Source organism: Vicia villosa, linkage group LG7 (genome assembly GCF_029867415.1).
Source record: "Vicia villosa cultivar HV-30 ecotype Madison, WI linkage group LG7, Vvil1.0, whole genome shotgun sequence".
NCBI classification, from domain to species: Eukaryota; Viridiplantae; Streptophyta; class Magnoliopsida; order Fabales; family Fabaceae; genus Vicia; species Vicia villosa.
This window is the reverse complement of record NC_081186.1, coordinates 122,418,371-122,490,459: the sequence shown is the minus strand read 5'-3', so window position 1 is coordinate 122,490,459 and position 72,089 is coordinate 122,418,371. Positions and strand designations below refer to the sequence as shown.

The 72,089-nt window shown below is 37.8% G+C and overlaps 1 protein-coding gene across 1 annotated transcript; it reads right to left on the bottom strand.

Annotated features, from left to right (window-relative positions):
- Positions 1-24,527: 24,527 nt before the first annotated feature.
- On the bottom strand, positions 24,528-25,124 carry LOC131620118 (uncharacterized). The gene has a single exon (XM_058891138.1). The coding sequence runs from the start codon at positions 25,122-25,124 to the stop codon at positions 24,528-24,530; it is 597 nt and encodes a 198-aa protein (XP_058747121.1).
- Between the last annotated feature and the right edge of the window lie 46,965 nt (positions 25,125-72,089).

The following is a 72,089-nucleotide window of genomic DNA, read 5'->3' as shown; positions in this document are numbered from 1 at the left end:
CAGGCCAAGTGACACATAGGATTAGCGTGGATGCTCATGTTGACTCCCGTGGCCCTTGCTACGATCGAGTTCAACATGGGGTACCACAACTGGGCGAGGTTCTTTCATGGAACACTGTGTCTGGCACCCTTGCTGCCTCAAACACTTTGTACCCCATGGGAACTGTAGACCCTAGTGACCATTAGGGACCACCTGTCCGTGTCTAGAATTCACACCCGTGAGTTTGGGGTGGGACAGGATACTAGCCTTCATCATACCCTGATTTCCGTTTTGCAATCTGAAGCCGGAATTTTGAACCTGCTACACTCAGTATTATCCAGTTATTCAGAGTTGCGAGGGACATTCAGTCTCTCACTACATCACACACATGACACATGACACATCATGCTATTGCATCCACCTCACTTCATTTGTGGAGAATCCTAAAGTCTATTTCCAAAAAAGATGTATATACTCTTTTTGCAAAAAAAAAAGAAAAAGAAAAGAAAAAGAAAAGAAATAGTGAAAAGACTTTAGGATTCTCCCAATGAAATGCATTCCGCCATATCATTTAACATGCATGTTCATTTATTTTCAGGAATTTTTGGCTTTGTCTCCGACCAACACATGGCCACACCAATGAAGACTGTTAGACGCAACCCCTCTTATTCTTTCCTGAATCCGAATCTGGATTCCCTTGGGTGTTTAGCAAAGAAGATTACGCCAGATGAGTCAACCAATTTCCGAGAAAAATATGGGTACATTCTGAGTCTCCTCAAGATGCCGTTCACCAAGTACGAGCAAGAGGGAGTTCATACTTTGCTTCAGTTCTATAATCCTTCCCTTCGCTGCTTCACGTTCACCGACTACCTCTTGGTCCCAACATTGGAAGAGTATTCCCTATTTCTTGGCGTTCCTATAAAGAAGGAAGTACCATACCATGGCGCCATGAAGGCCCCTGATTCCATTGAAATTGCTAAGGCTCTTTATTTGAGCAAATCGGTCGTGGAAGCAAATCTCACTAAGAAGGGAGGAGGTTTTGGTTTTTGCATGGAGTTTCTGGTCAAAAGGGGTTGTGAGGCTGCTGAAGCAAAGGAATGGGACACATTTAGGGCTATCTTGGCTCTAAGTATATATGGCATCGTGTTGTTCTCATACGTTCCTAACTTTGTTGACATGAATGCAATTCATATATTCATCTTGCAGAATCCGGTTCCTACACTTTTGGGGGATGTTTATCACTCCATTCATCACAAGAATGGTCAGAAGGGAGGTAAGGGAGGTCTGGTTAGATTCTGTGCTCCGTTGTTATACCGATGGTTCAGGTCACATCTGCCTGAGCGCGGCGCTTTCGTTGATAGTAGGCACACATCTAAGTGGGCTGAGAGGATTATGGGGCTGAGGGCTAAAGATATTGTCTGGTATAATAAAGCTTTAGAAGACATGGAAGTTGTTATGAGTTGCGGAAAGTTCAAGAACGTACCTCTTATGGGCCTTAGAGGTGGAATCAACTATAATCCCGTCCTGGCTAGGAGAACGTTTGGATACGCTTTTGTAAGTCCTCCCGAACAAACAGAGATTGCTGAGAATATTTTTTATCATTCAGCCACTGACAGTGGGCAGATGGCAGAAGCTGTACAAGCCTGGAAGAGTATTTGTTGGAGAGATAAGAAACATTTTGGTCAGCGAGACTGTGCTACTTATGAGGATTATACTAAGTGGGTCGAGTCTGTGGTTGATGTTCGAGGGATGCCTTTCCCTCCTAAGGACCCTTTGTACCCTCCTGCTGGTAAACAACCCAACATTGTTTCCATGCCCCGTTACAACCAAACTGTGGAAGAGAATCGGAAGTTGACTGAACAAATGGAAACAATGCAAGTTAAGATGAATACTGATAGGCAAGAGAAGCTTTCTGCTCTTCACAAGTTGAAAATGAGAGAAATAGAGCTTGAAGAATTGTATGCTAGAGGGAGCACTTCTCAGAAGAGGCTAAGAATGACTGTGAATTCTAAAACTACTGAAACCCAAGAGAAGAAGATAAAGGAACATTACGAGGCTCAGTTGGCAGAATTGACTAAAAAGCTCCAGATTCAGACTGAAAACGCCAATTCAGAGAAATCTCGTCGCAAGAAAGCAGACAAACTCTTGCTGGATCGTCAGAATACCATAGAGAAGTGTTATGAAGAGATTCGAAAGCTGAAGGGCCAGATAAGAGAAAAGGACCAGAGTAATGCCCAAGTTCAAGAGGAAGCTAGGTATTGGGAGGTGAAGAATCGTCACATGGAAACAATGCACTTCAGAAAAGACCTGCTGATTCAAGAGATCATTAAGAGACCCACCCGTGTTGAGACCAAGAAGCTCTTTGAAGAAATGAAGACTTGGAGTGATAAGAACATTGGGGAGAGCCCCCTCCGTCATGTGGATATGGAGGACCCTGCTTAAATGTTGATTTTGTTGTAGAATCACCACCAGACCTGTTGGATGGGATTCCTGATTTTATTTCTGTATTTGTTGGCTCATGGGAGCGGAATATTTTGTATTTCAAGAACTTGGTTGCAGAATTAATCAATTATGTTTGCTTATCTTGGTTGTGCTTATCTTGGTTATTTTCTTCCATTATCTGGTGTTGTTGGTTTGAGGCAAAGCCAAAAAGTCTTGAAAATAATAAAACATGCACACATGCACCCATGCACTCATATCATAATGCATTTTCAGGTCTTTATCAGGTTCTAATTGGGGTCCCTTCCAACACAGATTTCTTTCCCGACGACGAAGCTGACTTTCTTACATCCTTACCGCACCAAAAACAACGAGAAAAGAATCATGGATCAATTTGAGCAGAATCAAGCTGCCCTCCGTAGGGATATGGATGTTATGGGGGAAAGAATGACCCAACTTATGGAGACTCTCCATGTCGTTGTCCAAGGACAAGAAGAGCTCAGAAAGAGCGTTGCTGGATTGATCAAGGATACTCCTACCAACTCTGCTGATGGGGGAGTAAAGACTAAGGAGATTCCTGTTGAGGGGATACCAAAGGTAGTGGATGACCACCATGAGGTTATCGATCTTGAACATGATCTTACTGCTGAGTTGACCGAAACTGCTAAGATGTACCAAGCTCTCGAAGAACGCCTTAAGGCCGTTGAGGTTGCTAAAACTTCGAGTTTCGACACTGCTGCTTTGAGCTTGGTACCTGGAATTGTTATTCCACCGAAGTTCAAGGTGCCAGATTTTGATAAGTACAAGGGAGTTACTTGCCCAGAAACTCACATTCGTTCTTACTGTCGTAAGATGGCCGCTCACGCCGAGAACGAACCTCTGTTTATGCATTTCTTCCAGGACAGTCTCACAGGAGCTCCGTTGGAGTGGTATATGAAACTTGAGAGGGCCAATGTCAGTACTTGGGGAGGACTTGTTGATGCCTTCTTGAAACAATACCACTACAATACTGCTATGGCTCCTAGCCGTGCCCAACTGTAAAATATGTCACAAAAGTCTGAAGAATCTTTCAAAGAATATGCCCAGAGGTGGCGTGAACTTGCTGCTCGAGTTCAACCTCCTCTTCTTGACCGAGAATTGATTGATCTGTTTATGGGTACTCTGAAAGGGCCGTACCTTCAGCACATGGTTAGTAATACTTCTCCGTCCTTCTCAGATGTGGTCATCATTGGTGAACGGGATGAGAACTGTGTAAAAGCTGGTACCATTCAAGGTGTTACTAGTCCTAGCAACTCAAGTGGTAATGGTAAGAAGCCGTATTCTGGGTTTGTGAAGAAGAAAGAAGGTGAAACCAGTACTGCTTCAGTTGACCAAGGTCGAACTCCAGTATACTCTGCTGTTCCACCTCCTTACTACCCGATGCCATATGCTGTTCCCAATCCGTATGCCCCTCAGGCATACGCTGCTGCATTTCCACAACCATGGATGACACCCCAACAGCCTTTCGTACCACAACAACAAGTTGCTGCTCCTCAGAATCGTCAACAGAATCCCAGGCCTCAAGGTCAAAGAGCTCCACAAAGGCAGAGGTACCCTGATATGCGTATAGATCCGGTTCCGATGCCATATGCCCAGCTCCTTCCCCAATTGCTTGCTGGTCAGTTGGTGCAACTCCGTGAAATGGGCCCTCCGCCTAGTCCTCTTCCTCCAGGATATGATGCTAATGCTCGTTGTGAATTCCATTCAGGCGCTCCAGGCCATACGATTGAAAAGTGTAAAGCGTTAAAATACAAAGTTCAGGATCTGCTCGATGACAAGCTTATCTCGTTCACTCCTACTGGTCCTAATGTGCAGAATAATCCTATGCCTCCCCATGCAGGTACGACCAATGCTGTTGAAGTGTGTGAGGAACAAATCCTGGTAACTGATGTGAATGAAGTCAAAATGCCGCTTGCAATTGTCAGAGAACATCTTGTGCAACAAAGGGTTCTGTGTGAACTACATGACTTCTGTTTGCAATGTTCTTCTAATCCAGAGGAATGTGCCAGGTTGAGGGATGAGATCCAAAAGCTGATGGATGAAGGTGTCATTAGAGTGGAAAAAATTATTCCTGATGACGAAGTGGCTATTCTAGAGATCCCTTATTCTCCTGCTGATACGACGAAAGCCCAAAGCACTCCTTTGATCATCCATACTCCGAGTACTCCCTTGGTCATTCAGGCTGCGAGTACTCCCTTGGTCATTCAGGCTCCGAGAACTCCGTTGGTTATTCAGGTTCCAGATGCCCCACTGACCTCTTCAACCTCATCTCTCGTTCCCTCTCCTGTGAGTAATTCCAAGGCTGTTCCTTGGAGTTATAATGCTGTGTATATTCGAGGAAAGAAATATGATTGTCCTCCAGTGGGTAATTCGAGCATCACTAATATTACTGGCACTAGTGGCATTACCCGTAGTGGTCGGATCTTTGCTGCCCCTCCTCCACTTCCTAAAGAAACCAACAAGGATGCTAGTGCACAAACAAAGGGGAAGCAAGCTGCTGTTGATCCTCCTGAGACCCGTAATGCACAAGACGCCGAGCAACTTCTGAGAATCATTAAGAAAAGTGACTACAAGGTGATTGATCAACTTGACCAAACTCAAGCTAAAATCTCCATCTTGTCCCTTTTGGTGCACTCAGAAGCTCACCGTGATGCTCTTATGAAAGTCCTGGCTTCTGCTCACGTAACTCAAGACATTACTGTGCCTCAGTTCGAAGGGGTTGTGACCAACATTGCTGCTGGTAATTGTTTGGGTTTTAGTGATGATGAACTTCCGCCTGAGGGTAGAGCCCACAACAAAGCGTTGCACATCTCCATAAAATGTTTGGATGCTGTGTTGTCTCGAGTTTTGATTGATACAGGCTCTTCTCTTAATGTGATGCCCAAAACTACTTTGTTTAAGCTAAGTATGGATGGAGTTATGATGAGACCATGCACTATGAGTGTCAGAGCGTTTGATGGTTCTAGAAGGTCCGTAGAAGGGGAAATCGATTTTCCTGTTTTGATTGGTCCCCATATGTTCTACATTGCCTTCTATGTTATGGATATACGCCCTTCGTACACTTGCCTCCTGGGTCGTCCTTGGATTCATGCTGCCGGAGCTGTGACATCTACTCTCCACCAGCGGTTGAAATTCGTTGTGAATGATAAGATTGTTGTGATCACTGGTGAAGAAGATTTGATAGTCAATAATCTGGCATCATACCGTTATGTTGAAGTGGAGGGAGAGATACAAGAGACACCTTTTCAAGCCTTAGAGATTGTGTCGGTTGATAAACTCCTCGTGACTGAGAATAAGAAGGAACTCGGAGCACCCCTCTCGTCTCTAAATGATGCTAAGGCCTTCTTAGAAGCTGGTACTCCCCATAGTGCCTGGGGCAAGCTGATTGATGTTCATGAGAAGCGAGACAAGTATGGCCTTGGGTATCAACCATCTTCTTCTACTCAGCTCAGCATAATTCCTGGAAAGAAGGTGATCCCCCCCCATTTCTCAAGTGTTCGTCAGTGCAAGCACCAGTTCTGGAAGTCAGGTTCTCGCCGTGGATGATGACGATGAAGAAGATCTCTCCAGATTCATTTGCCATGCTGCGCCTGGACAGGAACTCAACAATTGGACTATCTTGGACATCCCCAGAGTCACTTTTATGGAGATGTAATTTTCTTGTTTCGATAAGTCATATGCTTCGCCCTAAGCATTTTGACCACTTGTATAAAGAAGGGCCCCCATGTTGTTTCAATTTGTTTAATATTGAATGAAAATCATATCTTCGCATGCAATTACTGTTCCATTTCTTTCATTTTTTGTTTTTACTTTAAAAAAAACTTTTTCAAAAATGGCAAAGCTTTTCTTTTTTTTTCCTTTTATGTGTTGCATTCTAAGGCATAAATCATCCATCGTGCAGATCCGGCTCGAATTCCATCAAAAATGATAATGTTACAGTTCCACGTCTTAATATCCTTGAGAATCCAATTGACCAAGCTGATGAGGATAGTGGGGAAGATTGTGAAGTCCCTGAGGAATTGGCAAGACTTTTGAGACAAGAGGAGAAATCCATTCAGCCGCATCAGGAAGCCATAGAAATCATCAACCTCGGTACAGAAGAAGCAAAGAGAGAGGTCAAGATAGGTGCCGCTTTGCAAAGCGATGTGAAGAGAAGGTTGATCGAGTTGCTCCGAGAATATGTTGATATCTTCGCCTGGTCATATGAAGACATGCCTGGTTTAGACACGGACATAGTTATGCACAGGCTACCTCTCAAACCAGAATGTCCGCCTGTAAAGCAAAAACCACGAAGAACTCGACCTGATATGGCTTTGAAAATCAAGGAAGAAGTTGAAAAACAGTTGAAGGCTGGTTTCTTATCTGTGTGTGAGTATCCTCCTTGGATTGCAAACATAGTACCTGTTCCTAAGAAGGACGGAAAGGTACGCATGTGTGTTGACTACCGAGATTTGAATAGGGCAAGTCCGAAAGATGATTTCCCTCTGCCTCATATTGATGTGCTAGTCGACAACACTGCTCAGTATTCGGTGTTCTCCTTCATGGATGGTTTTTCTGGCTATAATCAAATAAAGATGGCTCCTGAAGATATGACCAAGACTACTTTTACCACTCCGTGGGGTACGTATTGTTACAAGGTGATGCCTTTCGGTCTTAAAAATGCTGGTGCAACATATCAACGAGCAATGGTGACTCTCTTCCATGACATGATCCATAAAGAGATTGAGGTGTACGTCGATGATATGATTGCAAAATCCCAAACTGAGGAGGAACATTTGGTATATCTTGAGAAATTGTTTGCTCGTTTGCGAAAATTCAAGTTGAGGCTTAATCCAAACAAGTGCACTTTTGGAGTACGATCAGGAAAGTTACTTGGATTCATTGTGAGTCAACGAGGGATTGAGGTCGACCCTGATAAAGCAAGAGCAATACAGAACATGCCAGCACCGAAGAATGAAAAAGAAGTCCGGGGATTCCTTGGGAGATTGAATTATATAGCCAGGTTCATTTCTCATCTCACTGACACTTGTGAACCCATCTTTAAGTTGCTGCGTAAGAATCAAGATATCCGTTGGGATGATCATTGTCAAGAAGCCTTCGAAAAGATCAAACAGTATCTCCAAGAGCCACCAATTCTCATGCCTCCGGTTCCTGGGAGGCCGCTACTTATGTACTTAACTGTGCTTGAAGGATCTATGGGGTGTGTGTTGGGCCAGCATGACGAGTCTGGTCGAAAAGAGTGCGCCATTTATTACCTGAGCAAAAAGTTTACCGATTGTGAATCCTGTTACTCACTACTCGAGAAAACTTCCTGTGCTTTGGTATGGGCTGCTCGCCGACTGAGGCAGTATATGTTGACTCACACCACTCTATTGATCTCCAAAATGGACCCGATAAAGTACATCTTTGAAAAACCGGCCCTTACAGGAAGACTAGCCCGGTGGCAAATGCTTTTATTAGAATATGATATCCAGTATGTTAGACAGAAGGCCATCAAAGGAAGTGTCCTTGCAGATCATCTTGCTCATCAGCCATTAGAAGAGTATCAGTCAATGAAGTTTGACTTTCCTGATGAAGATATCATGAAACTGGATGATAATGAAGGACCCGAACCAGGAGAGCGATGGACTCTCACGTTCGATGGTGCATCAAATGCTATGGGCCATGGTATTGGGGCAGTTTTGACTTCTCCTCGTCAAACTCACATCCCTTTCACAGCTAGAATATGCTTTGACTGCACAAACAATGTCGCAGAATACGAAGCTTGCATAATGGGTCTCGAAGCAACCATTGATATGAGAATCAAGATCCTTGAGGTTTATGGGGATTCTGCCTTGGTTATACATCAAGTGAGAGGTGATTGGGAGACAAGACACCCCAATTTAGTTCCTTATAAGGACTATATCTTGGAGTTGCTGTCCGCTTTCGAGGAAATCACTTTCAATCACATCCCCCGAGAAGAAAATCAATTGGCAGATGCTTTGGCTACTTTGGCGGCTATGTTCAGAGTTAGCTCCCCTAAAGAAGTGCCAGACATAAGGATCCTCCGTTACAAAGAACCTGCACACGTATTCCCTGCCCACTGTCTCACTACTGAAGATGTGTATGATGAAAAGCCATGGTATTACGACATCAAGAGGTATGTTGAGAAGCAAGAGTATCCCGAAGATGCTACGATTGGTGATAAGCGAACGCTTCGAAGGTTAGCATCCAAATTCTTCTTGTCAGGAGACGTCCTGTACAAAAGAAACTATGATTCAGTTTTGCTCAGATGCGTGGATAGACACGAAGCATAGTTGATCATGCGGGAAATTCATGAAGGATCTTTTGGAACTCATTCCAGTGGGCACTCTATGGCCAAAAAGATCTTGCGAGCGGGATATTACTGGATGACAATTGAAAGTGATTGTTATGTATACGTGAAGAAGTGCCACAAATGCCAAGTGTATGCTGATAGAATTCATGTTCCTCCAACTCCTTTGAATGTTCTAACATCGCCTTGGCCCTTTGCTATGTGGGGCATAGACATGATCAGACGGATAGAGCCACAAGCTTCAAATGGACACAGATTTATTCTTGTTGCTATCGACTACTTCACCAAATGGGTTGAAGCTGCTTCTTACAAGAACGTAACCAAGCAAGTCGTCACTCGCTTCATCAAGAAAGAGATCATATGCCGATATGGGGTTCCAAACAAGATCATCACTGATAATGGGTCCAATCTTAATAACAAGATGATGGCAGAGTTGTGTGAAGAGTTCAAGATTGAACACCACAATTCATCACCCTATCGGCCAAAGATGAATGGCGCAGTCGAAGCTGCTAACAAGAATATAAAGAAGATCGTCCAGAAGATGGTCAGAACGTATAAAGACTGGCATAAAATGTTACCGTTTGCTTTGCACGGCTATAGAACTTCGGTTCGTACTTCAACTGGGGCAACTCCCTTCTCTCTTGTCTACGGTATGGAGGCCGTACTACCTGTCGAAGTGGAAATTCCTTCGTTGAGAGTCTTGATGGACGCCAAACTCGATGAAATAGAATGGGTTCAAACGAGACTTGATCATCTCAATCTAATTGAGGAGAAACGCTTATCTGCTATCTGTCATGGCCAATTGTACCAAAAAAGGATCAAGAAAGCGTATGACAAGAAAATTCGGCCTCGAGAATTCCACACAGGTGACCTAGTCGTAAGGAAGATCTTGCCAATTCACACCGATCCAAGGGGCAAATGGACTCCCAACTATGAGGGACCATACATCGTGAAGAAAGCATTTTCGGGTGGTGCTTTAATCCTAACAAAGATGGATGGGGAAGACGTTCCACTTCCAGTCAATTCAGACTCAGTCAAAAAATGCTACGCATAAAAGACCCGCTAGGTCGACGTACCTAGGCAAAAATAAGGGCATCCTGGCAAACCAAAAGGGTTTGGGCAAAAATTAGGGATAAAACAAAAAAAAAAGAGAATAACCCGCTAAGTCGAAAACCCGAAAGGGAGACTTAGGCAAAAAAGGGTATCCCGCTGGATTGAAAACCCGAAAGGGCGATCCAGGAAAAAGTTAGGGATCAAAAGCGAGAGGCTGCAGTCTGAATATCTTTCACAAAGACCACTATACGCCCTTGACAGAACGGACGGATCAATCCAACCATTACCCTTCTGAAGCAAAGCATTGAGAGGATCGAGGATATGGGAACTGTAGCAATATCAGTTTTAATGGAAATCCGAGCATTTCTCTTTGCCATTTTGCTCTCTGCATTTGTATTTTCTTTTTCGCAACTACCTCATTTAGGAGTTGCTTCCTTGTACAGAAGCCTGTTCACAGGCATTCCATCAATAAAATGATCTTTTGATGCAAAAGCTTTCTTTCTTTCTTTTCATTTTTGCGCATGCGAGGTGTGATTTAATTCGTTATTGAACATTGCATTGAAAGCATAGGGGCAATAATCACAAAATCAAAACGAAACATGATGTTACATAAACATAAAAGTGCTCTAAGGGGCACCATTTGCGCCCAAACGTTGTTTTTCTGTGCAGGTTGCAGGTTCTAATGGTCGCCCCGACCTCTCTCTTATCACAAAGATCATCATCGTCCGCCCGCGTGAAAGTTCAAACGTGTAATTTACCGACACTGGTAAGCATGGGGCACCTGAGAAGGTCCATGTCCCTCTTCAATAATGCAGACAAAGAATGGTCCCCCAAAAAACTCATGATTCCCCAAGCAGTATAGGATGTAAGGAAAGTCGAGCAAAGTCACTTCCTCCCCAGCAGAGCTATATTCTAACCCTCCACACAGTTGCTAATAATCTTTGGCACTAGGAGATTTCCAAACGCCCATCTACAATGGCGTCTCAAGAGAATAAGCAATGGACCCCAATGGTCTTGCTCCCCTATCACACCGATGCCTTTATTTGGCGTTCTGCATATAGTTTCCATTGCATATAACATTGCATCCTCAAAAGCGTAGCATATCCGTCAAAAGCGGAACATTACTCCATAGAAAAAGTCAAACATGCATACAAAGCATAAGCCAGATAATGCAAATCATCCCTCAATCAAGACAATGATACATCCCCACATAAAATGTCCTTACAAACTCCAATTGATATCAGCTACTCCATTACAAATCTCATCCACCCACGGTGCCGATACTTGGTTTTCTCAATCCCCAACCTAAGTGTTTTCAATAATCTTCTCGTGCTCCGGCCTCGTTGTTTACCCTCATCTTTTCATTCTTGTGGATCGTAGGTCCGTTGACCTTATCCTCATCCTTTGCATTCTTGTGGATCGTAGGTCCGTTGACCTTATCCTCATCTTTTCATTCTTGTGGATCGTAGGTCCGTTGACCTTATCCTCATCTTTTTCATTCTTGTGGATCGTAGGTCCGTTGACCTTATCCTCATCTTTTCATTCTTGTGGATCGTAGGTACGTTGACCTTATCCTCATCTTTTTCATTCTTGTGGATCGTAGGTCCGTTGACCTTATCCTCATCCTTTGCATTCTTGTGGATCGTAGGTCCGTTGACCTTATCCTCATCTCTTCATTCTTGTGGATCGTAGGTCCGTTGACCTTATCCTCATCTTTTTCATTCTTGTGGATCGTAGGTCCGTTGACCTTATCCTCATCTTTTTCATTTCCTGTGGATCGTAGGTCCGTTGACCTTATCCTCATCTCTTTCATTTCTTGTGGATCGTAGGTCCGTTGACCTTATCCTCATCTTTTCCATTTCTTGTGGATTGTAGGTCCGTTGACCTTATCCTCATCTTTTTCATTTCCTTTGGATCGTAGGTCCGTTGACCTTATCCTCATCTTTTTCATTTCCTATGGATCGTAGGTCCGTTGACCTTATCCTCATTCTTTTCACTTTTGTGGATCGTAGGTCCGTTGACCTTATCCTCATCTTTTTCATTTCCTTTGGATCGTAGGTCCGATGACCTTATCCTCATCTTTTTCATTCTTGTGGATCGTAGGTCCGTTGACCTTATCCTCATCTTTTCCATTTCTTGTGGATCGTAGGTCCGTTGACCTTATCCTCATCTCTTTCATTTCTTGTGGATCGTAGGTCAGTTGACCTTATTTTCATCTTTTTCAACTCTTGTGGGTCGTAGGTCCGTTGACCTTACCCTAGTTTCGAGTCACGGATCGTAAGTCCTATCTTTCCATCAAACCCGTATTTTCCAATCACAGTTTCATACAACAATCATTTCCATTGAGAACCTTGTATTGGCACTTCGGCTACGTTACAAGCTATCACCGTTCTTCCAATTACTCACTGTAAATATTTCCATCAGAAAAAACAAAAATTCTCTTTCCCCAGCAGATATCAAGACAAAAATAAAGGAATAAAAACCACTCCATCTCCTCAGGACAAATTTCAGGTCTTCGGTATTTAATCTTCCTCTACTTCGAATGTTCGAAAGGCTGGCGCCAATCTCACCTTCGAGTATAAGACGATTAAATAGGGGCAGCTGTCATACCCCAAATTTGTCCTACCCTTTAACTTCTAACTGGCTTAGGCTTTGCATTCATGTACATACATCACTTAGGTCATAATCCATACCCATGCATTCATATCATAGGTGCTATTCAAGGGCTAGCAAGAAAAAGCTCCGTTGCAAAGAATTTCTGATCAGGGAATAAAAAGACTGAGGTATAATCATGTGGTTCTATGTTCAAGGAAGTACTCCTGAACTGGGGTCTCTCTCTGTCTCAAGTCAAGGCATTGGTTGAAGGATACGGGCTTGCAAATCATCCGGTTCTTTAAATCAGGGTTTCTTTGACCAAAGTCAACCAGTTGACTTTCTGGTCAACATTCAATCAGGAATGGCTTCTATGTGTGAAAAGCTTCTCGTACTGACTGTGTGGATGTGTTTGTTTGACTAGATTTGACTGGAAGAGATTTAATCGGGAATTTCATCAATAGTCGGAAAAATCAGAACAATTGACTTTTGGGGTCAAAATCAGAAGAATTATTCAAATATTGACTTTTGGTGGAAAAATCAGTCAAGAAAAGTCAAAGAATGGATAAAATCAGGAGTTTGACAAAAGGCTGCCAAAAATAGAAAAAGGACAAAAATGGAAAGTTTGACACTTAGAATTTTTTTTGAGGTTTTAAGAATGGATGGTCAACCTACTTCACAGCCTGTTTACACGTGTCAAAAGCCATTATTTCAGAAACGTCCCAACACAAAAAATGTTCATATCATGGCATGCTACAACTCTCTAGTTGAGAGTTTTCTCATTCGAGGCCTGGTTGAAGAGATAAAGGGACCAGAAGTTGGAAGAAACACACTGGATCCAAGTCATGGCACTTAGAAAAATTCTGGGCACGCGTGAACATTCCATCAAACACGTGGCGTGCCAATTTCAGGACTGATTATAGAGAGACACAAAGGCCCTTGAAATGCAACATTGGTATGCTTTTCTTCTCCCCCACGTGCCCTTTACAACAAGCCAGGAATCGAGCTATTTGGGCAAGTATTGGAATAATTATGAGCTTCCAAAGTCGTGTCCTCACAAGACCAACGTCACGCATTCTGGCTAGGCAGAGACCCAAGGCACGCACGTGACATTTTGTCAAACATCTAACGTGCCAACTTCAAAGCCCGTTTTAAGGCTCTACAAAGTCCTATTGGGATCAAGCTTGGTTCTAAGGCGTTCTTTGTCATGCCCTCTTTACAATGGTGTTAACATTGGGCCATTTGGCCCGGCGTGGAAGAAGCCACGTGATCACAAAACCACTGAGCCAGGCCTGTCAGATTGGTGGAGCTTGCAGCTTGTTATTTGCTGAGCATAAAACTAACACCCTCACCACTTACCATTTCAGGCCAGGCACGATCCGCTCACGTGAAAAGCACACAAGAAACATACCCTGAATATACCATTCTCGTTTATCAAGCATAGAGGAATAATCAGCTACAACACACCTCATTATAACTCTCCATACACCACGCCATTCTATATAAACCGAACTCTTTCACAAACTCAAGACACGCACTTTCATATCTGAATTTCCACTCCCTGAGCTTCTTCCATTCCTCTCTTTCCCCTCCCATTTTTCAGTTAGAAAGTTTGTTACAAACTGTAACAAACTCAGGTTCTTCCATTGGAGCTCTAAGCTTCGAGCTTGCTCTTACTTCACTCCCTCGCATCCAATTACCTTCATCACGTCCCTATCTAATCTATGAACTGCGAACAGAGTCCAGTCATCCGTCAAGTTGAAAGCAGAGCTCACCTTCTTCATCAATGGTGATTTTCTGTTTTTCCGATTCGAAACTTCTCGTGCTTAACCAAGGACTCTGACACGCTCAAAGCATCGTGCTCAAGCTGCTGCACAATATTTCTTGCGTCTGTAATCAGGTTTATGAGGTCTTTAATCTCCGTTTTCTCCGCGAACTAGATCGGGTGGAATTACGTGTTAGAGCGAATCTCAGACGCAATTGAGCATTTATTTTGCTCAATCGGATCCTCTAAAGCGTTCTGGATCGTCAGCGTTTTTCAAGTCTTCCATTAGAGGCCTCCTCAAGCTACTCCGATCTATAGGTAAACCTGAACTTCTAGATGCATGAAATCATCATCATTCCTTCTGATTCTCGATGCTATCCTGTGCGAAATTGTTCACTGATCGTTAACCCTATGCTTGCTTTCGTTTATCATGCGCGTGATTGATTTAATTTTAGATCTAATAATTAGGGTTTTTGGCTGTTCTTGTTCGATTTATGAGTTTTAGTCAGAATTAACAAAAAGTAATTGCATATCTGAGATCAGAAGGTTAAAACGAACGGATTGACGGTGGTGTGGTGTATTTCTGGACATTTTTAACCGCCATTAACGGCGGCAGACGGTGGCCGGAGGGAAAGGTTGACGAGGCCATAATTTTGGTGCCTCTTTTGTCCGTTTCGTTTGAATTTCTAACGTGGCGTAGCATGAGTGATCCGTTCATCCATTTTTTTTGCTATTTTGTTTTATTCATATGATTGTTAGATGGTGTGGTGCAATGATATTGATTCGGATTAATTTGCTATTATCCAGCTAAATAATGGAATCTGACTGATTGATTGTGTGTTGTGTCACGTTTTGCCTTATTAGAACCACATAAAAAGCCAAATAAATACTCATGCTGACTCAATAATGGCTGAATAAAAGCAACAAAATTGGAATAATAGTGTGTTGGTTACATTGGGCCATACGCTCTGGGCCTTGCCCGTTTCTGGATGACACTCCTTCACTGCTAGTACACCACCACACTCTGGATTGGACCATGGGCGCCCTTGATATCCACACCCCACTTTTTAGGCCCAGCTCTGCTTGTATATGATTTTAGTCCATTTACTAATTGCTTATGCACCCCCTTGCTGCTAATAAAAAACCAAATAAAAATGGGCTTTCTTTTATTCTTTTTTGCTTGTTAATTGTTTTGCCTCAATAAAAAATAACAAAAAACATTTCTCACCCAACTAGACTTTTTAGAATTAATTGAATTTTAATTGATTATTTTCTTTGATTCGTGATTGGTTGATAAACCATAAAAAATAAATAGTTTCTTGTGTTAATTGGTTCTCACATGAATGAAAATGCCGTTGGTTGTGAATATTCCCATAAATAGCTTAGAGTTTAATTTCTTTTGTGAATATTTTTCAATGCTTAATTGTTTTTTTTCCCCATTTTCTTTTAGAATAATCAATAACATAGATTTAGAAATTAGGCTAGTCCCCCCTATTTTCATTTCTTTTTCTTTTACAACCATAAAACATCTAATAAATACTCAAATAAAATCCCTTTAAAAAATACAAAGAAAACATTTAAAACATTAATAAAAAAGTGAAAATCTTAAAAAGGGAATGGAAGCTTGAACATCCCTTGCTTTAGGGAATGTTCGAGTGCTTGGATCTCCCTTGCTTTAGGGTCCCATTCAGGCGTAAGTTCCCAACTTCTAAAAAACACAAACCAAAGAGTAACTCGAGTTTCCCTTGCTTTAGGGATTTCCTCGAAACACTCAAACTCTCTCTCTCTCTCTCCTTTCTTAAGGGCATTGTTATCTCCGCTCTATTGCATCATAGGTCGATCCCTTATGCAAGAGCGCGAGCGTTAACTCCGCCCAACTAAAAAACACAAAAACAAACAGAAAATCTTGAGCCGAGCTACGGTAACTCTGATTCCTGAAAAGGATACGTAGGCAGCGGGGTAGGGCCCGTGCGAGTACAATTCTTTATTTTCCCTACATTTTGCATGCATTCACATATAGACATAGACATAGACACACCCTTTAGATAGAAACAAACATAGGTGGATACCATCGAGTACGATGGGCGCGAGGGGTGCTAATACCTTCCCCTTGCGTAACCGACTCCCGTACCTTGATTCTCTGGTCGCAAGACCCTGTCCCTTCCTTTGCTAGGTTTTCTGATATTCCTTTCCCTTATGGGATAAATATATTGGTGGCGACTCTGTTCATTTTTCGCGAGCGTGCGACAAGCCGAAAGCCAAAGGTGATGGAGGTTATGAGAAATATTGTAAAGATTTGGAGGAAGACCGTGAACATATTTTAGCAGCATGACATTGCAATTCTTTTCCTCTGAATTTCTGGAGTTGATCTATGTATTTGGTATAGCTTCAATGGATTTTTATAGAAGATTCATAAATTGAATCTCTCATAATACTTAAGCAAGCATTATCAGAAGAAGTTTAAAAGAAAGTGAAATGTGTAATTTGGTATTTGGAGGAAGTTTCAAACCATTTTGGCAGAGTAACATTACAATTTCTTCCTCCCCTTTCTCTTGTAGTGAGCATCCTTATTTATAAGTGAGATTTGAAGGTGAAAAATGTGTGAAATCTTGCTGAAGCGTGTGAATCCATGAAGGATGCGTGAAGAGTGGTAAAATCGTGACTCAAAAAACTATCCAAAATTTTTTTTCCTCTTTTTTTTCTTCCTGTAAACCGTGAAATGGAGTTGTGTGGTGGGTCCCAACCTTGCCAATTTTCTTGGCTCAAAATTATCTTAAAAAAGGCTTCTTCAAAATATAATGGGCTTTCATGAATTGGCTTAGGACTTGGATGAAATAATAAGCATATGGGTCAACAAAAACTTGAATTAATTGGAACCCCCTCTCTATATTGCACCTATTAAAACAAAAAGAAAAAAACTAACAAATAACAAAATAATATGATAAAAACGATTTATTAATTTTAATTCAAAATTAAAATTAAATCTAAAATGAATTAAGAATTAAAATTATAAATCTAAAAGTGTTAATAAAAATTAATGGAAAATGCTATTAAAACAGAAACTCTAATAAAGCGCGCAAAATGAACGCATACATGTTTTTTTTTATTTTATCAAATGAAATGCGAATGGACACATAAAAAGCGGGTCAAAATTGGGGTATGACAAATGCATTTGAATTATTATGTACTTTCAATAAAACCTTTTAGTTCTTTCAACATTACTGCCTTTCTTATGAGACTTGTGAGACCCTTCATAACTAGCACAAAAAGGAAAGGAGACAATGGATCCCCATGCAGATGGCCCTTGCCAGTAGAAAAGTCCTTGGTTGCGCTACCGTTGACTTACACTGGCATAGAACTATTAAAAACAATAGGCTTCATCCAAGACTTCCATTTCTCCTAAACTTCATCCTATCAAATAAATACATCGGGTAATTGTTGGTGTAAGCCCTGGAGGCCAATAGTTTTGGTACTTGTGTCGAATTATTTATTAATAATTAAAAGGAACTTCTTTATTATGTTTGTTTTAAGTCCCTAGAATAGTTAGTCTGTTTAATGAAATGTTAAGTGTGACTTAATCATGAGAATCATTAAACATAAGGACACTATTTTTAAAGTATCAGTAGTCGAGCTTTATTGTGAAGTGGGATAACATTAAAGCATTGAGACTATTATGTATATAGTCTGATGATCACATCTCATGGATCATGGATAAGGAGTTATCGAGTCTTGACACAGGTATGATATTAGAAGTAATATTTTTATCAGATTGACCCGCTATGAGAATACTACATAGAATTTTATGCAAAGTGTCATAAGTTATTCTCATGGTGATAAGTGGTGTATACCACTTCGACCTGAAACCACTATGGACCCTAGATGTAGAGTCGAGTACTTTATTGTTGATCAAACGTTATCCGTAACAAGATGACCATAAAGACCGTTGATAGATACTGCACAAAGCATAATGAAGGACATGAATGACCTAGATGGAATTTGCTCATTGTGCGTAATAGGATAAATGTCTAAGAGCCCAATATTGAATTAGACAAGGGTGACACGGTCTATGCCTTGTGTTCAATATAGACATGCGAGAAAAGGGTAAATGTTCACACAAACATTATCACATAAAAGGTTTTGTCACATCACATGACATTTTTGTGACTTGGGTAGCAGTGATGTGTTGCTAGATATCGCTCGCTATTTATTATGTTAAATGCGTGATTTAATATAATTGTCAACGTCGCTAGAATTTACAGGGTCACACACATAAAGACAAATTAATGAGAGATAGAATAAATAAGGAACATGTGAGATTTTGGATCGAACTCTAGTATGGCCGAAGGGTAGCTTCTTGGTTCGACAGGGTTAAGCATGAAGTCAAAGGTTGTTCACATGCTTGTGTCGAAGATGCTAGGGTTGTTAGCATGTTAAATTAGGTTTTAGTGTTTAAACCCTAATTTGTTAAGTTAGCTTGTTTATTAAGTTGACTTGTGTAATGGGCCTTGTGGAAAAAGCCCATTAGTTAGTATGTTAGGTTTTATTATAAATAGCATACTAGTCTCTCATCATTGCTAAGCTGCAAATCCTAATTTAGGGTGAAAGAGGTTATTTGTTATTCTTGTAAACTTGTAATCTTGTTTTAAGAGAAAGTGAAAGAATAGCAGTTATAACCAATTCTTGTGTTCTTATTCTCTTCCCTAATTCCCTATTATACTTTGTTATTGGTATCGTTTTTCACAACAAATTGGTGCGGTGAGCGTGGAGAAGATGCCTTCAACAAAGTATGAGATTGAAAAGTTCACCGGAGTGAATGATTTCGGTCTGTGGCGCTTGAAGATGAAAGCCCTACTGGTTCAGCAGGGTTGTTTGGAAGCGTTGAAGGGAGAGGCAGCCATGAATGCCGAATTGACGGCAGCGGAGAAGACGAATATGATCGAGAAAGCACACAGCGCAATTTTGTTGAGCCTTGGTGATAAGGTTCTCCGGCAGGTATCAAAGGAGACGACGGCATCAGGGTTATGGGTGAAACTTGAAAGTTTGTATATGACCAAATCGCTGGTAAATCGACTCTACCTGAAGCAAGCTTTGTATTCATTCAAGATGATTGAAGACAAAGTATTGGCTGAGCAGTTGGATATGTTCAACAAGCTGATTCTTGATCTTGAAAATATTGATGTGAAGATCGATGATGAAGATCAAGCGCTGTTACTATTGTGTTCTTTGCCTCGATCACATGCTCACTTCAAAGAAACTCTCTTGTATGGAAGGGAGTCCCTGACGTTTGAAGAAGTTCAATCAGCCTTGTACTCTAAGGACTTGAATGAACGAAAGGAGCATAAACCTTCGACTGTTGGCGAAGGTTTGGCCGTTAAAGGAAAACTCTTACGAAAGGATGGTAAGTTCGACAAGAAGAAAGGCAAAAGCCAGTCGAAGACTTACAGTGGCGAAGCATCTGGCATTCGATGCTACCATTGTAAGAAGGAGGGTCACACAAGAAAGGTGTGCCCTGAACGCTTGAAATATCATGGAGGTAAGGATAATGGCAACGCTGCCATTGTTCAAGATGATTTCGAATCATCTGATGTTCTTGTGGTTTCAAGCAGTGACTCTAAGAAGGAGTGGATTATGGATTCAGGTTGCACTTGGCACATGACTCCAAACAAAGACTTGTTCGAGGAATTATGTGATCAAGATGGTGGATCAGTATTGCTGGGAAACAACAAGGCTTGCAAGATTGCAGGTGTTGGATCTGTGAGATTCAAGCTCCATGATGAGTCAATAAGGTTATTGACTGAAGTCAGGTATGTTCCTGATTTGAAGAGAAATCTGCTTTCTCTTGGTGAATTCGACAAGAAAGGATATGTTTTCCAAGGAAAGAAAAGTATCCTAAGAGTCATGAAGGGTTCGAAGGAAGTCTTGAGAGGCGTGAAGAAACAAGGCTTGTATACCCTTGAGGCTGAAGTTGTAAGTGGTTCGACAAATGTTGCATCCACGAAACCTTTGTCGAAAACAGAAATCTGGCACATGAGATTGGGCCATGTCAGTGAAAGGGGTCTGGTCGAATTAGGGAAACAAAATCTGCTTGGTGGAGACAAAATCGAAAAGCTGAAGTTTTGTGAACCCTGTGTACTTGGAAAATCTTGCAGAGTGAAGTTCAACAAAGGCAAACAAAGAACACATGGATCCCTTGATTACATCCATGCTGATCTTTGGGGGCCTGCAAGGTGTCCATCACATTCAGGAGCAAGGTATTTTCTATCCATAGTAGATGATTATTCCAGAAAATTATGGGTATTCATCCAGAAGACTAAGGATGAAACTTTTGAGAATTTCAAAAGTTGGAAGACTCTGGTTGAAAATCAGACTGGCAGGAAGGTCAAGAGGTTGAGAACCGACAATGGCCTTGAATTTTGCAATGAGGCATTCGACAGTTTTTGTGCTGCCTCTGGTATTGCAAGGCATAGAACTACTGCAGGTACTCCACAGCAAAATGGTTTGGCTGAAAGATTTAATCGAACTATTTTGGAGAGAGTCAGATGCATGTTGACTAGTGCGGGGTTAAAGAAGGTGTTCTGGGCTGAGGCTGTTTCGACAGCAACATATCTGATAAACAGATGTCCTTCGACAGCGTTAGATATGAAGACACCTGAAGAAGTTTGGTCGGGACATCCACCAGATCTCGACAAACTGAGAGTATTTGGCTGCATAGCCTATGCTCACATTAGGCAAGACAAGGTCGAACCTAGAGCTCTGAAATGCATGTTCATGGGATACCCTGAAGGAGTCAAAGCTTATAGGCTATGGTGCCTAGAGCCAGGTCACAGGAGGTGTATCACCAGTCGAGATGTAGTTTTCAATGAAGCTGAAATGGCTTTTAAGAAAACTGATGATGTTGGTCGAAGTACAGAAACATCTGACGAAGAGCTGGAACAGGTAGAGATTCCTGTTGAGGTGGAGCATGTTGATGCTGAATTGCATATCCCAGATGAAGTCGAAGAAGAAGCAGAAGATGCTGAAGTTGAGGAAACTGACGATGACTACCTATTGTCGAGAGATAGGTCGAGAAGAGTCATCAAGCCACCTCAAAGACTTGGATATGCAGATCTTATAGCTTATGCCTTAATCTCTGCAAGTGAGGTTCTAGACGAAGAACCTAGAGACTATAAGGAAGTTATGAGGAGTCGAAATAAGACTGAATGGCTGAAGGCCATGGATGATGAGATGAAATCTCTTCATGATAATCATACTTGGGAACTGATCAAGAAACCTGATGGGGCAAGGTTAGTCAGCTGTAAATGGATTTTCAAAGTTAAGGAAGGAATTGAAGGAGTGACGTCGAAAAGATACAAGGCAAGGTTAGTTGCAAGGGGTTTCACTCAGAAAGAAGGTGTCGACTTCAATGATGTGTTTTCTCCTGTTGTGAAACATAGGTCCATTCGAATGCTGCTTGCCATGGTGGCACAATTCGATCTTGAACTGGAACAGATGGATGTGAAAACTGCGTTCTTGTATGGTGATCTAGATGAAACGATCCTGATGAGGCAACCTGAAGGGTATGTCGAAAAGGGGAAGGATGATTATGTGTGTAAGTTAAAGAGATCCTTGTATGGGCTGAAACAATCTCCTCGACAGTGGAATAGGAGATTCGACAAGTTCATGGCACGCATAAGTTTCATTAGAAGTCAGTTCGACCACTGTGTTTACTTCAGATTTCGACCTGGTAATTCATTTGTTATTTTGTTGCTTTATGTGGATGATATTCTCATAGCAAGCAACAGTGTCGAAGATGTGATGAGGGTGAAGGCTGAACTCAATAAGGAGTTCGATATGAAGGATCTGGGAGCTGCTTCCAGGATTCTTGGAATTGACATTCGAAGAGATAGAAAGAAGTCGAAGTTATGCCTATCTCAAGAGGCATATCTACGGAAGATTCTTGAAAAGTTTGGTATGTCGAATTCGAAGCCAGTTGTGACTCCAACAAACCCTCAATTCAAGCTGAGTATTGATCAGTGTCCCAGTACTGATGTGGAAAGAGCCTATATGAATAGCATCCCATATGCTAATATAGTTGGTTCTTTGATGTATGCTATGGTTTGTACTAGACCCGACATAGCATACGCAGTAAGTCTTGTAAGCAGGTACATAGCGAATCCTGGAAAGGCTCACTGGCAAGCATTGAAGTGGATTTTAAGGTACATAAATGGGTCTCTGAATAGAGTCCTAATTTATGGTGGAGCCTTGGGTGAAGATGGTAAAGCAGTAATCGAAGGATATGTCGACTCTGATTATGCAGGTTGTATGGATTCCAGGAAATCTATTTCTGGATATGTTTTCACTATGTTTGGCACAGCAATTAGTTGGAAAGCAACACTTCAGAAGGTTGTTGCTCTATCAACCACTGAAGCGGAGTACATTGCATTAACTGAAGCTGTGAAAGAAGCATTGTGGCTTGAAGGTTTTGCGAAGGAGCTGAAACTTCAAGGTCGAGGTATCACTGTTAAATGTGATAGTCAAAGTGCAATACACCTGTCGAAGAATTCAGCCTATCATGAGCGAACTAAGCACATTGATGTGAGGCTGCATTTCGTCAGAGGAGTAATCGAGCGTGGAGAAGTCCAAGTACTGAAGGTTTCGACTGAAGACAATGCTGCTGATATGATCACCAAGACATTGCCGAGTTGCAAGTTTTTCCACTGTATGCAGTTGATAAAGCTGCATGAAGAAAGCTAGTTTGTTCCCTTGATGTTGTAGAGTTAGATCCAAGGTGGAGATTTGTGAGATTTTGGATCGAACTCTAGTATGGCCGAAGGGTAGCTTCTTGGTTCGACAGGGTTAAGCATGAAGTCGAAGGTTGTTCACATGCTTGTGTCGAAGATGCTAGGGTTGTTAGCATGTTAAATTAGGTTTTAGTGTTTAAACCCTAATTTGTTAAGTTAGCTTGTTTATTAAGTTGACTTGTGTAATGGGCCTTGTGGAAAAAGCCCATTAGTTAGTATGTTAGGTTTTATTATAAATAGCATACTAGTCTCTCATCATTGCTAAGCTGCAAATCCTAATTTAGGGTGAAAGAGGTTATTTGTTATTCTTGTAAACTTGTAATCTTGTTTTAAGAGAAAGTGAAAGAATAGCAGTTATAACCAATTCTTGTGTTCTTATTCTCTTCCCTAATTCCCTATTATACTTTGTTATTGGTATCGTTTTTCACAACAGAACACCATAAGATATGGTGTACTTGAGAGAATTATGGAACACCGTATGGTAGTGTACATTTAAGTGAAATAGGAAACATCATATAATATAATAATAGTTAATATTATTATTATTATTATTATTATTATTATTATTATTATTATTATTATTATTTTATAATAGTTATAAAATATAATAATAATAATAATAATAAAATATATTTATTATAATAATAGTAATAATAATAGTTATAATAATAATATTACTATTATTATTATTATTATTATTATTATTATTATTATGTAGTGCACTTAAGTTGAGCATTTTAGGTTGCAGCTCAAGTGGTTCTATAAATACAATTCTTGTGCATATGTTTTGTTACTTGATGAATTTAGGTTTGTGAAACACTATCGTATTTCTCTCTCATTCTTTCTCAATCGAAGCCTTCACTCATAGCAGTTAGCACTGAGAATGAAGGTTGTCTGTTCGCTCGTGATGAATCCTCCGATTTTTGCATCAAAGTTGTTAATCACCATAAGAGATAATTGTTCTATAACTGATCATGTTCATTTGTAAGTATCAACTAAAGGGAAATTTTTTAATTTCTGTTGCGTGTTGTATCGCGATTTCCCTTCAATAATTCCAACTCACACAATCATAAACTCTTTCGAAATCTATTTTCAAAACAATGCAATCCTACTTACTCTTCTAGCCAAACCCACAATCTCGCCAAATCCAAAATCTATTTTCATATGAAAAGATGATTGACACAAGTTATATCAAAAGTTATAGTAGAGAATTCAAACAAATACAAATAAAAAAGAAAAATTTATAAAACTAAAAAAATAAACAAACCACGTCAAATCAATTCCAAAAAAAAAAAAAACATCTTTTCACTCCAATCTTTTTTTTTTGTGTAAGCAAGAATATTATATATGAGAGAACTAAGGGTTCTCCAATCTTGATACACAAGAACGGAAGAGTCCGACAAAAGCGATATTACAAACCAATTACAATTACGACATAAAAGACAAAGGGTCTTTGCTAAAATCGTAAAAGTTACAATTGGAATAAGCAATGTCGCCAAAGGAAGACCACCTCCAAATAAAAATCTTGATATTCCAAACAATATTGTTAATGTTCCAAACGTCATTCCTAAAACAAACGCATTTCCTTGTCATCCAAATAATCCAACAAGTGGCTAACAAAAACACCCCCAATTTGCATAAAAAACGGAATGCAAGCTTCCTCGTTCCATCTCGGGTAATCCACCCACACACCAATTTCCTTCCAAACAACCTTAATCACATCACATTTGAAGAATATATGTTCCTTATCCTCCAAATTCATATTACAAAAAAAACAATTTAAGTTAGAAGTAAGAAAATTAATACCTCTATACACTAAAAGGTCTTTAGTAGGAAGCCTATTCACCACGAGTCTCCAAGCAAAAGCTCTTATCTTAAAAGGAACCTCCATCTTCCAAATCTTCTCCAAAGCCTCTTCATTCCTATTCAAGGGACTAATAGGTGTGCGGAGAAGAGCATATCGATGGTAACACGAAGAAACCATAAAAAACTTCTCCGAATCAAGAAGCCAACACACGAAATCTTTGTCCACATTCAAGCCTCCAAAATTCTCTAAAAGAGTCCTCAAAACCGCTAACTTTGATGACAAACCCGCCTCCTCCACCTCCACCTCCGAAATTCCTAAATTTCCCCATATCCACACCCCGTCACGCCATCCTCCCATAGCCGCTACGGACACTTTTTTCAAAGAAGAAAAAGCAAAAAGCTCAGGAAAATTCTCCATCAAAATAATATTATTTATCCAACAAACTTCCCAAAAAGGAGTTTTAAAATCATTGTCCACTTTAAAACCACAATTAGAGACCAAAGGGTCCTTAACAAAAGGAGTAAAAGAACTAACTTTTAATAAATCCCGCCACCAAAAAGATGAAGATGAGAATTTGTATGAATCTTCCCACATAAAACATACATACTTACATCACCATAACGAGCCTTCAAAACCTCGCACCACAACGACTCCCCTCCCCCCCCCCCCCCCCCCCCCCCCCCCCCATAAGCAATCCTCCATCTCCACTTATTTAAAAGAGCAAAATTAAAATCTTTGATATCTTTTATAGCTAAACCTCATTTTGTGTAAGGCAACGTCACAACTTTTCACTCCAATCTGATCGAAATTGTTATTAAATAATGTAAGAGTTTCCTACCGTTCTATCCAAAATCCACTTTCAAGTAAAAAAAAAAATACTTCTTTCCTTCCACAATTTTCACGTTTGTTATTTTTATGAATATAATTGTTGATTTTTCTTACCATTCAATAGATTACATCTGTATTTTTATTTACAAGTTTATAGCATTAGTATAAAACATTGAATCTAAAAAATTTTAGATGTAGATTTTTTTGTAGTTATGCTACACGCACTCGCATTCACGCAGTTAGGTAGTGATCATTTGATCAAAATAAAACGGTTCTGAGTTAAGTTGTGAATTTTAAATTTGATAAATATTAAAATTTATATTTTTCTGAATAATCAAATCTTGATCGATCTGTCACTAATTCTGCAAATGTTTGGATGCAGTCCTATCTTTAAGGAATCCAATTTTTAAGGGTGTTCAAAATTATATACTACCTCCATTCTTTTATATAAGAGACCATTTATTATACATACCAGATATCAAATACATTAATTATACAATAAAACAAAAAAGTAAAAATATCTTAAACAATATGGTGGAACTTAGATCCTCCCTTGCTTTTTAGATTTAGCCTCTCTTATTTTTCTAGTTTAATGATTAATTGTAAGGGAAAAAAATAGTACAGACTAGAGAGAAAAACAAGATGATACCTTTTTGTTGCTTCTTGCTTGTTTGTTACCACCAAATTAATTAATGATGATGGAGTTGTGTACTATTTTAACACAAATTGACAATTAATTAAATTATTAAAGGTGTATGTGGTAATTCAATTTGTATGTTAGTTTAACGGTGGTTTAGAGTTTAATATTGCAATAATTTTTTATATTTTTTCATAATTTATTAATTTAAGTAATTTATTTATAATTATTCACCTACTTAATTGCTAAAAGTATTGATATCTTAATAGTAAAATAATAATATATTATAAAAAGGTGACAACGCAGGATAAACTTTTAGATCGCACAAGATGTATCAATATGATAAAAGAAAAACATAGATACAATGAAAACTAAATAAATTTTAAAAATAATAAGGCAGTTCAAAGAAACATCATTGAAAAACTCAAATAGCTAAAACCTTACTCCGCGACTTGATTTCAACCAACATAACCACCGACATATCAAAATCCATCAAGAGACACACCAAACATCTCATATCAAAAAAACAATCACAGAATTAAGACAAAACAATCTATTCACCATAGATTAAAATAAATGACAAAGTTATGAAGTCATTCAAAGTGCATGAATTCATATTTCTCTAACTAAAAATTATTTCAAGATAAAAAAAAACTCTTCTCCTCTATTTTTTTCACTATTGTTGAAAAATTGATAAAAATACTATCATTGCAGATAATCTAAAGAGCCTAAACGTGATCATGTCAAATCATAGTAAAATAACCCCGATTTAACCCTCCTACCTAAAGAGAGGAAAACTAAGACAGAAACATATGATCAGCAAGATAAATCGTCTACCAATCAAACCACTAAAAAGATCTTTTACCATACTAACAAAGCTAATTTATAAATGACAAAGAGACTACTGACTCAACTGAACTCCACACAAATGACTAGAGATTCCATAGCTTAAAGCAAAGGATATAAAATTATGAAGTCATTCAAAGAAAATGCATGAATTTATATCTGATTTACCTAAAAATTATTTTTAGTTCAAAAAATATTCTTCTCCATTTCTTTCAGAGGTAAAAATACCATCATTGTAGATAATCCAAATATACTAAACATAATCATGTCAAATCATAGCAAAATAATCCCTAGACTTAGCCCTCCTATCTAAAGAGAGGAAAAACTGAAATAGAAACATATGATCAACAAGAAGAACCGTCTACCAATTAAACCACTAAAAACAAAGCTAACTTACAAGTGACAAAAAGACTAGTGACTCAACTGAGCTCCTCACAAAGGACAAGATATTTCATAGGTTAAAGTAAAAGATAAAGTTCTGAAGTCATTCAGAGAAAGGGCGTGAATTTATATATGATTTACCTAAACATTATTTTTAGATCATAAAATACTCTTCTCCTTCACGTCTTTCATCGTTGTTGAAACACGGATAGAAATACCATCGTTGAAGATAATTCAAATAGACTAGATATAATTATGTCAAATCATAACAAAATAATCCCTAGGCTTAGCCCTTCTACCTAGAGAAAGAAAAAACAGAAGAAAAAATATATATATATGATCAACAGGGAGAACCGTCTACAAATTAAATCACTGAAAAATCTTATATCATACTAACAAAACTAACTTACAAGTAACAAAAAAAATCACTGACTGAATTGAACTCCACACAAATTACTTGAAATTCCATCAAAACTAACCATCACCCTCATTTAAACAAGTTTCTATATCGAAAAACCTTTCTTACATAAACTATAAAATTGTTGATAATAAACATTTTATATATATTAGTTAAATAAGAAATATTATTTTAACACAAAAAATTCATAATAAATTAAATAATTAATATAGTTTAAAATGTGATGGTTGATAACTACTCCCTTCGTATTTTTTATAAGTCAATTTAGGAAGAAAGAAATATTCTAAATTTTGAAAGGCAATCCAAGAAGAATGTTCAACTCACCGCCATCAATAATCCCATTACCTTCTTCTCTTTTATAGTAAAGCTGCATCATATGTTCTAAATTGATTTCTTCACCTTCTAAGAAAAAGAATAGAACAATTATTTTCAACATGACCCACAACAGTGATCCATTCTAGTGTATCAAAAATATCCAACCTCTTTCCAGTTTATAATCAAGGGTTATACATGTTTCACATAATAAAGACTATTAATTAAACTATATATATAATCTTCATATATATACTTTTTTTCAAATCAAATATATCATCAGACTCTATATACTAAATAAAAATAAATGCCAATGGTGAAAATATCATGTGCTATTTTTTTATATATTCAAACAAAAAAATTAGAAAAATATTTCATAAGAAAAAGTAATTTATAGTAAACATTTTTATTCCAAATTATTAAACTGGAATTAATATTAATCCATATTGAGGTGTGAATTGTATGATACACTAGAATGGATCACAGTTGCACATCACATGAACCAAAGAGAAGAAGCAATGAAGAATGGTGTGAGAGGAATTTGTGTTAATGGCATGAGAGTGTGTTGATATTGGTGCTTATTTATAAGAATGTTGGATTTAAAATAATTGATAACTGAACCATGCTAGTTATTTTAAATTATACTCGTTAACCATGCAAATTTAATCTCAACCGTTGGATTACTCATGATCGAAAATGAGATACGTGAATTAATATTATAATCACCCACGAGAGAGTTATGGGATTCCCATGCTCAAACTAGCTTCAATATTTTATTTCATAATGGTTTTTTTATTAGACATTGTGTGCCCTAATATTACTTTATTTGATGATATGAGTAGACATGTATTTGAATAGGAGAAGAAGAATTATAGTTCAAAAAGTGCATAAAAATAAAGTGAAATCAAAAAGATAAAGTGTGTAAATAATTTTGATTTACCATATCAAATTTATAATATAATATCGTCTCTACGGTAGCATTTTTTTCAAACAGTACAATAGAAAAATATAAAGAACCTATCATATTACTTTTTTTAAAGCATTTAAAAAACTTTAAATAAATAAAAGTTGGTAGACCTTGTAATTGTGCTCTAAAATAAGGACTTGTAACCATTGAATATGACCAAAAGTTTAATTGGGGGTATGTTAATTTGTTTTTCTTATCCAAGAATATTATGCTCTAAAGTACTTTCTTGAACTTTAATAGAAGATAGTTCAGAAAATAGTTTAGAAAATACTTCAGACTGTTCGTGAAAGATTTGAAGTAACTATTAATCTTTGTTGAAATTGTAACCTTTTGTGCCGAAATAGCATGTTGTTCGACAGAAAAAGAGTGTGTCAAAATAGTTTAATTTGTGTCAAATTGTATTAAATTTCGAAGTGTCGAAGCATGTTGTTTTACATAAGATTTCGACTTATATCAAAATAGGTATTTTGGACTTTTGTAATTTTGGGTAACTTCTATTCTAAGATATTGTTGTATTCACATAATTTTGCTGTTGCAAAGTGAATACGAATTTTCTACAGTTTTTGGGCAGAGAGAAACTCTGTAGAAAATATTCTTCTTCCTCCTTTTAATTTTTTTCAAACCCTAATTCACCTTTCCCCCAAATTCTCTTTCTTTCTTCTTTCATTGTCATTGTGTAGCGATAAGGAATTACTCAAAGGTTTGAGTTTAATTACAACATCTGGTATCTAGAGCACTGACTGAGCGATTCGTGGGAAGAAAGGAACGTTGGTAATGAATCATCCTAATGGACATTTTCCGGCGAATCTCCCAACACTTAAGGGTCAGAATTATGAGAAGTAGTGCAAGAAGATGAAGGTGGTTTTCTGTTATCACGATCTTTAGGATCTTTGGCAGAAAATGCAACAGATGAAGAAAAGGTTGAACACAAATAATTAAAGAAGAATAATTATAAAGCACTCTTTATAATTCATCAATATGTTGATCCAGATAATTTTGAGAAGCTGAGTGCTGCTGAATCAGCGAAAGACGTCTGGGAAATTCTGGAAAAGAATTTTGGAGGTGCAGAAAAGGTGAAAGAGGTGAGGTTACAAACTCACAAAAGAACATATGAATTTCTTTAGATGGAAGAAAGTGAAAGCATAACTGATTTCTTCAATAGGGTTATGAAACTAGTGAATCAAATCAAGGTATGTGGAGAAGTGTTGACATCAAGATCAGTTGTGGCAAAGATCTTGAGGTCATTGACTCCAAATTTGACCACGTGGTGGTAGCCATAGAAGAGACGAAAGATTTGTCAACATTGACAAAGGAAGAGCTTCAAGGGATGCTTAAATTTCGTAAGCAAAGAATGGATGAAAGAGTTGCAGGCAGTTCAAAAAGCAACGTGGCTTTGCAGGCTCAGTCAGCAAAAGAAAAGAAAAGCAAATGAGGTTTAAATGGAAATAAAGGTAGAGGAGACTACAACAGTTCGACTAGTCGAAATCAGCAAGAAGGAAGCTGGTCGAATTAGAGAAAGCCCTCGTACCAAAGAAACTAAAGAGGTAGTTCTGTAGGTAGAGGAATAGGTGGTGGTCTAAAACCTAACAAAAGTCACATTCAGTGTTTCAATTGTCAGAAGTATGGTCACTATGCTAGTGATTGTCCATAAAAACAAAAGAATCAAGAAAGTGATGTAAAGTTTGCAAAACATGAAAAAGAAGAGATGATGCTAATGGTCACAACAAGAGAAGAAGAGAGATTCAAGGACCAATGGTACTTCGACTCTGGATGCTCATCACACGTGTCTGGAAGGAAATATTGGTTTGTCAATATAAAGACCTTTATGATGAACACGATGAAATTTGAAAATGACAATACTCTAGCAACTGAAGGTATTAGTGGTGATGCTCTGATTATGAGAAAATATGACAAAAGGTCAGTAATCTCCAACGTGTTGTACATATTAGGCATAAAGCGAATGTTGCTCAACATAGGGGATTTGGTCTAAAATAACTACAAGGTGTCGATCAAAGACAAGATGATGAGAGTTGTCGACTCAAGTGGAAAATTAATCTTGAAGGCTCTCGTGTCTTTGAATAGAACCTTCAAGATTGAATTTAATGTGATGGAGCATAAATTCCTGGCAATTGCAGCTAGCTGAGATGAACGGATATGGGACTATACTAGGTCATCTCAACTTCAATGACAATAGAGAGTTGAAAAGAAGAAATATCGTTTCAGGATGACAAGAAATTAAAATTTCAAGAAAAGTGTGTGAGGAACGTGTCCAGACGAAGCAGCACAAGAACAATTTCAGCAAGAATGAACGAAGCAAGTCGAATGCAATCCTTGAAGTCATATACTCTGATGTCTGTATTCTAATCCATGTGGATTCGAATGGAGGTAAAAAATACTTTGTCACATTCATAGATGATTTCAATCAAAAACTGTGGACTTACCTGATCAATAAGAAAAGTGAACTGATCGAGGTATTTTCCAAGTTCAAATCTAAAGTCGAAAGGAAAAGTGGGCGAAAGCTCAAGATTCTGAGAACTAATGGTGGCGGTGAATATGTGTTGAAATTCTTTGACACATTATATGAAAAAGAAGGGATTATGCATGAGGTGGCACCACCCTATACTCCACAGAAGAATGGAACTGTATAAAGGAAGAATCGAACCATCATGAATATGGTAAGAAGTATGTTGAAAGGAAAGCATTTTCCTAAAGAATTTTGGGTGAAGTTGTGTCGACTGCGACATACATATTAAACAGATGTAAGACAAAGAAGCTATAAGGAATCACACCAGAAGAATGTTGGTATGGTGTCAAACCTAGCTTGAGTCATCTGAAGGTATTTGGATCTATAGCACATAAACATGTGCCAGATTATTTGAGAAGGAAACTTGATGATAAGTCAAGTCAGATGATCCTAATTGGATATCATTCAATTGGAGGATACAAGTTGTTTGACCCAGTGAACAAGTAAGTAGTGATAAGCATGGACGTGATCATAGATGAGCTTAAGGAATAGGATTGGGCTGAGAATGTCAAGAAGGAATCAGTGAGAATCTTATGTGAAGAACTAGCCACTGAAGTCAAAAGATAAGAAGTTAGATAAGAAGAAGTCAAAGGTGATGCAGGTCCAGGCCGACCTCAGAGAACAAGACACATGCCTACAAGGCTGCAAGAATGTGTGATTACATCAAATGATGTGATTGATGATGATGGTGAGCTGGTACATTATGCTTTCTACCCAGATGTCAAACCCGTCAAAGGAGCCGAGGCATTGAAGGATTCAAAGTGGATGAAAGCTATGAATGAAGAGTTAAAGTCCATCGAAGACAACAACTCTTGGTCACTTTTCGAATTTCCTCAAGGCAAGAAGGTAATTCATGTGAAGTAGGTATACAAGGTGAAGTGTAATCCCAAAGGAGAAGTAACTCGACACAAGGCTAGACTTGTAGCGAAAGGATTTATTTATAAAGAAATAATCGACTTCGATGAATTTTTTGCACCTGTTTCTAGGATCAAAATAATCGGGTTGGTTGTTAGTCTAGCAAACATGAACAATTGGTACATATGTCAGATGGATGTAAAATATGTATTCCTGAATAGATCCTTAGACGAAGAAGTCTATGTTGCACAACCAATTGGGTTTGTGAAACATGGCGAAGAGAGAAAAGTGTACAGGCTGCATAAAGCCCTATATGGACTTAAACAAGCTCCGAGTTTGAAATAAGAAGATTGACAGATTCCTGGGGGAGAAGGAATTTGTGAAGTGTACAACTAAACATGGAGTATATGTAAGAAGATGTAAGAGTGAATTTCTTATACTATGTCTCTATGTCGATGACTTATTGATAATAGGTAGCTACAAGAAAGAGATCGAATACTTCAGAGGTGATTAACAAGGAATTCAAAATGTCTTATCTGGGCGAACTTTCATATTTCCTTGGCATCAAATTCTACAAGAGTAGTACAGGCTTAATGATGCATCAAAGAAGATATGCAAGTGAAATTCTCAAAGATTTGAGATGGAAGAATGCAACTCAACTTCGACACCTGCAGAGCCAAAACTACAAATGCCAAAAGAATCAAATGAAGATGATGTCGACCCAACCCATCATAGAAGACTCATTAGGTCATTAAGGTACCTTTATCACACACGGCCTGACTTAGTATACAGTGTGGTATGATGAGTAGATTCATGCAGAAGCCAAAGGTATCACATCTAGAAGCAACGAAGAGGATACTAAGGTATTTGAAAGGAACTCTTGACTATGGAATTCTGTTTCCTGCAGCTTATGAGGGAAAAAAAATGAAAGTTAGTGGGTTACATCGACTCAAGTTGATGTAGTAATGTTGAGGATAAAAAAATCCCAAACTAGTTATGTGTTTATGCTAGATGGTGCACCAGTTGCTTGGAGTTTGAGAAAAGAACCAGTAGTGCCACTATCGTCGTGTAAAGCATATTACATAGATGCCTCTCTTTGTGCATGTCAATCAACATGAATGATGACTCTAGTTGAAGAGATAACATGGAAAAATCATGGAGCAATTACCATGAAGATCGACAGCATGTCAACTATCAATATGGCGAAGAATCTGATACCACATGGTTGAAGCAAGCACGTCAAAATGATGTTTCATTATCTTCGAGAGAAGGTAGTTAAAGGGAAGATGAATATGGAACATTGCAGAACTGAGAATCGGATTGCAGACATCATGTCGAAAGGAGTGCAGGTCGAAGTATTCAGAAGACTAAGAGCTATGATGAATGCTGATAACTTAGACACAATGAATTAGGTGGTGTGTTGAGACTGTAATCCCTTGTGTTGAAGCAATGTGTTGCTCGATTGAACAAGGTTGTGTCGAAATAGTTTAATTTGTGTCGAGTTGTATTAGATGTCGAAGTGTCGAAGAAAGTTGCTATTGTGTAAACTTATTACGCCTTATATTTATTTTTCATAGATTCACAACCTAGATAAATCTCATAATTGATTCCTATTCTACGTATGATTAGTTTCAATAAAAGGTGCATCCTGAGAATATTTTATAATATCTGGTTCTGTTGTATGATGTTTGTAACGTCCCAAATTTAATTAATTATTTAATTAAATTAAATCCAGGATTTATTCGTTGGAATTAGTCGAAGTCGGGATTTATCGGTATTATTCTAAAGGCGTAATTGGATTAATATGTTGATTTGAGCAATTAAGTTTATGGTCAGATTAATTAGTCGGATTAGTTGGGGAAATACAATCGCGAGTTGGTATTTACTAAGTTATGGAGCACTTGTAGTTGAGAAATATTATTGGGAATAATATTCGTTATGTTATGTGATTATTTATTTATGTGTGTTATTTGGCTTAATTGAGTAATTAGAGGAATATTATGAATTGGGCCTAAGTGGAAGAAATATAACACAATGAGATTGGATTGTGGGTTAAGCCCAATTAAGAAAAGAAGGATAGTATGAGAGTTAGGATCTTAGAGACATAAATCTCATTTGGAAAAAGAAGAGAAAGAAGAGAAAGAAGAGAAATAAGAGAAATAAGAGAAGAAAGGGGAAAGCTATGGCATGAAAAGGAAGGACTCCATTGAAGAAGGTGAAGCTTTTGCTATGGTAAGGGTGGGGTTCTTACTCTCTAAGGGTTGGCATAATGATTTTTATGGTGGGTTAGATTGTATATTATTCTCCATGGATGTGTGAGTCTGAAATTGTTAGGGTTTATGATATAATCCATGAAATTGTGCCATTAATCATGTTGTTGAAGTTTGTGTATGAACCCAGGGTTAGAAACATGTTTAGGAACCTTACATATGTGAAAATTTGTTTTCAATTGATGCATAAATGGTGTATGAGTTAGTGGGTGTTGCATGAGGGGATTAGGGAAGAAAAATGGTGATTTTTGGGTTTTTACGCAGCATTGGTCGACCTATAGAATAGGCAGGGTCGACCTGAGCAACCCAAAAAGGCAGAAAATCTGTTTTCTTCAGCATGCGTCGACCTGAAGACCAGCATGAGTCGACTCATGGGTCGACCTGAGCTAACCTGAGGGAGGTGGAAAGCATCCATGCGTCGACCTATGAATCCCTTGCGTCGACCTGAAGACTTCCATTTTTGACAGATTTTGTAAAGACCATAACTTTTGATCCGCAACTCTGTTTTATGTGCCGTTCAAAGCGTTGGAAAGCTAACGCAGTGAACTATACCATGATGCAATAAAATTATTCATATTATATAGTCTCCTATTATGTTTATTAGGATTAAGTGATGAACTATGTTGTGTTAACATATGAAATATGCTCTTTGTTATGAATTGAGATAACCATGTTGTGGTATAACTTGATGTATTTTTTCTTATGACGATACAATGCTATTGAGGTGATGATATGCACTTTCCTTATGATGAGATAATGATGTATTTTATGATATGCATAATTGATAATGATTTTGTATGCTATATGTGATTATTTGTACGCCTTGAGAGGTATGAGCTAATAGTGATGCCATGTGATGAATTAACAATGAATATGTCTTGATTAGGAAGTTGAATATAATGTGTTATGATGATTTCTTGAATTGTGGAATATGATGAATTTGTTGATGTTTGTTGTTAACATGATGAGTTGTATTTGTTGTCGTTAACATGATGAGTTTGTTGTTGTTGTTAACATGATGAATTGTTGTTGTTATCGTTAACATGATGAATTTGTTGTTGTTGTTGTTAATATGATGAATTCGTTTTCGTTGTTGCTAGTATGTGGAAATTATTGTTGTTGCGTAAACCCTATGGTCAATATTGATAAGTTGTATCGTGATGTGTTATGAATCAAATAATTGTTGTATGATGATATGACTTAAAGACGTGATTGAGACGTGATGAATTACTATGACAGTAATGGTAAGGTTATTTCCCTAGAACCTTGGCATTGAGATGGTTTGTTCGAGATGATGCATGATGTGCTGCTTAAGTTGTTTGTGTTGCTTATGTTGTTTAAGTTGATTATGTCGTTCAAGTTGATTATGTCGTTTAAGTTGATTAAGTGGTTTAAGTTGTGTTTGTGGATGTGCATCATTGAGTCACATCCATTGCATTGTTTGAGACGGCCCTTGTGGCAAATGTTTGAGATGGCCCTTGTGGCAAAATGTTTGAGATGGTCCAATGGCAAACTGTTTGAGACATGAGTTTACTCCAATGGTACCACATGCATGTGCATAAGTTTGAGTCACATTCGAGTCGCATTTGAATTGCATTTGAATTGTGTTTGGTTAGTTGTGACGTGATGATGATATGTTTGCTGTGACATGATGATAGTATAATTGTGAATTTGAATATGTTGTCTTATTTGATTAATGACATTGTTTCCAGTTTGAAAGTTATGTTATACTGATAAGTTGTTTTGTGATGAAAGTTGTTGTAAGATGTATGTGATGAGAAGTGGTGAAATCATGTATGATCTATATCTCCTATATTATTTATCATGCATTCCTTTATATTGTAAGATATCTCACCCCTTAATTTGCTGATATTTCCCCTACCATGGGAAATGGGCAGGTACTCGAGATTAGTTGTGGATGTTCGAAGTGACTTTTTGAAGTCTTTATGTTGCTTTATGGCAAGTAGAGTTGGTGTCTATTGCTCTGATACGTAGCACTCGGGGGGATTAGCTGTTATTGTTTAAGTTGTTGTATTCTAAGTTGACATTTGTTTTAAGTTGAATTGAAAATGTTTATAGGTTGAAATTGGAAGTTGTTGGATAAAGTTTTGTTTCTGAATGCTATGTATCTTTGTTAAATGCAATATAAGTATCTTTGTTTGGTTAAGTCGAAATGTGACATCCCATCTTTTAATGAATATTTTTAAATGCACTCTGATTATCGCTTATAATTGCGGGGTGGAATTAGGGTGTTACAATAGTTATATCAGAGCAGGTCGGTCTGTCCGGCCAATGTTGTATAATGTTGTTTATTCCCGTGTACGCGACGAGTGTGTGAAACAATTTCGGTACTTGTTATCCTTCTGATCGTTTATCTGCAGGAGTTGGTTTGAAGCTAAGTGGGAGAGAAGCTATGCTTCTCGGATATGTTTCAGTTGTAGGATGTTAGTATGCTGCTGTTGGCGACAGTGCAAGTGTCGAGGGAGTTTGTTGTTTCATGAATCGAAGGTGACTTGGATTTAAGATTTTGGTTGCTAGTTAAGTTGGAATCTCTTGAGAAAGAGGATGATCAGGAATTGTTGATGTTCACTTCTCGAAGGATAAGGAGATATGTAGCAGTTGTTGGTATGCGAGTATGGTGCAAGTTCCTGATGTGTCTGAAGGTAACTGTAAGTAATGAGAATAAATTCTAGAAGATGGAATTTAGAAAGTGTGATGTTCCAGTGTTGTTGATGGACTGTGAAGCCGTTGGTTGAGTAGCCTTGCATAAGATGTCGATGTTGGATCAGTGATTTAGTAAAGTATTGATGTAGACCTTGCTGTAAGATTGTTGCAAGTGATTGAGACAATAGTAGAACCTGTCGAATTTGTTGAAAACTTTCTGAAGCGCGAGTAAGAATTTGTAATGCGAAGAGATGAGTATGATTTCAATAATAAGAAGTTCGGATAATGGTGTACATGAATTTTGTTCTGATGTATTGTTAGAGGTGTTTAAGAAAGTAGCTGCAAGACGTCGGTGTTAGCTTTTTCGGATGATTTTGAAAGATTAGTGAATTATGGAATTATAGTGCTTCTGGTGATATGAGTACAAGTTGGAAAAGAACATTATTAATGTTGGTAATGATGATTTATACTCTATAGCGGGAAAAATCTGAGAACGAAGCCATTAGGATTGACTCGACTCAATATTTCAGTGAAAGTCGCTACCGCGCTTTATTATTTCCAAAGGAAAAGGGAAAAGAACGAAGAAAACCCAAAGTTTGTTTTTAAAACAAAAAGAAGAGATCTTAGGTACGGGTGTTGATTATAATAGGGGAAGGTTTTAAGCACCCCTCATATCTGTGGTATTCCACATGAACCTTTTTGAAAATCTGTGTCGTGTGTGCTAAAAAAAAGGGTTTGTTTTATTTTTAAAATAAGCTCGGCAAAGCATTAAGCCTTGTGCCTACATACCTCCTCGGTGCAATGGAGAATTCAGAGCTAATGTAGTTCCGCTTAAAGGGAAAAACGGTTTAAAAAGTAATAAACACTTTATTGTCGTTGGAGAGAATACTCAGCCATTGATCTTGAGCTTGAGAACAAATAAGTTCTTTGCATCGCAAATGAAGGAAGGGCTCTAAATCGGATAGAAATCAACGAGTATGACACTATCTCTCTCACGCGGAAAAGATCCCATCATATCAATCAATTTCAAAATCGTGGGGTATCGCAACTCACTACAACAATTAATCGTGTCTAAACTTTTGAAGAAAAGCCACTAAGGGCAAAAGATATTTTTAAAGAGAGGTTTTAAAAGAGGTTTTACAAACATAAGAAGGTTTTTGAAAAAGGGAGAAAATTTTGAAAATCTAAGAATGGAAGGAGATGAAGAGGCTATCCTAATGCGTAAAATAAAAGCTAAGGAAAGAAACGGTCTAACTGAAATAAGAAGCCAACACTTGACATTATGAGTCAAGGTAGATTTCCCATCCTTTGGAATATCAATACTAAGCCAACACATTATCACTTGGGGATCCAGATGTCCTTATTATCTTTAGCACTAATTTGCATTAAGCACATTAAAATTCTGACGAAAAATCGGGCAGAGTAACGACTGTTTTTAGGTGAAATCCTTATCACGATGCCTTGGAATTAACCATCAAGGGCTTTCAAGGAAATACCTGCACACATAAACAGACAACAATCCAATGCCAGACAGACAGAATAACGATAGAGTAACGAGAGAATAATAGGGTCCAGAGGTACTAAGTACAACAAATCCAAGTCTCCAAAATGCTCGGGATAGTAACCAATAGTCCATAGGGTCTTATGTATTTTTTAGAATTTTCGTTATTTATTAGTGTTTTAGCACAAAAAATAGAGTATGGTCCAAGTGGACAAAAGGAAAATAGCGGAAACATAAACAATACGTCCAAATGGACACAGAAAAAATAGCGGAATATAAACGTCCAAATGGACAAAGAGAAAATGGCGGAAACATAAACATGATGAAATGATAAAATAAAGCAATAAAACGAAAAATAAAGAGCGGTATAATAAATTGCGGAAATTAAAGTCAATTGTTAGATGTTAAAGATAACCATCTTGAAACTTGTCAAGTATGTTATCAAAGTTAGTAATAAAGATCGATGGTGAGTGAAGGATGTTCTCGGATTTAAATTCAATGGAAATTTATCAGAAGCTTGATAAAATCATAGCGACTACACGATAAACTTCCATAAGTCTTAAATCAACCGCATACAATTCTCTTCCATGTTTGATCTTTTTATTCGGGACACGAAATATTGCGCTATGTTAAGTAGATCGCCAAGTGATTTATGTAGAAATCACCCTACAACGAGGCCGGTTAAAACTTTATGTGATGCGAGAGAAGCGATATGTAGATCACTCTCTGAAAGCAATACTGCACGAAAAGAAAATAGGTAGCGATCTAGTCTTTACCAAGAATCCATAAGAATTCTCAAGGTGTTAAGACTTTCATCGATCAAAAAAAAAAAAGAAGAAGAAGAATAAAAATGCATAAGTAAAATCACTCACACTATCATTAATATCATTCATCTAATATTATGGATTTGGTCATTTCAAACCTATCAACATCCTAGATCCAATGATATTAATGAAGTAGAGGAAGAAAGAAGGAAAAACAAGCATAAAAAAGCAAAAAAAAACATTTTGCCTCAGTGGAAATCGATTTACTTCTGTAGGAAATCGATTTCCTGAGTGCATATTTCAAATCTGGCGCAAAAACAGAGTGGAAATTGATTTCCGTCTGTAGGAAATCGATTTCCTGCGCGCAGTTTTTCAAAAATCAGCAAATAGAAGCATGAAACCTTGTTCAAACAATAACACAAACACCTTATGATCTCATACATCAATGTGCACGAATTTTCCATCAAATCTTCACCAAATGTCACCAATATAGCATCAAAGATGCATCACACACAAACACAAAAGAATCACATTGTGAAAGATGAAAAAAGATGTAGAAATTTACTAATTCTTGAACAAAACTTAGATCCACTTCAAGAACAACCAACACAAGTCTTGATCTCTCAACAATTGAAGAAAAAAGTGAGATGGATGATGGTTTAGCTCAAAGTTAGTGAGGTTCAAGATGTAACTCACTAACTTTATGAAAGAAGAAAGAGCTTTGGTGAATTTTGGTAGGGATGAGGAGAGAATTTGCAAGAGTTTATTTGGCTCTTCAAGCTTGTGAAATGAAGAGGTGAAGGCCTCTACTTATAGAATTGGAGATAGAGGTGTGGGCAATTCGGTAATTGTTCAATTGGTAATTAATTTGTGTTTAACTTGATAAAATGGGGTTAAAGTAAGGTTAATGAAGGAAATTAATTTGTGGTGAGGTGGAATATTGGTAAATGGTAAAGAATAATCAAGGAAAATGTGTTTTGTACCAAAATGATGTCATGCTTCCCTCTTTTTTTTCAAATTTCGTCCAGGGAAATCGATTTCCTATATGGGTAAATCGATTTCCATAGTGAAATTTTCAAAAATTGCTTTTCTTGCACTATTTTGATTTTTTTCCCGATCTTTTATGTAACACCCCAAATCTACCCGATAATTATAAACAAAAATTAGAGTATTTTAAAATTTTGATACGATGAAATAGGATGTCACATTCGTCATTTAGTTCGCATACGGCAATTATGCCTCCACATAGATACATAGCACTTAAACGAAAGCAGACAAATTATGGCATTAATTTAATCCTAAAAAAAACACTTCATCAAATAAATTACTTCGAAGCAGAATCATCAAACTTTATAAATATTCAAATCAAGTCGTAGCATCTTTGCACGGTAACTTTAAGTTACAAATTAAATCAAAACTAAATAAAATTCAGCAATTAAAACAATAATTAAAAACAATCGTTTTATCCCCCCGAGTGCTACGTATCAGAGCGACAACCGACTCAACTCGCGACAGCTATTCCTTCACTCACTAGCATCACCTGCACGTTACTAGTATAAAGGCAACGGCGAAAACAAGCAAAGGGTGAGATATCAAACAATATAAATAAAGTCATGATAAATAGTATATTACGGTTCAAGTCATAATATATATCTCACGTCTCAATTTCAATCACAAACAGTTAAAAAAATCAAAATCACATAATCACGCACAACATCGCAATAAAGCAAATAAATGAGACACGAAAAATGCATCATGCATGTGGTACCCAGGGCTTCAGCCCCCATCGCCAATTACCAGATAACCGTGGCATCAAAAATAGGCATAAGCCTTCGTCGCTGTTTTGCTAATCCAGGCCGTCGCTACAACATGCAATTCATGAGATATTATGACATGCAACAAATCCCAATCAATCACAAAACAACATCGCATAAGGCATTCGCCTACATCGCCAAAATATATCAATCATTATTGATAATTACTCGTCACTTTAATTTCCTGCAACATCACAAAATTCGCAATATCTCAAAATATGCAACAAGTCAAAACATCGTCGAAAACATCGTCAATTTACGGATACCGAATTAATTCCGGACTCGCCTAGATTATATTACTCGGTTAATTAATTTCCGGGCCTGTTATTAATTCTGAGTTCAGTTAGAAATATACTCAAGGTTGCTTCTGCTACCTAAATGAGCTACCTTGCTACTGTCAAAATTATTACTCTGCTACCACATATTTGCTCTTCTGCTAAGTGCTTCTCCCACCGTCACAATTTATTCTGCTACAATAACATGTCCTACTACTAACAAATTATTACTAGTTATCTTACTGATTCACTCTACTAATTAATTCACCTCAAATTATCAAATTAATTTAAAATAATTTAAACTGGTACCTATTAATTGTAATTATGGAACACAATATTACTAAAAATTGGATAAACTAAAATATATGACCTTAACAAACCATGTACTTATATTATACTACATACAAGTCATTTTATCACTAAATGCAGCATAGTAGAATTATGGGACACTCGTCCCCAAGCAAGGGACACCCGTCCCTCAACTGCCTCTGTTTCTATTATCACACGTACCAGCTATATAATTACATGTCTTATTTTTCTAGTAAGTTAATAAAATTTGAACAATGCTTAAGCCTTATAATAAATAATAAATTAGTCTTCAAAATAAATACTACCTCCGTTTTTTATTATAAGTCGTTTTAGACTTTTCACACAGATTAAGAAAAATAATAATTGTTGCATGAAGATGAGAAATTATGAAGGTTTTTACAAAATTATCCTTCATTAATGACATGTGGAAGATAAATTTATATAATTGAAAGGAGAAAGAATAATAAATATTTAAGGATATAATAGGAAAAATAGCATTAATTATTCATTGGAATTGTAAAACAACTTATATTTAAATACAATTTTTTTCCAAAACGACTTATGATAAAAAACGGAGGGAGTATAGTATAACTAAATTTGGTATTAGAAACTCACTTGTCTATATTTTGCCTGAATTTATCTATTCCTATTATTAGCTCTTAGTTATCTGTGTCAAGGAAAAGAAAATATAAGCACATGGGTTAGGGACACCCGTCCCCAGGCAAGGGACACCCGTCCCTCAACTGCATCCACTAAGGCCGCGCGCCCCATTATACCAGTGGGTCTCCCACTTTTGTTTCACACTAAGGGACGTTCGTCCCGCACCAAGGGGCCCTCGTCCCTAAACTAAATCTTCCCAGTTTCGGTTCTCAACACAGTTCCACTTCCAACAAATTTCATCGCTATCAACACAAAATTTATAACACCATCACTGACCTAATTTCATGACATAATCAATCAATATAAATCGAACAAACTTCAGCGTCACAATTTTAACACAGTAAATCATGCAAAATTTCACACACAACAGAGATCGAATTCAATCGAAAACATAGAGACAATTAAAATTTCCCAAACTCACATACAATCCATCATGTCCCTATTTATAGAGCAAGAACCCCACCCTTACCTTTTGGATCGAAGGTTGCTCTAAATCGTTCCGACCGAAAGACCCCAAGATTCCTCTTCCTCACGTTCATTGTTTTTTCCTATTTTTCCTTCTGCCGTTTTTCTATTCCTCAATGTGGTGATACTGAATTATTTGTTTTAGGAGCCTAGGTTAAAACCTCCAATGCCCCATGATTTCTAATTTGGGCCAAACTAACTCACACGTGAAAATAACATTCAGCCCAACTAAATTTTATTTTATTAAAACTCCCTATTTACTTATCACCTTGTATTTTACGGTCTAATTTAATTTGCTCTGAAAATTCCCAAAATAATACACGACACTCTAATAATAATTCTAATACTAAAAATATTAAAAATCTCAATATTGTCGATCCGCTATCCCGAACTAATACCGACTAAATCATCCCTAAATACGAAAATTTCACTAAATACTCTAAACGTCTAAATTAAGCGAATAATCGAAAATTTCACTAAATACTCTAAACGTCTAAATACATATTTTTGGATTTTGGTTAGTATAAAACAAATAAAAGCTAGAAATGCTTGATGATTCCCCTCAGAGATAATTACAGTATCAAAGATAGAACTTCACAATGGTGCTCTTGATTGATGATTAAAATGCAACCAATGTATGATCTTAGGGTCAAAAATTGGGGTATGACAGATGCCCCTATTTAAGTTTTCTTCGATCCGGAGATACGATGATTGTAAATTTTTCGTTTTGACGAGATTGAAGAGACTTAAATATATAAAACATACAATTTTTTATCCTAAGATGTAATGCAATGTTTAATGAATGTATCTGATGATGAGGAAACAAGACACCATTGGGGAGGAAAAGGAACTCCGCTGGGGAAAACAAATGTCTTGCGGGAAGAATTCCACTGGGGAAAACAAGACTTTGTTGGGGAGATGAAACTTTGCTGGGAAAAGAAACTTCACTGGAGAAAAAATTTCGCACCAGAGAGGTTAAAGTGCCACCTTTCACTGGGGATGAGAAAATATACCGACTTTCAAAGAAGGTGGAGAAAATATACAGACTTGTGAACAATGTAGTTGACGAAAAGATTTAATGTGGACAGTGACTTAAGATGGATTATCAGGGTTGCGCAGCGGATGTGTAAGGTGGTGCATTTGCTATGTGTGTGTGTTTGTTAGAAGTGAAGAACTAAGTATCGGAAGCCTAGGAGAATGATATGTCTTGATCTATATGTTTGATTTGATGGGTGTTGAGATAAGAACGATGTACCGGAAATATGGTATTTTCTCGTGAATACTTGTTGAGTTCATACGGATGATATAAGGAATGGTAGTCGATGGTGGAGTTGGGTGTATTCGTCGAGTAATCTTGTTAAGTTGACGTGATAGTGATTTGGTTTCTATTGTCGTGATATTGTTGTTGGACTCTGTAAATAAAGAAGTGATATTTCGTACTATGACTGAGTTGAGTATGTTGGTTATGTTGATGTCACTATAAGAGTGATACAACGAGGCGGGGAAAGAGTTGTTGGTGTTTGTTAATACGATAATGGTGTGGCGTTGCGTCGCTACCCGCGAAAATCAATAGAGTCGCCACTAACATATTTATCCTGAAAAGGAAGGGAATGCCAGCAAACTACAAAACAAAACAACGGTCTCACGACCAGAGAAGAGGTTAAGGGAGTCGGTTATGCGAGGGGAAGGTATTAGCACCCCAGGCGCCCATCATACTCGATGGTATCCACGCCTGTGTCTAAAACTATGGGTGTGTAAGCAAACTGCGCTAATCTGGACTAAAATGCATGTAAAATGTAGGGAAAAGAAAGCGTTATACTCGCACGGGCCCTACCCCGCTGCCTACGTATTCTTTTTAAGAAATCAGATGTACCGTAGCTTGGCTAACTAGTTTCTGTTTGTTTTGTGTTTTTTAGGTGAACAAGTTACATTCACACTCCGCTGCTCGACCTTTGGAGACTTATGCTGGGAATGGAGCGGAAATAACAAGCTCTTAAGAAAAGAAAATCAAAGAGTGTGGTTTGTGTTTTAAACAATGCATGAGGAAAACCTAAGCTAAGGGGGAAAGCTTGCTACCTATGTTATCATACAAAGGGTACATGTCTAAACTAAGCTAACAACCTATGGGGAAAAAAGGCGAAAGCAAACAATAATATCACACAAATGAGCTCCGCTCGTAAAGCAAACAAAACCAACAGCACTGGCCGAGTGGTAGAAAAGCGGTCCCGCCATAGCCAAAGGGAGCAGATCACCCGAGTCAACCAAGCATTAGACCTCGCGAAAATGATCGGGCCATAGACAAGAGGAGCGAGTCCCTCTCAGCAACCAAGCCGTCACAGATCTGAAAGGAAAACGGTGCGTGCGTACACCGAGCATCAACGTCGAGCGATGCGAGCTATAGGAAATGCGGGGGTCCGGTTGCATGAACCCTTTTCCTGACATACTCAATAACAAGATCTTGTGCTAGTTCAAAAGCGAACCACGCGTAGCGTGCGCATACTGAACGGACTCGATGAGACTGGGCGGGGGTTGATTGCTAACCCTTTTCGCATGCCTTCCATGAGGACTTAACGGAGTGCCATCTAGGTCTTATTACACCGTGACTCCCTGCCGCAAAGCACAAATTTAAACACACCAACAAAAACAGAGCCTCTTTCGAGGGCTTGGCCAGATGCATGCCTAAGTCCTACTTCTCATGTTAAAGGATGATGCGAGTGCGAGAAAAATAAAATGAAACGGGATCAATACCAAATGGATTATGATCCGTAAACTGTAGCGAAGACACCAAGGAAACTAAGGATCCCGCGAGCAAGCTAGCAAAGCAAAAGCAAATAGTCAGCACACCGATTAGCCATGAAAGCACACAAAGGTCGACATGCACGTCGAGCATAATCACAATACACCTGCAAGAGGAACAAGCAAACCAAACAGGCAAATATAAAGTAATAGGAACGTGTCTCCCATATGAGAACACGACACGAGTAAATGAAATTGTGTCCCGCAAATAAAGCAGAACACTCAAGTAATAAGCGTCGATCGGTGACTATCCAAAAGCCTTGCACACTAGCACACAAGTTAGAGATAACAAACATTGCAATCGGAATTGCGTTATTACTATAAACCGAAAGAAACGGGCGAGTAACATAAACATGAAATGGACAATGAAACATCAAAGAGAAAGTAAACATGAATGATCTACAAATTAATGAAAACCAAGCATCTAGCTAGATAGTACATCTCATAGGCTTTACGACGATATAAAGAACGTGCAAATCGGAGTTACTAGCAAAAAGTTACGAAAGATTGAAGTTGGAAAAGAAAAGAAAAAAAACACACAGGGGAACCGGTTCCCCTATATGGGAACCCGGGTTCCAGACCCTTCTGCCACGCGTTTTGGCCTCTGATGGATGGGAACCGGTTCCCCAAAGCTAGGAACCGGGTTCCACTGTTTGAAAATCACTTTTTTTGCTATTTTTTATGTTTGGGAACCAATTCCATCCAATCAAAACCAAAGCCAACTTGCACACGTAATATAAACCAATAAAGAACTCTCACAATCTACGAAAACGCACATGGAATTACGACACAAACTCATGGCATAGAATATCACATGTTAGCATGTATGAGATGCAAATTGGAAATCAACATAAGCACGTTTTCTAGCAACACAAGCAACAAGTGGCACACTTCCTCACATACCACATAAGCAAACCAAGCGTATATCATATTATAACAATTAAGCACGACTCGACAAACGTTATGGCAACAAGCGACAAATATGATTCACATATAGCACACATCATCAATCACATGATTCAAGCAAATGAGCCTCAAGTTGGCCACTAATTCCACATTTAGTCATCACCAACAATGATCATACCAACACAGCAATTGATACAAAGATTAGCATATGCAAATGTGATCATACCAACACAAATATGCTCAAGCCACGAATAAATCATCAAATGCGGCAATTATCGAGCAAAAGTTTAACACATGCATTTATACAAACACTTTGAGTGCACCACAAGTCACATACATGGATTTTAACAATTAAGCACACAAAATCACCAACAATTCATAGATTCAATGCACGAATGTCACAATTCATCATCAACAATCATCAATTATATACAACAATCATTAGATCTAACCAAAATTCACCGATCAATCATCATCAATCAACATTAATCAACAACAAAACACGAATCTAGATTCGAATTCACATAATGATCAACAATTAAGCACTTAATTCAAGATCCGAAAACTTACCGAATAAAGATCTAAATCGACGCGCGAACACGAACACGACACGAACGCGAACACAAAGCGAAGTCGAAACGCGAATCCCAAGGAGAGTGAGAGAGAGGCGCGCGAGATGTGTAGGAGAGGAGGATAATTCGAACTCGAGATCTTGATCTTCAATCCATGTTGTTCTTGAATTTGATGAAGATCAATGAATGTTCATGAAGATTGATGAAAGTTTTGTGATATTTGTGGTTTTCATCCAAGGATATTGGGAGAGAATTGAGAGAAAGTGTTTTTGATATTTTGGGTGAAGTGAAGTTACGAGAGAATGTGAAGAAGAATAGTTTATATAGTGTGAGTGGTGAAATGTCCAAAACACCCTTAATTATCTCTTTTTGGCTCATTTTCGAGGAAATGTGATTCAGTGCAAAATTCCGAGACGAGACTAGCGCCCACTCAAAGATGACTAAATTTGTGACTCGTAGCCGCGAGAATCGTCTCAATCCGATAAGCGATGAAGAAACTACGCGTGTTTGAATGACGAGAAACACATATTCATCTAGCGCGATTGTGCAGAATTTTGTGAGTACCGCTCATAGAATTCGATAAAACTCATCCTTTGGCTCCAAATCTGAACAAGCATGTGTGACAAAGAATCGAAGCTAACAAAATTTCTGAGAAAATTCCGCCGGAATGGACTTCATACGATAAAACTCGAAGAAGTTATGAATTTTCGAACTTGGCATGGCATACCCGAAAACACACTTTTCACCGAAAGATTACGACGTTCTTCAAAATGCAAGGAGTTTTTAGTGCATAAATTGGTAACGATGACACGGAGCTCCAGTTAAATTTTCGAGCGAATCCGACAAGCGGATTGTGATATATGAATTTTCCGAGGCCCGAAACCCTACATTCAGCACCTTTTTTCCAAGGTGGGTACTAACTGGTAATCAGGAAAGGTAAAGCAATGATGTTCGGGGTCAAAGAACTGGAACAGGACCCGTATCATGTCTTCTTCAAATTTTGAGGTAACCAAATGGAGTAGGTGACCGTGCTTTTTGGTGAATTGAACATTCTTGAGGAATTCTGATACTAAGTTTTTCAGTTCAGATGGCACCGTTAAATGTTGATTCGGATGTAATCTCTGGTGGCGGGAGCCATTACCTGCAATAACAAAACAAAGGTAAACTCTTTGATCCTTGAAATGATTAGTGAGAAAATGATATGCTTATGATGCTTATGATGTTATGATGTCAAACATGTGGCACACAAAAACAAATCAAACAATAGCCTTAAGTTTAAAGGCTTGCATGAAGTCCATAGGTGATACCCTCCCCACTGAAGTTGAGTTGGTTAAAATCTGTCCTAGAATAGTATTCGGGTTCTATGATCCTTGGAGGTAACATCTCAATACGGCGCTCGGACGGCCGATCAAAATATTCCTCGAGGATAACTAACTTCGATCAACTTCAAAGCTAGCCACTTAATAGGCCACAAGTCAAGTTCAACTAAAAGGTTCTAAGACAAATTAGTGTTTAATGACATTTCGGAAGCCTAATATACTCCTTGATCGTTTTCAATGGACATCAGTATAAACCAAAGTATCGCACTAACGGTGACTACCAGATCAACCGTATCGGTACATGCCGTACAGTTTCCTTGGTCTATTGTCACATACTTAAGGTATCTCGAGATTCGGGTTAGAATCTTTCACACAAGCAAAATACCCAAACAAACCTTTGAAAAATAGAGCAATCAAGTCAAACAATTGAAAACATCGAAGTGATCTAAACTCTAAAGGTAACCCCTTTTGAAAACATTTTGTTTTTAGAAAGTAATTCCCCAGCAGAGTCGCCAGTTCTGTCGCGCCCTCGGTTTTTTGGCCATACCTCTCGCGGAGAGATACGCGAACTGACTCTTTTTTGTTTCTGCTTTTGTATTTGAAAATCAGAGAGTCGCCACCGACCTTTTATTTTATCCAATTAAGGAAAGGTTTATAAAAGAAACAGAAAAAAGACCTTTAAGAAATTCTGGGTAAGGGGGTAGGTTATACAAAGGGAAGGTGTTAGCACCCTTTGTATCCATGGTTATCCATGGGCTCTTTAATTTGCTTAGCTCAATTATTTTCAATTACTTTTCTATTGCCTTGAAATGCTCGTATGTGGTTTCAAATACCTTTGTAAATTGACTTTGTAATGATCCTTGTGCGGATGTATACAAAGTGTTTTTATCTTTCAAAAGATGTTTTGAAAAAAGAACGTTAACTTCGTAATGATCCTTGTTTGGATATATACAAAGTATTGTCTTTTTGAAAGTTTTATTTTGAAAAAAACAATGATATATGAGAGATTTGTTTGTTTTGATTTGAGCAAGCAAATTAGGAGGTCTACCCTGAGTTATAAGGTGTTTATCCTATTTCCTTTAAAAATCTATCCTTTCACCGGATATAAACAAAAGTTCGATTTTGTACTCGAAACAGTAGAATTTAATTTTTTTGATTTTTGAAAAGAATGAGAAAAGGGGGATTACCCTAAGAGGTGCAAGTGTGATTGTGTTTAGATTCAGATATTTTATCTTTGAAGTTAGTGATCTAACGATTCAATTTTTATCTTTGACATACACGCAGTTTATATGTGCAGGAATTTAAAATGCGAAAATGTAAAATGCGGAAAGTAAATCTACGCTATTACATCGATTGTGCAGGAAATGTAAACTACGCTATTTACATGGATTTGACAACCTATACATTTATCTAGGAATTTAAATTGCAAGAAAATAAAGAAATGTTTTTGATTTTTTATGATTGATTTTAATTATAATTAATGCATGATTAATTAAATTAAAATGAGGAAAAAAGATGAAAATAAATTTAAACCTAAAAATTAAGTTCAAAATATGTTCAAAATGCTTTTCAATTAATTTTAAAACAAAACTAATTTTTTTGGAATTTTTGAAATTGATTTGAAATTTATTAAGTTAATTAATACATAATTATACAAATAATTACACAAATAATTATAACTTAAAGAGAAAATTATTCTAAATATGTACAAAATTAGCCTATAATATATAAACTATATTTAATATAAAGAACAATTTTTTTTGATTTTGTAATTGGTTGAAAATAATTAAAAGATAAATATATGCATATTATCTAATTAATTATGCAAAATATTTAAATTACGAAGAAAAATAAAATATTTATATATATCAGAAAATAAAATATTATTTTAGCAACTTAAAAATATTTTTTATGTATTTTTTGGATATTTAAAACTATTTTTTATTAATTTTATAAAGAAATTAAAATAAAATAGAAAATATAAAGATAATAATCAGATGTGGCAATTAAATAAAGTCCATGGTATGGGGCTTCATTCTGATGCGTTGGATGAGTGAATTAATTAGATCAGATGGCTCAGATTGTGAGGGACCACCACACGTGACACACATGCGGACACTGAATCCGAGGGTTACTTAAAAACACGCGCGCGCAGACTGGCCAATGGGGAGGGGACACGTCTTCATCTTCAACCTCTCGCCCCACTTTTAACAGCGCTTTTATGAGAATAGGGGTAAACCAAAACAAAATTTTTTCGCGATATGCTCTTTTGACTGGATTTTCTCCCCTAAATTTTAATATGGCCTTAGTTTCTTCTAATTTTGCTTGTAACGAAAATCCCTAAATAGGATCTAAGAACCCTAAAAATGGTAACCACGTATACAAGCACCCAAAACTTAATTAAACTTCCAGAAATGATCTACACATCAAACTAAACTCAAATATATGTCTACATCTTGCTAGGCATGCGTGTATGATCAAATACGAACTGATTTTGGTTTGGACAAATCGTGACCTGTGTAGCTCGATTCAGTGAGTTTCAAGACTTGCAATTTATTTGATTATGTTCAGTGAGGGTTAGGGAATATGTTTAAGTGTTTAGTTTGTGTTGAAACTAGCTATAATTTAAAATTCGAATTCTAAATTTTCTTCAAAATTTCAAGTGATTACAAGAGTGGTATAAGCATTCTATTGGCTCTGAATTCGTGCTCTCCTATTACTGATGTGTTATGGCTCTTATATAAGCATTGAAGTGCTTAAGAACTAAGCTAGAAAGCATTAAGTGCTTTTGTTGAATTCTTGACTTTTTCAACACATATGGCTTTGCATTTAAGCTACCATGGCTTGACTTTCCACCCTCCTTCTGCTGTACTTGGCTTGGGGCAGAGTTTTGGTTGATTCCCTTGATGAGTCATGCTTAGAAATTAAGCCATCCATTATCCTTCCATTTTCCATTTTCAATTTAATCTTAAATGGGATAAAATTAAACCAAAAATGAATAAAAATGATGTGGGCTTTGTCTTGGTCTTGGGAGGCCCATTATATCATGGTAAACATGTTTGAACTATGAAAACTTGGCCCCATTTGGAAAAAATACATTTTTGATCAATGTTGGTTTTATGCATTTTCCCAAAATTTAGCCAACTTCAACAAGGTGTAAATCCCTCAATTTTTGTCATATGAAGGAGATCTTGCACTTTTTGGAAACCTCAAAGAGTCCTCTAACCAATGTCCTTGGTCTCATGTCAAAATGATTTTTGATGCTCCTTGTGTGTCCTTTTGAAAAAAGTGTCTTTTTGTTGACTTTGAAAATGACCTGTAATGTCTTGGTTCATATTTTTCAAATGGTGAATCAAATGGTCATGGAACCAATTGCATTTGAAAGATAATTGAATTTCCTTCATAATGAGCTTTGGTTTGAATTTTTTGGATGAAGGATGAGAGAGTTATGACCAGTCAAAGTTCAGTTGACTTTTTAGGAGAAAACCCTAATTTTGAATCTTAGGGTTTTGTTGATTTTTGATCTTTCCTTGATGAATTATGATCATCCAATGATCAAATGATGAATCCTTTGACAAAATATGGATGTTGACAAAAAATTTCATTTTTGACTGTCTGTTGACTTTTTGGTCAAACGGGTCGTCTGTTGACTGTTTGAGCTGCTGACTGTGCGTCTAAGCGAATTGAAGTTTGAAAATTTTTATGGTGGTACTTTGAGATATATGGAGGTCCATGAAATCCATTTGAGGTCTCAAAAACTTGTTTCTCCTGAAAAAACAATAAACCCTAATTAGGGACTGTTTGTGTAGGAGACAATTAAGCGTACCTGATTTTTGTGCAGTGTTGAGTCTCTGCTAATCATGTGATATTCAGAAGACTTCTAGAACAAAAATCTTGGAATTTTGAAATGCAAAAGTTTGATTTGATTGATGGCACAAAACAAGGAGAATTGCACTGTCAGTGGTTTGACTGTCAACTGACTGTTCAAGTATTAATGTAGCAGTTAGAGTGAAAAATCAACAGTCAAAGTTAATTTTCTTTTTGTTGTTTTTGTTTTATGTGAAAGATGAAAGTTTATTTACATGACTTGTTAAATACACAGACATAATAAATAACTAATATTTACTGTACGCGAGCAAAATTACCGATAACCCTGAAAATCATTTAATGCACAGAAAAATAAATATTTGACTGTCACACAAAATATTATCTGAATAATTAAGCAACAGTATGACAAATAGTACAACATTTAATACTGACAGTACAAATATTACATACTATAATGAACAGTACGACGAGTAAACGGTACATTTAAGAAAATAAGAGATACGGCAAACTTTAATAATGACGATTAATAACCCATGCTATGACCAACAGAAAATAGATGATCGGGAGTGTAACCATCGCAGGTCCACATTTTTTAGGACTATGCAGACAGAAGAAGGACATGATCACCGTAGCAATGGTGATGACCATAAGAAAACACGTTTCCATCCGCTTCGCCATTTTGCCGGGGAGGAAGAGAGAATGAATATGAAGTAGAAATTTGAGAGATGAGTTAGAATTTGATGTGAGATTTTATGGAAAAAATGAGAGGTATTTATAGAATGAAAAGAAGGATAGAGACGTTGGGGAATGAAGTGATTCCGTACAAAAGGAAAATTTGAGTGAAAGTAAGATTTGAAAGAAAGTGTATGATAGTGTTGGGAAAAAGAGAGATGTATAGAATAAAGTTAGGATTTGATTTTTGAAAAAGAGATTTGGAAAGAGATTTTGAAAATAATGGAATATAGTACAAAAGTTAGTGAGAAACAAAAAAATTAGTAATAATTTACTTGTTACCAGTACAGTACGAATCCCGGACTCTGCGCCTGCAAACGATTTATCTCTTTACCAATTGTGTAAGTATTATTTATCTGTAAATAAATATCAAATAAATAGCGTGTGTGAAGTAATAAACAGTAACTGGCGTTTGCGTAAGAATAAATTCAATAGCGAGCCAAAATACTGTATAAGAAAAATTCTAAAAACTAAGTATTATGAAATAAAAATCCATGATTATATGAAACTCCTAATTTTTAAATTGGAGTTTTCTTGAAAAAAGATGCGGGCAAATTTTGGGGTATAACAGTTGCCCCTATTCAATATTCTTAAACCTGAAGAGATTGTCTGAAATCTGAAGGTGGAAGATGATTGAATATTTTAGATGCCCTGAAAATTCGCACTTACCTTGATCGGAAGAGATGTTGGAAGTTTGTCTTTGAACGTTGTCTGAGAAATGTTGTTTGGCAGATTGAAACATTACCTGAGATGGGCTTTCCAGAGGCCATCTGGCAAATGTATTTGATGGTTTGTTCACCAGAATGAATCCATTGATTATATCTTGATGAAGGATTTGAAAACCTCTGCGTTGACTGTTTCGGAACCGTCCAAGGTTACCGCTTTAAGTCTAGGAGGATGATCATTACAGAACTGTCCAAAGTTTTTTTCCGCTTTAGATTTTGAAAATTGATCGTTGTGGAACCGTCTAAGGTATCAGCTTTAGATCTTCGATGGTAGATCGTTTTGGAACCGTCTGAGGTATCAGCTTTAGATCTTCGATGGTAGATCGTTCTGGAACCGTCTGAGGTATCAGCTTTAGATCTTTGATGGTAGATCGTTCTGGAACCGTCTGAGGTATCGACTTTGATCTGTGTTACTTGTTTTTTGAGTTGATAAGTGATTTGGAAAGAGAGATCTCTTCAGAATGAATCCTTGGCTTGATTATATCTGAGAGGACTGCTTATAGAATTCAGGGGAACATTGCATGTGTTTGAGAACATCTTTGCTGAAGACATTCGTCTGCCTGAAAAAATCAAGTTAGTGATATGTAATGGCATGATGTAGGTAATGCATGAGATTCTCTAACTAAAGGAGAAATATGCATGTTATGTATGCGTTTGTCATGAAATATTATATGCTGTGTATGAATATGTGTATGACGTATGATGTAGGATGTATGATGTATGATGTATGATGTATGATGTATGATGTATGATGTATGATGTATGGTTGGGAAAATAAATCCCAGCCAGTCAGTCACCTGGAGATGAAGGTATTGTGATTGTTGATGATTTTTGTCGTCTTGTTTGAGTACCCTCGGCTGGGAACCTTCTTTGAGAACCATGGTACTCTGTTGAAGGATCTTCGACTACTGTACGGGGATGAAAGGTAATTTGAAAGTTCTGATTTTGATGCCCTTTAAAGTGGGAATGAGGAAGATGCATAATCCTCCGATGCACTATTTGACCAAGTCCTGGTGTGGAGACCACACCTTCTGGAGATAGTAATCTGGAACAGCCCTGCTGGGGGATAAGATTTCTCGAATCACTTTGTTGGAGAGAAAAATCTTATTGAGGAATTTGCTGAGAAATGCATTTCTGTTGGAGATTTTTCTTCTGATGCTGGTTTCGGGATGATGTCCAAATGATCGGGACATTACCTGAATGTTATTCCTGTTTTTCCTGGTAAACATCAATCATATTCAAATGCACATGTTCATTCAAAATTATCATTAGGACGTTTACGTATTCAAAACAGAAAAAGGAAATGTTGATTTTGAGCATAAGATGCATTGATTTTTGAAAAAGAGCCATGATAGGCTGATTAGTACAAGGAAACAAAAATCCTAGTAGTAGGAAATTGTCATAAAGTTTTGAAAAATATTTATAAAGTGAAATAGCTATGTGAAAACAATCCAGTCAAGTTTCAATTCTGCTATTGCCAATCTGTCTTCGAGCATCTCATCCCTCACTTGTTGGAAGAAAGTAATTGGACTGATCGGTGTCTTCGATGTATTGAATTTTGACGGTGAGTAGGCAACTGAACGGAACATAGTTGTACGCTTTATTCCCTAACTTTTGCCTAGGCTTCCTTTTCAGGTTTTCAGCCTACCGGGATAGTATTATTTAGTCTCTAATTTTTGCCTGGACCGCCCTTTCGGGTTTTCAATCCACCGAGACGCTCATTTTTTTTTGCCTAAGTTGCCCTTTCAGGTTTTCAACTTAGCGAGCTTTTCTTCAAGCGAAGTATTTTTTGACTATGTCTGCATTTACAGGGTGTGGGAAATCCTCGCCATCCATAGTGGTAAGCAACATGGCACCGCCGGAGAATATTTTCTTGATTACAAATGGTCCCTCATAAGTGGGAGTCCACTTGCCTCTGGGATCACCTTGTGGTAAGATGATGCGTTTGACAACCAAGCCACCAGTTTGATATGCCTGAATTTTGACTTTTTTGTTGAAGGCTTTAATCATGCGCTTTTGGTACAACTGACCATGACAAATAGCTGCGAGCCTTTTCTCATCAATCAAGTTTATCTGGTCCAACCGGGTCTGAATCCCATCGTCTTCGTCTAGATCGGCTTCTTTCATAATCCTTAGGGAAGGAATCTGAATTTCAATTGGAAGAACTGCCTCCATACCATAGACTAAGGAAAATGGAGTTGCCCCTATTGAAGTACGCGCAGATGTGCGATAACCATGAAGAGCAAAAGGTAACATCTCATGCCAGTCTTTGTAGGTTACCGTCATCTTTTGTATGATTTTCTTGATGTTTTTATTGGCAGCTTCCACTGCGCCATTCATCTTTGGTCGATATGGAGAAGAATCATGATGTTTGATCTTGAACTGTGTGCAAAGTTCAGTAATCATTTTGTTGTTTAGATTTGTGCCATTGTCTGTGATGATCCGTTCAGGAATTCCATACCGACAAATGAGATTGTGCTTGATAAATCGGGCCACAATATTTTTGGTGACAAAAGCAAAAGAAGCTGCTTCTACCCATTTAGTGAAGTAATCAATAGCGACCAGGATAAAGCGATGTCCATTGGAGGCAGTAGGCTTGATTTCTCCAATCATATCAATACCCCACATTGCAAAAGGCCAAGGAGCCGTCAGGACGTTTAACGGAACTGGAGGTACATGTACTTTGTCAGCATATACCTGACATTTGTGACAGGTTCTGGAATGATGATGACAGTCTGTCTCCATGGTAGACCAGTAATAACCTGCTCTGAGGATCTTTTTAGCCATTGTGTGTCCACTTGAATGGGTACCAAAGGCACCATCGTGTATGTCTTCCATAATCTGTTCTGCTTCCTTCTTGTTTACACAACGAAGTAAAGTCGAGTCATGGTTGCGTTTGTATAGGGTCCCATTACTTAGAAAGAATTTGGCAGCAAACCTCCTTAGAAACTTTCTGTCGTTAATGGACGCCCCTTCAGGGTACTCCTGAGCTTCGAGATACCTTTTTACTTCATGGAACCATGGTTTTTCTTCCGTTCCTTCGGCATCGATCTCATTGCAATAGGATGGTTCATCTTGTCTGTAAATGGTGATCATCGGCGCCTCATTGTCCCACCTGACTTTGAACATGGATGACATGGTAGCTAAGGCATCAGCTAGTTGATTTTCCTCGCGTGGGATGTGTTCAAAAGTGATTTCTTCGAAATAAGGAATCAGACTCAGCACATATTCTTTGTAAGGAATTAGATTCGGGTGCTTCGTGTCCCATTCCTCTTTGACTTGGTAAATTACCAAGGCCGAGTCTCCGTAGACCTTCAGGAACTTGATTCTTAGATCGATTGCAGCTTTGAGACCCAGAATACATGCTTCGTACTCGACTATATTGTTAGTGCAGTTGAAGCATAATCTGGCAGTGAATGGTGTATAACCTCCTGCAGGAGAAATGATTACAGCTCCGATGCCATTGCCAAGTGCGTTAGAAGCTCCGTCAAAAACCATAGTCCACCGGGATCCTGGCTCGGGTCCTTCTTCTGGTCCTAGCATAATGTCCTCGTCTGGGAAGTCAAAGTTCAATGTTTGATAATCATCCACTGCTTGATGAGCCAGATGATCAGCTACCACACTTCCTTTGATTGCTTTTTGTGAAGTGTATTGAATGTCATATTCTGTTAAGATCATTTGCCATCTTGCTATTCTTCCAAAGAGAGCAGGTTTTTCGAACACGTACTTGATAGGATCCATTTTGGAGATTAGGAAAGTGGTGTGATTTAGCATATACTGTCTTAGTCGGCGAGCCGCCCATGCTAAGGCACAGCAAGTTTTTTCGAGTAGTGAGTATCTTGTTTCACAATCGGTAAACTTTTTGCTAAGATAGTAGATTGCATGCTCCTTTCGGCCGGACTCGTCATGTTGCCCCAGTACACACCCCATTGAATCTTCTAACACAGTTAGGTACATTATCAGAGGTCTTCCTTCCACAGGTGGTAACAAGATTGGCGGTTTTTGGAGATACTCTTTAATTTTGTCAAAGGCTAACTGGCATTTGTCATTCCACCTTTCCACTTGATCTTTCTTCAACAGTTTGAAGATCGGCACACAAGTAGTAGTCATGTGGGCAATAAATCGGGCGATGTAATTCAGACGTCCCAAGAATCCTCTGACTTGTTTCTCGGTACGGGGTATAGGCATTTCTTGAATGGCTTTGACCTTGGCAGGATCAACCTCAATACCTTTGCTACTGACGATGAAACCTAAGAGTTTGTCGGATCTTACTCCAAAGGTACACTTATTTGGATTCAGTCGCAACCTGTATTTCTTGAGTCTGTCAAACAGCTTGTGTAGATGACCCAGATGTTCTTCTTCGGTGTTGGACTTTGCAATCATATCATCGACATACACCTCTATCTCCTGATGAATCATATCATGAAATAGAGCTACCATTGCACGTTGATAGGTTGCTCATGCGTTCTTTAAACCAAAGAGCATTACTTTGTAACAAAAGGTTCCCCAGGGTGTTGTGAAGGTTGTTTTTTCCATGTCTTCGGGTGCCATCTTGATTTGATTGTACCCTGAGAATCCATCCATAAAGGAGAATACCTTGCATTGTGCGGTATTATCAACCAGTACATCGATGTGAGGTAAAGGGAAATCATCTTTGGGGCTTGCCCGGTTCAGATCTCTGTAGTCTATACACATTCTGACTTTCCCGTCTTTTTTTAGGTACGGGTACGATGTTAGCTATCCAAGGAGGATAACTTACAACTTTCAGGAAGCCGGCATTGAATTGCTTTTCAACCTCGTCTTTGATCTTTTTTGACATATCAGGCCTACTCCTTAGTAGTTTCTGCTTGACTGGAGTGCTACCTTCTTTGATTGGTAGGCGATGAACCACAATGTCCGTGTCAAGGCCTGGCATATCTTCATAGGACCAGGCGAATATCTCGACGTAGTCTTGCAACATTTGAATCAGTCTTTGCTTGACACTATTTTCTAAATCAGCCCCTATTTTGACTTCTTTCTTTTCTTCGTTGCTGCCCAAGTTGATAACGTCAATTGGTTCCTCATGAGGCTGTATAGCCTTCTCTTCTTGTTCTAGCAGCCTTGCAAGTTCTCTTGGTACTTCACAATCTTCCTCACTTTCGTCCTCAGTTTGGTAGATCGGACTTTCAAAGTCATGACGGGCAATAGCAGAATCGTTATTGACTGGATCCAAAGTGAATGTGAATCTGCATTTATTTATGTGGGTGTGTGTAAGAAAACATAGCTATTTGAAAAGAAAAGAAAGAAAAAGGATCACAAAATTTGAATATGCAAACGTCCCATGATTTTAATGAATGCACATGCTCATGATATGACAAACCCTTACAAAAGGACCAGTGTGCTTCGGGCAAGGCACACGGCTTTCAAGCTCATGGTTCGATAGTACAGGAACCATTTTTATCTTTGAACAATATAAACAGCGAAAATAGGAAATTGCATTTACTCCTGATCAAAGGAGATTACATCCTCAGCTTCCCAGTTGTTCAATCCATTGTTGTGAGCAGGGAGTATCCAGCTGCTCCAATGGCAGTTGTCTTTTTCATCTCCCACAGCATTGATTTCATTAGTGGGGAAACGAGCCGGTGATCTTTCGGGATAAGTGATATACTCTGCTGGATACGAGAGCCCAGGCTGAGATATATCTGTTGGCTGAGCGAGATGCTCGATAAGGCCGTCCCATCCAGTCGGGATGATGTCTTTGAGGGAGACTTGTGCAGTCTGCTGAGTAGTGTACTGTGACAGAAAGTAGCCCTCGTTATTTGGTGTTTCCCTGGTGTTTTCAGGAGTGAAATTGTCGTCATAATGTTCATCCCATCCAGTTGGGACAATGTCTTCCATGGCGATTTGTGACCTCGGAGGAGCGGAATATTTCACCATAAAGTCATATTTGCCACTTGGCTCTCCTAGCGTATCCCATACTTCTCTAGGTGGATTTTGATATTGCTGAGTGCTGGGACTTGTGAGACTTTTGTCATTTTCAAATTGATCACCCCATCCAGTTGGGGTAATGTCTTCCGTAGCAATAAAAGAATTCTGAGGTGCGGTATATTGATAATTATACCCGCTGCTTGGTTCTCCCAAAGTATCCCACATTCCCATGGGAAGGGGTGGAATTTCATCTGGATATGGCTGAATGATATGGTTCAAGAACACTCCATCGTCTTCAATAGCATTCACTCCTTGGCTGATGAAATGTGACATTAGTCCTCTAATACAAGGACTTTGATCATTCTTTTGATTTCCACTATCATAGCCCAGGCCTAGCTTGTCGGACTTATAAGGTATATCGAGGAGCTGTCCTCATACTGTGCAATCACCTTTTTCGATTACAACTTTGGCATCTTTGAGAGAAGCCATAGTTGTAGTTGGAGTAGCAGAAATATGCTTGGTAGTAGAGACATCTGGAGAGACCACCTCAAAAGATTGGCAGGGAGTTTCGATGAATTCGTCATCCAACTCAACATATTTGGAATTGCTCAGGTGACTAACCACATATTCCTCTTCGCCATAAACTGTGACAATCTTTCCTTTTACTGGATATTTCAACTTCTGATGCAGGGTAGAAGTTACAGCATTTTCCCCATGTATCCAAGGGCGTCCAAGTAAACAGGAATATGCTGGGTGAATTTCCATTACGTAAAAGGTAGAATCAAAGATCTTAGAGCCCACTCTGATTGGGAGATTCACCTTTCCGTACACTGTTCTTGTTGACCCATCGAAGGCTCTTACCACAACATCGCTTGGTTGTAACACAATTCCTTCGAAGTCAAGCTTTTCCAATACTATTTTTGGTAACACGTTCAAAGAAGAACCGTTATCTACCAGCACATGAGATAGAGTGGTGCCATTACATTCAATGGAGATATGTAGGGCTTTATTGTGATTCTTTCCAGCAGGGGTTAGGTCAACATCAGAGAAACCGAGGCTGTTATTCGCGGTTAGATTGGCAACACAATTCTCAAATTGATCGACTGAAATCTCTTGAGGCACATGCGCAGCTTTCAGGAACTTCATCAGAGCTTTGGCGTGAGCTTCTGAATACTTTAGCAGAGACAGCATTGAGATTTTTGAAGCAGTGTGCCCCAGTTGTTCGACAATATTGTAATCACTCTTGCAGATATTTTCAATATTTCCTCCATTTCTTGCTTTGATGGATCCCAACAGTGACTTCCACCGGTATTTGAACTGGTTCAACTTGTGGCTCTTTGCCTCGAGCGTTGATATCTTGATTAGGAATTGGGACCTGGACTGGATTAGCAGCAGCATTTGGAGAAATTTCTGGTGAAAAGATCCTTCCACTTCTCGTGATCTTGCTGGTACCCACAATATTATCCACAGTTGGAGCAGTTAACTTCGTGGCCTCTTCAGTCAAGGTATCCTGCTTAACTCCATGGACATAAACATTAGTGTCATAACTCCACGGGACAGCTTTGTCTGAGGAGTATGGAAATGGAGTTGGACTGGTAATGATTACCGATGCCACTTTGAGTGTAGCAGAAATTTTGAAAGGAGCCTTGGCAGAGATTTTGAATGGTAAGTTGGAAACCACTGAGACATCCTCTATTCTCATCCCGTTTGCAAAGACTTCGCATAAAACGTCCATAGAAGGGAGCCTCTCAAACATAATGATACGGCGATCCATCCATTTTTGAACTCCCATTCTCAGATTTTCACAACCATTGGGCAGGTATGAGCAATAAAAGCAATCAGGGTCACAACCTGGAAAGTAACCAGCTCGGATTAGCTTTCCTTTGACTTCGAGGAGCGGAGTTGACAATTCCCTCACATCATAGATGTAAACAGTGTCTATGATAGCATTGACGGTCTTGTCATGCTTCGGCATGGGTGTCGTGATGACATTTGGAGTTTCTGGAGGATCGAACTCAATTTCCCCAGCATCTATCATGTCTTGTATTTTATTTTTCAGGGCCCAACAGTGATCTGCGTCATGTCCTGGACAATTTGAGTGATACGCACATGTTGCATCGGGGCGATAACTCGGAGAGGAAGTGTTGACATTCTTTGGAGGATCTTTCAATGTGATCAGATCTGCTTTTAGCAAATGCTGCAATGCCTGAGAGATCTGCATATTGATTCTGGTGAAATTTCTTCTTGGCGCATCTGGTCGACACGTATATTTTGGCGGTTGATTTTTTTGAGGTGCAGATGCGGAGATCAGAACTGCCCCTACAGATTGGTGATGCTCATTTTTGCGACCTTTCAGACTTTGCATTGTATTGACCTCATTCCTCCCACTGATGGGCCTTTTTGTAGTACCAGAGGAAGAGCCTATTTGAATTTTTCCACTTTGAATGCCGCTTTCGACACGTTCTCCAGTTAATATCAGGTCAGTGAAACCTGATGATGAGCTTCCCAGCAAATGACTGTAGAAAGGGCCAGTTAAAGTGCCCATGAACATGTCAACTAGCTCGCGATCTGATAAAGGTGGTTGAACCCTTCCACCCATATCTCTCCACTTTTGTGCATATCCTTTGAAACTTTCTTTTGGTGTCATGGACATGCCCCTTAGTTGAGTACGGGTTGGTGCAAGATCAGCATTGTATTGATACTGTTTGTAAAAAGCGGCAGCTAAATCTTCCCAGGTATGAACTTTGGTACTTTCCAGCTGGTAGTACCACTCGAGTTGTGTACCCGACAGACTTTCTTGGAAGAAGTGAATCCACAATTTGTTATCTGTTGTGTGAGGTTGTATCTTCCTTACATAGGACCTCAGATGTAGTTTTGGGCAAGAAACTCCATCATATTTTGCAAAGACAGGAACTTTGAATTTTGGAGGGATAACAACATCCGAGACGAGTCCCAGATCATTGAAATCTAAGCCAGGTATTTTTTGTATCTCCATAGCTTTCATGCGTTCTTCCAACTGCTGGTATTTGTCATCATCCTGTTCGTCTCCAGAATGATAATCCTCTTCATTAGAAGAGAGAGAGGGTTTGGCAGAACCCTGGTTGCTGTGATTGTCTCCTTGTTCACCATCACCGACTATTTCAGGGATCGGTGGTTTTTTGGACTTTTTGACTGGGATTTTGATTTTCCTTTTCAGGTGACTCAAGCCTACAGATCCTTTGGGCTTCTTTTTCTTCTTGGTTATCAGGGCTTTCAGTTCTTGTTGCCCCTTTGCCAGCTCCAGAATTGCCACTTGAACTTGGGCGTTCTGTGCTTCGAGATTCTTGATGCTTGTTTCAGATTCCATCTCTTCTGACTGAAATAAACAGCGAGGAGATGAGAAATCCGTCATGTGAACCTGTTATGCAATGTATATGAATGAATGAAATGCATATGCAATGTTTATGAATGAAATGTATATGCAATGAAATGTATATGCAATGTTTTCAAGGATCTTAGAGTTTAGATTTGTTAAAACAAAAGAAAAACAAACATTTGTTAGTCAAACAATTTATTTCTTTTATTTCTTTTTTTTCCCTCATTCTGGCTTACAAAACAAAAATAAATAAAGAAAATGAAGGATCCCTCAGGTCTCCCATGGACGCTTTCTCTTTGCACCCAGGAATGTGTTGATCTGCTGTTCTTCTTGGAGTTGTCCGGTGAGCTCCAATAATCTCCTCTCATAGTCTTGACAGTATGCTTTGAAGGTGTCTCTTTCCCCTTTTAGTTGAACCCAAGATTTCTGCAATTCTTCCAGGTCGATTGGCATATCCGGATGTAGAATAACTTGAGGTTCGTCTCCTTCGACTTCTGGCTCAATAGTCACAGGTAGAATAGAGGGATATGGCATGATGAACTTCTGAGCATGAGTACGCACCCATCTGAGGTAAGGTTCCATAGGAATAGAATTCCATTGCCCCAAAGTTTTGCTTTCTATTCTATAGACACTGCCCCATGCATGTATGAACCTTCGTCGGTGTCTATGGGAATCATCCTCGTAATCAAACACAATGCCACGGATAATCATGTCGTGAGGACCGTTTCCCCTTGCATATCCGAATTGGCGTAAAGCTAAAGAGGGATTGTAAGTGATGCCCCCTTTGATGCCAAGTAGTGGCACATTAGGGTACTCTCCACAATGATCAATGATAGTAATGTTTCTTTGAAAGAAGTTGTTCCACCGGATATCTGAATGAGACAAAGACATAATCCTGCGAGACCATTGCATTCTTTGTTCATTTCTCAATACTGATCGGGGAAGATGAAATGTAAACCACCTAGCCAGTAGTGGTATACAGCACATGAGAGTTCCTCATTTCTTCATGGTACGAGTGTGTAGAGAATGTAGAATGTCTCCCAGCAATGTTGGTACCGGGTTACGGGTTAGGAAAAGGTTGATGATGTGCACACTTATGAATTGGTCGGGATTAGGGAATAAAACCAACCCATAGATCAAAAGAGCCACAACCTCCTCAAAAGCTGGGTAACTTTTGTTTTCTAGTAGTAATCGAGCCTTTTCCATTAAGAACTTAGCAAGCAAACCCTTAACTTCACTCTTTGTTTCCCAATTGGACTCGATTTCTGACTTTCGCAAATGTAAAGCAGCAACAATGATTTCAGGTTTTGGAATCCTTTCTAAACCAGTGAAAGGTAGTTGATCTCGAACACGTAACCCAAATAGTTCAGAAAACTCTTCCAAGGTGGGTACTAACTGGTAATCAGGAAAGGTAAAGCAATGATGTTCGGGGTCAAAGAACTGGAACAGGACCCGTATCATGTCTTCTTCAAATTTTGAGGTAACCAAATGGAGTAGGTGACCGTGCTTTTTGGTGAATTGAACATTCCTGGGGAATTCTGATACTAAGTTTTTCAGTTCAGATGGCACCGTTAAATGTTGATTCGGATGTAATCTCTGGTGGCGGGAGCCATTACCTGCAATAACAAAACAAAGGTAAACTCTTTGATCCTTGAAATGATTAGTGAGAAAATGATATGCTTATGATGCTTATGATGTTATGATGTCAAACATGTGGCACACAAAAACAAATCAAACAATAGCCTTAAGTTTAAAGGCTTGCATGAAGTCCATAGGTGATACTCTCCCCACTGAAGTTGAGTTGGTTAAAATCTGTCCTAGAATAGTATTCGGGTTCTATGATCCTTGGAGGTAACATCTCAATACGGCGCTCGGACGGCCGATCAAAATATTCCTCGAGGATAACTAACTTCGATCAACTTCAAAGCTAGCCACTTAATAGGCCACAAGTCAAGTTCAACTAAAAGGTTCTAAGACAAATTAGTGTTTAATGACATTTCGGAAGCCTAATATACTCCTTGATCGTTTTCAAGGGACATCAGTATAAACCAAAGTATCACACTAACGGTGACTACCAGATCAACCGTATCGGTACATGCCGTACAGTTTCCTTGGTCTATTGTCACATACTTAAGGTATCTCGAGATTCGGGTTAGAATCTTTCACACAAGCAAAATACCCAAACAAACCTTTGAAAAATAGAGCAATCAAGTCAAACAATTGAAAACATCGAAGTGATCTAAACTCTAAAGGTAACCCCTTTTGAAAACATTTTGTTTTTAGAAAGTAATTCCCCAGCAGAGTCGCCAGTTCTGTCGCGCCCTCGGTTTTTTGGCCATACCTCTCGCGGAGAGATACGCGAACTGACTCTTTTTTGTTTCTGCTTTTGTATTTGAAAATCAGAGAGTCGCCACCGACCTTTTATTTTATCCAATTAAGGAAAGGTTTATAAAAGAAACAGAAAAAAGACCTTTAAGAAATTCTGGGTAAGGGGGTAGGTTATACAAAGGGAAGGTGTTAGCACCCTTTGTATCCATGGTTATCCATGGGCTCTTTAATTTGCTTAGCTCAATTGTTTTCAATTACTTTTCTATTGCCTTGAAATGCTCGTATGTGGTTTCAAATACCTTTGTAAATTGACTTTGTAATGATCCTTGTGCGGATGTATACAAAGTGTTTTTATCTTTCAAAAGATGTTTTGAAAAAAGAACGTTAACTTCGTAATGATCCTTGTTTGGATATATACAAAGTATTGTCTTTTTGAAAGTTTTATTTTGAAAAAAACAATGATATATGAGAGATTTGTTTGTTTTGATTTGAGCAAGCAAATTAGGAGGTCTACCCTGAGTTATAAGGTCTTTATCCTATTTCCTTTAAAAATCTATCCTTTCACCGGATATAAACAAAAGTTCGATTTTGTACTCGAAACAGTAGAATTTAATTTTTTTGATTTTTGAAAAGAATGAGAAAAGGGGGATTACCCTAAGAGGTGCAAGTGTGATTGTGTTTAGATTCAGATATTTTATCTTTGAAGTTAGTGATCTAACGATTCAATTTTTATCTTTGACATACACGCAGTTTATATGTGCTGGAATTTAAAATACGGAAATGTAAAATGCGGAAAATAAATCTACGCTATTACATCGATTGTGCAGGAAATGTAAACTACGCTATTTACATGGATTTGACAACCTATACATTTATCTAGGAATTTAAATTGCAAGAAAATAAAGAAATGTTTTTGATTTTTTATGATTGATTTTAATTATAATTAATGCATGATTAATTAAATTAAAATGAGGAAAAAAGATGAAAATAAATTTAAACCTAAAAATTAAGTTCAAAATATGTTCAAAATGCTTTTCAATTAATTTTAAAACAAAACTAATTTTTTTGGAATTTTTGAAATTGATTTGAAATTTATTAAGTTAATTAATACATAATTATACAAATAATTACACAAATAATTAAAACTTAAAGAGAACAAATTTATTCTAAATATGTACAAAATTAGCCTATAATATATAAACTATATTTAATATAAAGAACAAATTTTTTTTGATTTTTTAATTGGTTGAAAATAATTAAAAGATAAATATATGCATATTATCTAATTAATTATGCAAAATATTTAAATTACGAAGAAAAATAAAATATTTATATATCAGAAAATAAAATATTATTTTAGCAACTTAAAAATATTTTTTATGTATTTTTTGGATATTTAAAACTATTTTTTATTAATTTTATAAAGAAATTAAAATAAAATAGATAATATAAAGATAATAATCAGATGTGGCAATTAAATAAAGTCCATGGTATGGGGCTTCATTCTGATGCGTTGGATGAGTGAATTAATTAGATCAGATGGCTCAGATTGTGAGGGACCACCACACGTGACACACATGCGGACACTGAATCCGAGGGTTATTTAAAAACATGCGCGCGCAGACTGGCCAATGGGGAGGGGACACGTCTTCATCTTCAACCTCTCGCCCCACTTTTAACAGCGCTTTTATGAGAAAAGCGCTATAATTGATGAGTTCCAAACCTGCAAAATAGCGAATAGGGGTAAACCAAAACAAAAAATTTTCGCGATATACTCTTTTGACTGGATTTTCTCCCCTGAATTTGAATATGGCCTTAGTTTCTTCTAATTTTGCTTGTAACGAAAATCCCTAAATAGGATCTAAGAACCCTAAAAATGGTAACCACGTATACAAGCACCCAAAACTTAATTAAACTTCCAAAAATGATCTACACATCAAACTAAACTCAAATATATGTCTACATCTTGCTAGGCATGCGTGTATGATCAAATACGAACTGATTTTGGTTTGGACAAATCGTGACCTGTGTAGCTCGATTCAGTGAGTTTCAAGACTTGCAATTTATTTGATTATGTTCAGTGAGGGTTAGGGAATATGTTTAAGTGTTTAGTTTGTGTTGAAACTAGCTATAATTTAAAATTCGAATTCTAAATTTTCTTCAAAATTTCAAGTGATTACAAGAGTGGTATAAGCATTCTATTGGCTCTGAATTCGTGCTCTCCTATTACTGAAGTGTTATGGCTCTTATATAAGCATTGAAGTGCTTAAGAACTAAGCTAGAAAGCATTAAGTGCTTTTGTTGAATTCTTGACTTTTTCAACACATATGGCTTTGCATTTAAGCTACCATGGCTTGACTTTCCACCCTCCTTCTGCTGTACTTGGCTTGGGGCATAGTTTTGGTTGATTCCCTTGATGAGTCATGCTTAGAAATTAAGCCATCCATTATCCTTCCATTTTCCATTTTCAATTTAATCTTAAATGGGATAAAATTAAACCAAAAATGAATAAAAATGATGTGGGCTTTGTCTTGGTCGTGGGAGGCCCATTATATCATGGTAAACATGTTTGAACTATGAAAACTTGGTCCCATTTGGAAAAAATACATTTTTGATCAATGTTGGTTTTATGCATTTTCCCAAAATTTAGCCAACTTCAACAAGGTGTAAATCCCTCAATTTTTGTCATATGAAGGAGATCTTGCACTTTTTGGAAACCTCAAAGAGTCCTCTAACCAATGTCCTTGGTCTCATGTCAAAATGATTTTTTATGCTCCTTGTGTGTCCTTTTGAAAAAAGTGTCTTTTTGTTGACTTTGAAAATGACCTGTAATGTCTTGGTTCATATTTTTCAAATGGTGAATCAAATGGTCATGGGACCAATTGCATTTGAAAGATAATTGAATTTACTTCATAATGAGCGTTGGTTCGAATTTTTTGGATGAAGGATGAGAGAGTTATGACCAGTCAAAGTTCAGTTGACTTTTTAGGAGAAAACCCTAATTTTGAATCTTAGGGTTTTGTTGATTTTTGATCTTTCCTTGATGAATTATGATCATCCAATGATCAAATGATGAATCCTTTGACAAAATATGGATGTTGACAAAAAATTTCATTTTTGACTGTCTGTTGACTTTTTGGTCAAACGGGTCGTCTGTTGACTGTTTGAGCTGCTGACTGTGTGTCTGAGCGAATTGAAGTTTGAAAATTTGTATGGTGGTACTTTGAGATATATGGAGGTCCATGAAATCCATTTGAGGTCTCAAAAACTTGTTTCTCCTGAAAAAACAATAAACCCTAATTAGGGACTGTTTGTGTAGGAGACAGTTAAGCGTACCTGATTTTTGTGCAGTGTTGAGTCTCTGCTAATCATGTGATATTCAGAAGACTTCTAGAACAAAAATCTTGGAATTTTGAAATGCAAAAGTTTGATTTGATTGATGGCACAAAACACGGAGAATTGCACTGTCAGTGGTTTGACTGTCAACTGACTGTTCAAGTATTAATGTAGCAGTTAGAGTGAAAAATCAACAGTCAAAGTTAATTTTCTTTTTGTTGTTTTTGTTTTATGTGAAAGATGAAAGTTTATTTACATGACTTGTTAAAAACACAGACATAATAAATAACTAATATTTACTGTACGCGAGCAAAATTACCGATAACCCTGAAAATCATTTAATGAACAGAAAAATAAATATTTGACTGTCACACAAAATATTATCTGAATAATTAAGCAACAGTATGACAAATAGTACAACATTTAATACTGACAGTACAAATATTACATACTATAATGAACAGTACGACGAGTAAACGGTACATTTAAGAAAATAAGAGATACGGCAAACTTTAAGAATGACGATTAATAACCCATGCTATGACCAACAGAAAATAGATGATCGGGAGTGTAACCATCGCAGGTCCACATTTTTCAGGACTATGCAGATAGAAGAAGGACATGATCACCGTAGCAATGGTGATGACCCTAAGAAAACACGTTTCCATCCGCTTCGCCATTTTGCCGAGGAGGAAGAGAGAATGAATATGAAGTAGAAATTTGAGAGATGAGTTAGAATTTGATGTGAGATTTTATGGAAAAAATGAGAGGTATTTATAGAATGAAAAGAAGGATAGAGACGTTGGGGAATGAAGTGATTCCGTACAAAAGGAAAATTTGAATGGAAGTAAGATTTGAAAGAAAGTGTATGATAGTGTTGGGAAAAAGAGAGATGTATAGAATAAAGTTAGGATTTGATTTTTGAAAAAGAGATTTGGAAAGAGATTTTGAAAATAATGGAATATAGTACAAAGGTTAATGAGAAACAAAAAAATTAGTAATAATTTACTTGTTACCAGTACAGTCTAAATCCCGGACTCTGCGCCTGCAAAAGATTATCTCTGTACCGATTGTGTCAGTATTATTTATCTGTAAGTAAATATCAAATAAATAGCGTGTGTGAAGTAATAAACAGTAACTGGCGTTTGCGTAAGAATAAATTCAACAGCGAGCCAAAATACTGTATAAGAAAAATTCTAAAAACTAAGTATTTCATATGTCAGGATATTTATGAAATAAAAATCCATGATTATATGAAACTCCTAATTTTTAAATTGGAGTTTTCTTGAAAAAAGATGCGGGCAAATTTTGGGGTATAACAAACTGGCTCCCGAGCCGAACACAAAAGTTGTAGATATCGTCGAAATAGTCGGGGCCAAGCAGGAACTCAGCTCATATCACCTTCCGAATAAGACTTGTGAATTTCTTCGTATTTTCACCGTTCAAACCATTCTTCAAGTCGCACTTCCTCAAAACCATAAGAACTCTTTATTATTTTTCTTCAATTTTTGAACGACGAAATAAACGTCGTTAATTACTTACAGCTGAAGTAAAGAGGGCAAATTTTGGGGTGCAACACGTTGAACACCTAAGTATATGAGGGTTAAGAGTGTTACTACCTTAAGAATCATATGTCAAGGTATTGTTGAGCAGTGATGACTCTGTTGCTAAGTTAATGAAGTGAGATTGTATCTTCATGTTTAAGCGTATTATAGTTGTTGCTACCATAAGTATTGATAATGCCGGGAGATTCCTGAGGTGGTTGGTAAGTTATTAACAAGTATGTTGTAGAGATGTCGAATAATTGATACTGGATTTAAGTCAGATTGAGTTGTTTTGGTATTCGAAGTGTTGTCAATCGCAACTGAGAATCAGGGAGTTGGAAGCGAAGTTGGAGATGGTTATGTCGGATAGATTTTCGAGGACGAAATATTCTAAGTGGGGGAGAGTTGTAACGCCCCAAATTTAATTAATTCTTTAATTAAATTAATTCCATGATTTATTCGTTGGAATTAGTCGAAGTCGGGATTTATCGGTATTATTCTAAAGGCGTAATTGGATTAATATGTTGATTTGAGCAGTTAAGTTTATGGTCGGATTAATTAGTCGGATTAGTTGGAGAAATACAATCGCGAGTTGGTATTAACTAAGTTATGGAGCAATTGTAGTTGGGGAATAATATTCGTTATGTTATGTGATTATTTATTTATGTGTGTTATTTGGCTTAATTGAGTAATTAGAGGAATATTATGAATTGGGCCTAAGTGGAAGAAATATAACACAATGAGATTGGATTGTGGGTTAAGCCCAATTAAGAAAAGAAGGATAGTATGAGAGTTAGGGTCTTAGAGACATAACTCTCATTTGGAAAAAGAAGAGAAAGAAGAGAATGAAGGGAAGAAAGGGGAAAGCTATGGCATGAAGATGAAGGACTCCATTGAAGAAGGTGAAGTTTTTGATATGGTAAGGGTGGGGTTCTTACTCACTAAGGGTTGGCATGATGATGTTTATGGTGGGTTAGATTGTATATTATTCTCCATGGATGTGTGAGTTTGAAATTGTTAGGGTTTATGATAGAATCCATGAAATTGTGCCATTAATCATGTTGTTGATGTTTGTGTATGAACCCATGGTTAGAAACATATTTAGGAACCTTACATATGTGGAAATTTGCTTTCAATTGATGCATAAATGGTGTATGAGTTAGTGGGTGTTGCATGAGGGGATTAGGGAAGAAAAATGGTGATTTTTGGGTTTTTACGCAGCATAGGTCGACCTATAGAATAGGCAGGGTCGACCTGAGCAACCCAAAAAGGCAGAAAATCTGGTTTTCTTCAGCATGCGTCGACCTGAAGAAAGTGTGCGTCGACCTGAAGACCAGCATGAGTCGACTCATGGGTCGACCTGAGCTAACCTGAGGGAGGTAGAAAGCACCCATGCGTCGACCTATGAATCCCTTGCGTCGACCTGAAGACTTCCATTTTTGACAGATTTTGTAAAGACCATAACTTTTGATCCATAACTCCGT

What these genes read in the sequence shown, in the direction of transcription:
- LOC131620118 (XM_058891138.1), bottom strand. Translation starts at nt 25,124, where the DNA reads ATGGGAGGATGGCGTGACGGGGTGTGGATATGGGGAAATTTAGGAATT.